The sequence below is a fragment of the Hordeum vulgare genome, chromosome 6H, assembly GCF_904849725.1.
Source record: "Hordeum vulgare subsp. vulgare chromosome 6H, MorexV3_pseudomolecules_assembly, whole genome shotgun sequence".
Classification (NCBI taxonomy): Eukaryota; Viridiplantae; Streptophyta; class Magnoliopsida; order Poales; family Poaceae; genus Hordeum; species Hordeum vulgare.
In genome coordinates this window covers 27,205,184-27,277,272 of record NC_058523.1, presented here as the reverse complement: position 1 = coordinate 27,277,272, position 72,089 = coordinate 27,205,184, and the positions used below count along the sequence as shown (strand labels likewise).

At 45.3% G+C, this 72,089-nt stretch overlaps 3 protein-coding genes across 3 annotated transcripts; 1 reads left to right on the top strand and 2 right to left on the bottom strand.

Moving 5' to 3' along the window:
* Positions 1-27,661: 27,661 nt before the first annotated feature.
* Positions 27,662-29,558, bottom strand: LOC123404981 (putative F-box/FBD/LRR-repeat protein At1g78760). The gene is made up of 2 exons (XM_045098868.1): positions 28,461-29,558; positions 27,662-28,261 (listed from the first exon to the last, which is right to left on the bottom strand). The coding sequence occupies exon 1, from the start codon at positions 29,556-29,558 to the stop codon at positions 28,665-28,667; it is 894 nt and encodes a 297-aa protein (XP_044954803.1). The 3' UTR covers positions 27,662-28,261; positions 28,461-28,664.
* An 8,504-nt stretch (positions 29,559-38,062) lies between these two features.
* LOC123404980 lies at positions 38,063-41,995 on the bottom strand. Its single transcript, XM_045098867.1, has 3 exons — positions 40,553-41,995; positions 39,837-40,026; positions 38,063-38,788 (listed from the first exon to the last, which is right to left on the bottom strand). The coding sequence occupies exons 1-3, from the start codon at positions 41,993-41,995 to the stop codon at positions 38,661-38,663; spliced, it is 1,761 nt and encodes a 586-aa protein (XP_044954802.1). The 3' UTR covers positions 38,063-38,660.
* Positions 41,938-45,809, top strand: LOC123401295 (adenylate kinase isoenzyme 6 homolog). The gene is made up of 3 exons (XM_045095069.1): positions 41,938-42,557; positions 45,048-45,193; positions 45,297-45,809. The coding sequence occupies exons 1-3, from the start codon at positions 41,994-41,996 to the stop codon at positions 45,481-45,483; spliced, it is 897 nt and encodes a 298-aa protein (XP_044951004.1). The 5' UTR covers positions 41,938-41,993; the 3' UTR covers positions 45,484-45,809.
* Positions 45,810-72,089: the final 26,280 nt, after the last annotated feature.

Genomic DNA, 72,089 nt, shown 5'->3' with positions numbered 1-72,089 from the left:
GCGTGACGGCGCTCCGTAGGTTGGTGATGACCTTGTCTCAGCAGGGCTCCGCCCGAGCTCCGCAGAAACGCAATCTAGAGGAAAAACCGTGGAGGTATGTGGTCGGGCTGCCATGGAAAAATCGTCTCAAATCAGCCCCAATACCTCCGTATATATAGGTGGGAGGGAGGGGACCTTGCCTTGGGGCTCAAGGAGCCCCAAGGGGGTCGGCCGAGTCCAAGGGGGGAAGGCTCCCCCCCAAACCGAGTTGGACTTGGTTTGGTGGGTGGGAGTCCTTCCCTTCCTTCCCACCTCCCTTTTTTTCTTTCTCTTTGATTTTTGTTTGTATGACGCATAGGGCCCTTTTGGGCTGTCCCACCAGCCCACTAAGGGCTGGTGCGCCACCCTTATGGCCTATGGGCTTCCCCGGGGTGGGTTGCCCCCCCCCGGTGAACTCCCGGAACCCATTCGTCATTCCCGGTACATTCCCGGTAACTCCGAAAACCTTCTGGTAATCAAATGAGGTCATCCTATATATCAATCTTCGTTTCCGGACTATTCCGGAAACCCTCGTAACGTCCGTGATCTCATCCGGGACTCCGAACAACATTCGGTAACCAACCATATAACTCAAATACGCATAAAACAACGTCGAACCTTAAGTGTGCAGACCCTGCGGGTTCGAGAACGATGTAGACATGACCCGAGAGACTCCTCGGTCAATATCCAATAGCGGGACCTGGATAGCCATATTGGATCCTACATATTCTACGAAGATCTTATCGTTTGAACCTCAGTGCCAAGGATTCATATAATCCCGTAGGTCATTCCCTTTGTCCTTCGGTATGTTACTTGCCCGAGATTCGATTGTCAGTATCCGTATACCTATTTCAATCTCGTTTACCCGTAAGTCTCTTTACTCGTTCCGTAATACAAGATCCCGCAACTTACACTAAGTTACATTGCTTGCAAGGCTTGTGTGTGATGTTGTATTACCGAGTGGGCCCCGAGATACCTCTCCGTCACACGGAGTGACAAATCCAAGTCTTGATCCATACTAACTCAACTAACACCTTCCGAGATACCTGTAGAGCATCTTTATAGTCACCCAGTTACGTTGCGACGTTTGATACACACAAAGCATTCCTCCGGTGTCAGTGAGTTATATGATCTCATGGTCATAGGAATAAATACTTGACACGGAGAAAACAGTAGCAACAAAATGACACGATCAACATGCTACGTCTATTAGTTTGGGTCTAGTCCATCACGTGATTCTCCTAATGCTCAATTTTCATCTCATGCATCATGTGATTGTTGCATCTTGTGGTGCTGCTGTTCATTGGCTATTATTCTTATGTTGGGTAGCACCGGGATCGGAGAACGAATACGTGGAGTCAGGAGAGTACGTGCAGGACGAACGAGAACCATTCCAAGCTGAGGATATCACATGCAAGATGATATGACCTTGATTCCATCTCTAGACTTGTTATGCTAGTTTTCGTTTTCCATGTCATATTGCCCGCGGTTATGTGGCAACTTAGAATATTTTGTTAACATCCGGTATTAGGGAACTTAAACATAAGCTAATAAAATTGCCAACTGTGTGCGTAACCGTGACTGTCCCTTCGAAGATCTCTCTTCGATTGGGAACACGATGGGGTTATGAATGCCGTAGGTAGGTGTTCAGGATCACTTAGTGATAAAGTAATCCCGACCGCTAGCGTAGAACACCTTCACTTCTACTTTGCGTAAGTTAGCCACTTAATCAAGCATAGGATGCTGCAGCCTGATACACTTCACCCCTACCCTACCTAATAACATGACTAGTTCTCGCACCAAGGTCTTAGATCGCCGAGTCCCCGTGGCTCACGGATTCCTCCGAAACTCCCAGCAGGTACAGGTACCCCAGAGACAGATGATCCCGACGGCACCCAGCTGGCGTGGCAGTACGACGAGGAGACAGACCGCCTCTACGTGAACTATCCAGAGGACTAAGGCGTGGTCGTGATCGTGGGCCTGCAGGCAGGATGGCATAGCATTTCCATGTTTTGTAGTCCGTAGCGGAACTACCTTGATTGTATCTGTGATGTACTCTGAGTTATTAATAAGAAGACAGTTGAATACCGAATTGTCTACTTGTATTATTATTTGTGCTATGTTACTTGCTTGCGAAACGCTTAGATGCGCTTCTTTCCTATTTGGGGGCCTCGACCCCCAGATCGGAAAGGACCGCATCTTGGTCGTTACAAGTTGGTAATCAGAGCCTTACGACCATAGGAGCCTTTGTGTGATCGTACTTGGCCGAGTCGAGTCTAGAAAATGTTTTGAGTCTTAGTTATATCGGAGAGTAGGATTCTTTTTTCTCCTCTTCTTTGCTCTGGTGAGGTTCCCGTCTTAGGATATCTTTAACTCTACTCTTTTTCTCGCTCGAAATTTTTTTGAGGATCACGCAGGTATTTGTGAAATCTATATGATTTCGATGTGACGGAATCCTGTCCTGGTGCCTCCTATCTGCTCTAAGTATCACGGGAGTTGAGCTCCAGGGATTATCGCGCACATCGCCATCATTCAGATTTCTGAGTATCTAAGAACGGAGGGTGTTCGTTATTGCTTCAATACGGGTAGTGGTGAGATAACCCCGATGTCCCCAGTACTGGTGTAGATTGTTCGGGGGTATTACCACACTTTTTATCGTTGTGATCACGAGGATCTGTTGTAGATGAAGGTCCGAGATGCTGGTTGTGTGTTGAAGGATGTGATACAGGTGACGGGTTAGTTTAGGAGTTGTGTGAAATACTCCTTGTATCCGTGTACCTGATTGCATGACCAGTTATTTCGGGAATTCATAGGTGGGATATCTAGTAGTATCTTATAGGACTATCTTCCTACAGACGCTTGATTGAGGTTTGGGAAATCTCGGTCTTATGTTTGTACCGAGCAGTTCTAGCTCACACTTGTTTGCAGTGGTCCTTATCGGAATTTTGTTGTCTGTTACTTTGAGGATGCACTCTTGCTATGTCTTTCGAGTGCAATGCTAAATTCTGTTCAGATATTCCTGTCTTTTGATTCAGCAATATCTTCAATTACTCTGTGGACTAATATGTTGTCCGTCTTCAGGATGGCTCCACCGACTCGTCAGACCCCAGGGTGTGAGGATATGCCGCCTCCACCTCCTCTGCCGCCGCCGCCTCCTCCTGCAGAGGCCTGGTAGGAGATGATGGCAGCTACTAATGCAAACACTCAGATGCTGTTGCAGTTGATCCAGGAGAGAGCCAATCATCAGCAGGGCAATTTCCAGCAGGGTGGCAATCACTTCGCCAATCTGAGTCAGTTCCTGTCAAACCAGCCTAAGACGTTCACTTCTTGCGACCAGCCGTTTGATGCGGAAGATTGGATCCGTGATATAACAAGCATTTCAAGTGTAGCAATGTGCGTCCGGAGGACTATGTCAAGTTTGCAACGTTTCAGTTGAAGGGGCAGGCTTCTATTTGGTGGCAGCAGCTTAAGGACTCCACAGGTGACAGGGTGATGTCTTGGGACGAGTTTTGTCGTGACTTCAGGTCCCACTACATCCCTTCCAGTTTTGTTGAGGAGATGCGTGAGAAGTTCAGGCGTTTGAAGCAGGGAAGCAATTCTGTGTACAAGTACAATGTCGAGTTCCACGAGCTGGCCCGTTATGCGTTGCAGGATGTCCCGGATCAGAAGAGCAAGATCTATCAGTTCAGGGGTGGCTTAAAGGAGGACTTGCAGTTAGCGCTTGCTTTGCACGATCCCGAGGAGTTTGACAAGTTCTACAACTTAGCTCTCCGAGTAGAGGCAGCCTTGCTCAGGGCGGAGAATTCCAAGAAGTGCTTCAGAGATTCCAGCTCTTCCTCGACTCAGGTGGTTCAGAAGCAACATAAGTTTTGGGTTTCTCCTCCTCCTCCTCGGCACTCACAGCAGCTGAAGCACTCAGGTGGACGTGGTTCTTCCCACCCACCCAACCCGGGCTTCCAGCAAAGATACCAACATCAGAAGCAAGGGCCTCCTCAGTCTCAGTTCCGGCAGCCAGCAGATGTCATTTGTCACAAATGTGGGCAGAAGGGTCACTATGCCAACAAATGTACTTCTCAGCTCCGTCTGCCGCCTCCTCCCCCAGGCAAACCTCCAAGCAACGCTCTTGTCAAATTCAACCCCAGATCAGCTCGAGTCAACATGGTGAATGCAGCTGAAGCAGACAACTCCTCTGATGTGATCATGGGTAACCTCCTCGTCAATGATATTCCTGCTAAAGTGTTATTTGATTCTGGTGCATCACACTGCTTCATGTCCCATCCTTTCTTTGCTAAGCATGAGTTTGTTTGTCAAGATTTGGTTAAGCCTATGTCTATAGTGTCTCCTGGTAAATTGATGAATTCCAATTGTCTGGTTCTGGAAGTTTCTGTCAAGATGGGCTCTTATGCTTTTCTGGCATCTCCTATTGTCTTGGGCAATTCCGACATCGACTTGATTCTTGGTATGGACTGGTTGGCCATGAACAAGGCGTCAATTGATTGTGAAGCTAAAGAAGTCAAGCTTACCCACTCTTTGGAGGATGTGATTATATTCGCGGCACACGATGACACAATCCGTTTGTTCTCCTTGAATGAAAAGGGTGAGATCAATCCTATTGAGCAAGTTCCAGTAGTCTGCGAATATCAAGATGTGTTTCCTGAAGAGCTGCCAGGCATGCCTCTGCACCGTGAAGTTGAGTTCGTCATTGAGCTTGAGCCAGGCACAGAGCCAGTGTGCAAACGGCCGTACAAGCTGGGTCCAGAAGAATTGAAGGAACTCAAGAGGCAACTCGATGAGCAGGAGCGTTTGGGTTTGATCAGACCAAGCTCGTCTCCGTGGGGATGTGGTGTTCTATTTGTCAAGAAGAAGGATGGTTCGGACCGGCTGTGTGTCGATTACCGCCCATTGAACAAGAAGACAATCAAGAACAAATATCCACTTCCGAACATAACTGAGTTGTTCGAACAGTTGAAAGGTGTTAAAGTATTCTCCAAGCTTGATCTCAGAATGGGCTATCATCAGATTCGCATCCGCGACGAAGACATTCCAAAGACGGCATTCAGGACTAGTTTTGGCTCGTATGAGTATACGGTCATGTCTTTTGGTCTGGCTAATGCTCCTCCGACTTTTTGTCGATTGATGAACTATATTTTCTCACCATACAAGAATGAATTTGTCTTGCTCTATCTCGACGACATTCTGGTCTTTTCTGAGGATGAGGAAGAACATGAGAAACATCTCAGGTTGGTGCTTGATAAACTGAGAGAATACAAGCTGTATGCCAAGTTTTCCAAGTGCGAGTTCTGGCTGAAAGAAGTGGTTTATCTTGGGCATATTATCTCTGCCGAGGTCATTAAGGTTGACCCGTCCAAGGTTCAAGCCATTGTTGAATGGGAACCTCCGCAGAATGTGAAGCAGCTTCAAAGCTTTGTCGGGCTTGCCGGATATTGCAGAAGATTCGTTGAGAACTTCTCCAAAATCGCCAAGCCGCTCTCTAGTCTTCTTCAGAAGGGTGTCAAGTATGTTTGGTCTCCAGAGTGTCAACTGGCTTTTGATACACTCAAAGAGAAGCTTATCTCCACTCCGGTATTGGCCCCTCCGGGTGATTCCAAGCCGTACCAGGTCTTTTGCGATGCTTCTCTCCAGGGTCTTGGTGGAGTCTTGATGCAAGATAGGAAGGTGGTTGCTTATACCTCCAGGCAGCTGAAGCCTGCGGAGAAGAACTATCCTGTGCACGATCTCGAGCTAGCAGCTGTTGTGCATGCCTTGATGACTTGGAGACATCTCTTGTTGGAACGTAAGGTTGAACTTTTCACCGATCACAAGAGTCTCAAGTATATCTTCACTCAGCCTAACTTGAATCTTCGGCAAACACGTTGGGTGGAAATGCTCCAAGATTTTAATCCGAGTGTTGAGTATACGCCAGGCAAGGAAAATGTTGTGGCAGATGCATTGAGCAGGAAGGCATATTGCAACAGTCTGATTCTGCAACCTCTCCAGCCGGGTCTTTCTGAGTCTTTCAGGAAGCTTAATCTTCAGCTAGTTCCTCAGGGTTTTCTTGCGAACCTTCAGATCTCTCCTACCTTGGAAGATCAGGTCGGAGCAGCTCAGCTACTTGACGCTATGGTGAAGAAGGTCAAGATTGGCGTGAGAAAGAGTCTCCCCAAGTATAAGTGTTTCACTGTTGATGCAAGGGACACGTTGTTTTTCGAGGATCGCCTTGTCGTCCCGAAAGGTGATCTCAGGAAGGTGATCATGGAAGAAGCTCATAACTCTCTGCTCTCTATTCATCCTGGAAGCTCCAAAATGTACCATGACTTGAAGCAGACTTTCTGGTGGACTCGTATGAAACGTGAAATTGCACAATTCGTAAACGAGTGCGATGTATGTCGAAGAGTGAAAGCAGAACATCAAAGACCAGCGGGCCTCTTGCAGCCTTTGCCGATTCCCGAGTGGAAGTTTGATCATATTGAGATGGACTTCGTCACCGGGTTTCCGAAGTCCAAGAAGGGCAATGATGCTATCTTCGTCGTCATCGACAAATTGAGTAAAGTGGCTCATTTCCTTCCAGTCAAGGAGTCTATTTCAGTAGCTCAGCTGGCAGAGTTGTACACCTCGAGGATTGTCTCTTTGCACGGCGTACCTATGATGATCTCGTCAGAACGCGGAAGTATCTTCACTTCCAAGTTCTAGGACTCCTTTCAGTCTGCCATGGGCACGAAGATCCGCTTCAGCACAACGTTCCATCCTCAGACTAGTGGTCAAGTGGAGAGAGTGAATCAAGATCTTGAGGATATGCTGAGAGCATGTGTTATCTCTTTTGGCATGAAGTGGGAAGATTCTCTGCCTTTCACAGAGTTCTCGTATAACAATAGTTATCAAGCTAGTTCTGGCAAGGCTCCGTTTGAAATTCTCTATGGCAGAAAGTGTCGTACTCTGCTCAACTGGTCCCAGACCGACGAGCGTCAGATCCTTGGCAATGATATGATAGAAGAAGCTGAGGAGATGTGTCGGATCATTCGCGACAACCTCAGAGCAGCTCAGTCCCGTCAGAAGAGCTATTATGATAGCAAGCACCGTGACATGTCTTATGAGCTTGATGACTTTGTCTATCTCAAGGTGTCTCCTATGAAGGGTATGCAGCGCTTTGGCATCAAAGGCAAGCTTGAGCCTCGTTTCGTTGGTCCATTCAGAGTGGTTGGCAAGAGAAGCGACCTTGCGTACCAGCTCGAGCTTCCGTCAACCTTTGCAAATGTCCATGATGTGTTCCATGTTTCTCAGCTTCGGAGGTGTTTCAAGACCCCCGAGCGCACTGTGCATCTTCAAGATATCGACCTTCAGTCTGACCTTTCTTATCGTGAGCATCCAGTTGCGGTTCTCGAGGCGACTGAGCGCAAGACCCGTAACAAGACTGTCAAGTTTCTCAAAGTGCAGTGGTCTCACCATTCCGATAAAGAGGCTACGTGGGAACGCGAGGATCACCTTCGTTCCGAATTTCCCGATTTCTTTCAGTCTTAGATCTCGAGGGCGAGATCTTCTTTGTAGTGTGGGAGAGTTTGTAATGCCCCAAGTGTGTAATTGCCATATTTTGAACCTTTTTCATGTGGGTCCACCTTGCCAGAGATATGATGATGTCACTTGTGTCTATGATTTCCTGTGTCACCTTGTGTCCCTTGCATATCTTCCTTGCATGCATGCATAGCATAACATATCATGTCATCTCCTTGTCCTTGTGATTTCATGTGTCTCTTATTTTTAGTTTCCCTTGCATGCATGCAAACCATGATGCTCCATGTCATGACTTGTGTGCACATATCTTGCTAGGTGTGATTTTGTGATCTTGTGATTACATGTGTTGTTGCATAGCTGAAGTTGTGGATTGATCTAGTGGAGTGTGGTGTTTGGCATTGTTTTCTCTTCAACCCCTTGTTAGTTCCAACCTTTCTGTCTTTAATTCTCAAGTTCAAAACCTATTTGCTCCTAGGCTGTTTTAAAAATGTTACACCTTTAGTCCATTTTATTTGGAGTGTGGGCATGTAGGAGAGGGGTTTTTAAAACCTCTTTTGCTTGAGGTTTTTCTTTATTTCAGATTTATTTAAATCAGTTTGGCAATTATTTTTAGTTGCCCAATTAGCCATTTTGGTATTTTATTTATTTGGGGCATAATTCCCTTATGCCGAGGGATATTTCATCTCTAATTTTATGCCCTTAGTTTTTCCTAGGATTTTAGTTGCATGTGTGATGTACTTTAATTAGAGAGGGCCTCAAGTTTTCTCTCCCTCTCTTCCTGGCAGCAAGAGCCCAACTCCTCCCTGGCCCGTATCCCTTGCGACAGAGCCCACGGGCGAGGCAACCTCTTCTTCCTCCCGACGTCACTCCTTTACGAACGTTCCTCAGCCTCCCGATCAACGAGACCTCGATCTTGCGGCTCCAGCTCGCCCCCCTAGGGCCATATAAGCTCTCCTCTCCCTTCCCCAGGCGGCTAGGGTTCATCCTCTCCCTCCTCTTCTCCCTCCCGCGCCGCCAGAGAACTTGAGGTCGCTCCCAACGCCATGACCAGCTCCGGGTCGAGCTCGTCACCGGCGTAGCTTCCACCTCGTCGCCACCCCGCAGCTGCGCAAGCAAGAGGACCCAGGAGGGGTTCCATTTTTGCGCGGAGCCGGAGCCGGAGCTTCTTCCCCGACGTGCACCTCCTTCCTCGGGTTCGGACGGCATCCTCCTGCGTCGACCAGCACCGCTGCATCTTCTTCCACGACGCAGGCGTTCTCTCCTCTCCTTCCCCCTCGGTGAGCAGCCGCCGTCCCGCAACTTCCCTCTCTAGCCAGGAGTAGCTCGAGCTCGTCGTCGAGGTGTTGTGCACTGGTGCAACGGCAGCTAGCAGTGCAGTAGAGAAGCGGTGGTGCTCGTCGTTAGATGCAACGACAGGTGCCTTTAGAGGCGGGAATGGATCCCCTTTGGATCCTACTCCAACCCCGTGGTGATGTGTGCATGTAGGCTTGCATGGTGGTAGCCGCCGTGCGCCTCTGGTTCGGTCGCCGACGAGACGTTCATAGCAGAGACGTTGAGCTTCAGAGATGCCTCCTCCTCTCTGTCAGTAGCAGTAGCGTAGCGCAGTGGTTGGCGTCTTGGGGTTGTTATCGCGAGGTGCCGGGATCGAATCCCACGGGATACACCTCCCCCTTTTTTCCATTTTTTGCCTGATAGTAGTGTTTACAGCAGCAGTGCATATTATCCTGCTTAGCTAGTCTTGTCTGTCGAGCAGGGCCTCTCAACCCAGTGGTGTGCGGCAGAGTTGCACACCAGAGGCACAGGGGTTCGACCCCCAAGGTGCCCTTTTATTTTATTTTTTCCCGGTTATTTATTTCTTTTCCTTTTGCTCTTTTGCTTAGTTGATGGTTGTGCATTAAACTTAGATGGCAGAGGGCATTTTATTATTGTTCTTTGCTGCTATAGAATGGCCATTTGAGGTGATGTGTGTATGTGTTCTTGTAAGAGGAATGTGCATGTGTGTGTGCACACACTTGATGCTTGCCATATGTGCATGTGTGTGTGGTGCCTCCTTTGTAGTTGTTGCAAGTGTAGGTGGTGTGTGTTCTTTTGCTTGTGTGTCTAGATAGGTGGCAATATATGTGCATGTGTGTTAGGGTGTTGCACACACATGAGGTGTTGCTAGTATAAGTATGCAAGTGCGTGTTTTACTTGTGAGTTTACTTGTGTGCCTTGCTAGGCTAGAGCATGTGGGTGCTAGTCATCCTCATGATGGTGGCCTTGTGCAAGTTTGTGTGTGAGTGAAGGGGTTCCCTCCCTCACCACATATATCTTGTGTGTGTGAACTTGTGCTAGAGTTTATTGCAAGATCAACATGTTTAGGTATGTGCTTTGGTCTAGAGCAAGATGGGCTTGTGGGTGATGTGGAGTAGATGTGTGGTGAGAAGCATTCCACCTTTGCAAGCAAGCTTTGCACCTTCACATGACCATATGTGAGAGGGCATGGTATGTTGTTTGCGTGGATAGCTTGGTAGTGGGGGTTGTGTTGTTGATGTGCATGACACAAACATGGGGTTCAAACCCCCATGTCACTTTGTCATTGTGCACATGAGCTCCACCTTTGTAGTTGTTGTCTTAGTAGGAACTACATGAAATGATGCACTAATTACTAGTCATGATTTGGAGTAGTTTCCTCTTCCTTAAATTTGTGGTCACTTGTTCCAAGTAAGTGCCCACATATTATATATGATTTTTGGGTAGAATCTCCCAAGGAATCCAGTGGTGAAGTTTGTTTTTCCATTAGGATACTTTATGGAGTTGACATATTCAGATTTGTTGCAAGTTTAATCCTCGATTCCATGGAATAGGTGGAGCCCAAGGGCAGGAGTTTTTGTGTGATAGTAGTAGGGGTTTTGTTCTACACCATAGTGGTGTCAATTATCACTTGGTGTTATGTGTGTGCAAACTATGCCTAGTCAAAATGGGCATGTGGCTGAAAAATTCCAGATTAGTGAAATCTGAAATTTCACCAAGTCTGGGATCCTGGAAACATTTTCTTCTCTTATAGTGAGGATGTGCTGGTCATTGTATTGAGAACTAGCCTTGGTTCAGTGCTAGGATTTTGAACCTGATATGTTTGTGAAGCTCCGTGTCAAATTTCAAATCATTTGGATTCCAGTAGGTTGTGTTATGATTGCTGTCAAAATGCTTCGGAACAAAGACAGAAACTCAGGTGCAGGAATTTTCACTAAGTCCCTGAGATCTGATGGTTTTGGGAAAGTTTGTGGCCTTGTATCTTCTAGAGTTTAATTCCTTTTTCTGTGATTATTGCTGGTGTTGGTAGTGTCCTTGGTGGGCTACAGCCACATATATTATTTGTCATATTTGGTGGGCTGTAGCTATGTTGCATGTAGCTCACAAAGTGCTAAGATGCAGATTATGGCAGATTATGTAGTTTTGTCATTTTGATGATCGTGTGTGCTTAGTGGATGTTGTGGTGCTCTTCCTTGCTCCAATCCATCCATGTTGGATTGTTAAATGTCTTGGTAACCTGGGAATACCAGATTTGTGCCAATTGTGGGTGTGGTGTTGATTCTTCCACGTAGAGCTTCATATCTTGTTTCGTTGATTCCCGTTGATCTGTAGCTCCGTTTGCAATGTTCTTTATATGGTTTTGCATCGTTTTCACGAGCCGCATCTGTTCATTCCGTCCTCATGCATGTCAAATTAGCTTAGTGTACAGTTCTGTCCAGAAACTTGCAGTAGTTTATTTTGCTTGTGCTAGTGACAGAAATAGTGGTGCATGCTCAATTTTCATCTCATGCATCATGTGATTGTTGCATATTGTGGTGCTGCTGTTCATTGGCTATTATTATTATGTTGGGTAGCACCGGGATTGGAGAACGAATATGTGGAGTCAGGAGAGTACGTGCAGGATGAACCAGAACCATTCCAAGCTGAGGATATCACATGCAAGATGATATGACCTTGATTCCATCTCTAGACTTGTTATGCTAGTTTTCGTTTTCCATGTCATATTGCCCGCGGTTATGTGGCAACTTGGAATATTTTGTTAACATCCGGTATTAGAGAACTTAAACATAAGCTAATAAAATTGCCAACTGTGTGCGTAACCGTGACTGTCCCTTCGAAGATCTCTCTTCGATCGGGAACACGGTGGGGTTATGAATGCCGTAGGAAGGTGTTCAGGATCACTTAGTGATAAAGTAATCCCGACCGCTAGCGTAGACCACCTTCACTTCTACTTTGCGTAAGTTGGCCACTTAATCAAGCATAGGATGCTGCAGCCTGATACACTTCACCCCTACCCTACCTAATAACATGACTAGTTCTGGCACCAAGGTCTTAGATTGCTGAGTCCCCGTGGCTCACGGATTCCTCCGAAACTCCCAGCAGGTACACGTACCCCAGAGACAGATGATCCCGACGGCACCCAGCTGGCGTGGCAGTACGACGAGGAGACAGACCGCCTCTACGTGAACTATCCAGAGGACTGAGGCGTGGTCGTGATCGTGGGCCTGCAGGCAGGATGGCATAGCATTTCCATGTTTTGTAAGCCGTAGCGGAACTACCTTGATTGTATCTATGATGTACTCTGAGTTATTAATAAGAAGACAGTTGAAACCCGAATTGTCTACTTGTATTATTATTTGTGCTATGTTACTTGCTTGCGAAACGCTTAGATGCGCTTCTTTCCTATTCGGGGGCCTCGACACCCAGATCGGAAAGGACCGCATCTTGGTCGTTACAAGGGCATCGAAGTAGTGCCCCCCTTTAGAATCCCATCACTGAAAGAAAGGCTCAAAGAAAGGAAAACAGTGCAACAAGTTCTCAAGAAACACTTAGAATGGTTAGAATCCCATCACCGAAAGAATGGCTAGATGAACTGACCGTTCCACATGTTGTTCTTGAGGAGGAATATGAGGCAACTCCTAGGTTATGAAGATCATCTAATTATTTATGTAAGCCAGATAAGTCGTTATACAACTTTAAGCAAACTCCAAGAATGTGGGTTTCTAGGCTTAGTTGGAAACCACAGAGTTGGCATTTTATTCCCTTTAAGTCAGATGTTTCTTGGTTCTTCTTCAACTTGGGTAGTATATCAACATACATATTGGTTTATGTTTGAAAGTGCATGCTATGCCCCTAATCGACTTTTGGTGTTAATGACAACACATACATAGGAAACTAATCCTATTTGTTGAGTGTATCTCAGGATGGCAAGTACTTTAGTAGATTGAGAATTATGTGTCAAAGGTGGTCTGAGAAGATCGGGATTTGTATTTCGAGAAGGCTCGGGATTAAGAAAAGATGATGTAGACTATTCTTTTGAGTTTACTGATATTGAGTATAGGGATCCCGCACTATTAAGAGGGGATCACAGGTTTTGTGATGAACTTGCTCATACCACATCTTCACTGTCATAACCAATACCACATATTCTCCACTCTGTTCCTATCTCAAAACATGTCTATTGCCTCGGACTTCCGGCTCCCTCCGGACGTCCGAGGGCTGGACGACCGGCAGGCTTCGAAAATTCGGAGCCCTCCACCAGAAGTATTTGAGTCATATAACTCGGATTTCCGGCTCCCTACGGACATCCGAGGGTCGGACGTCTGACCAGCCTCGGAAATCCGGAGCCCTGCACCAGAAGAACATGAGCTCTATAACTCGGATTTCAGGCTCCCTCCGGACGTCCGTGGGCCGGACGTCCGTCCCCCTTCGGAAATCCGGAACCTCCCACCAGAAGAAGTTGAGTCGAATAACTCGAATTTCCGGTCCTCTCCGGACGTCCGGTCGCTGTTCAATTCAAAGTATTTTCAGTCATATCTACAGGCCTCGGACGACCGACCCGTGTCGGACGTCCGACCCCACGCGGACGCTCGAACTTCCAGAAACTGTCGGACGTCCGGACCCTGTGTGACTTAAAGTGTCCCCAACGGCTGTTTTTCACTCCCCACTATATATACTCTTCTCCCACCTCGTGAGAGGGTGTTCAACACAGCTAGAATACATCCAAGAACACCTTTCTTCTCACTCACTCTTGTCTACACCGAATCCTAGATCCCAAGAGCATTTGTGAGTCCCTTTGAGTGTTGTTCCAATCAAAAGATAGATCGTCTCCCTCTCCTCCTTCCCACCAAAGTGATTTGTGATTTGAGCAAGTTTTGAGCAATCCCCGTGATCTTGTTACTCTTGGAGGTTGGAGACTCCTAGGCGGTAGGAGTCTTCGGAGAGGAATCAAACCGTTGTGATTTCCCCGGGAAAGTTTGTGAAGGTTTGGAAGCCACCTCAAGGCTTACCACTAGTGGTTGAGAAACGCCTTCGTGGAGTTATCTCAAAGGGAGAATAGGGTGAGCCTTCGTGGCATTGGTGTTCCTTCGTGGTAACATCTGCCCCTCTAACGGTGACGTAGCTTCCCTCCAAGGAAGTGAACATCGGGATACATCCTTGTCTCTCTTGAAGTTTCAGTTATTCCTAACCCTAACTCTCTACTTGTGTTAATCCTTATTACGCACTTGTACTTGATTATTGTTTACCGCTTGTCTTACTTCACTCTAAGTAGCTTACTCCTTGTCATAGCAATTATTAGGCCTACACTCATATTCCGCAGTTTTGCCTAAAATTGCTAAGTAATTATTAAAATTTGTTATTGTACCTATTCACCCCCCCTCTAGGTCCATCTCGATCCTTTTCAATTGGTATCAGAGCCTCGTGCTCTATTCTTGTGGCTTAACCGCCCTAGAGCGAGATGGATGAGGTTCCAGCTACGGTAGCTCCAGTGCAGAGGGATGGGACTTCCACGGAAGTCAAGTCTTTCACCTCTGAGGACCTGGAACGGGCCCTTGCCAAGCAAAAAGAGGAGCATGATGCTTCTCTTGAGGCCATGGTCCAAATGAGACTGGCATCACTAACCACGGGGACAACCACGTCCCCGAGGGCCTCAGGGCCACATGTGCATGGTACTTCATTTGGCCAACAACCTCCGGAAAGGAACCAAACCAGTGTTCCATGGCTTTATGTTAGATCTCAAATTGAGAAACCTAAGTACAATCCTGGAGGAAAACCTCCCTTGCTTGATGACAATTCCGATTTTGCTTTGTGGAGAGTTGGTATGCAGAATCATCTTAGGTACGCCAATGATGAGATGTTGGACATCCTCGAGCATGGGTACAATCCTGCAGATCCAAGGTGCCTCACTCCTAGAGAAACTTATGACAAGCATCTCAATGACACTGCGATCATGTGCATAAGAAAAGGAATGAATGACAAGCAACAGAGACCTTACATTCACATCACAAGTGCCAAGGAACTATGGGATAGCATTATAAGGACCAAGACCGGTACCTCCACTCTTCGGCTTGCTCAATATGAAATTGTCAAGGGGCAATTACAGAATTTCTGTATGGAAAAGGGTCAATCTCCCAAGAAACTACTAGAACGGCTCATGACTCTCGCCGCAGACATTGACTCATGTGACTGTGACAAGACGCAAGATGGTTTCAATCTGACCAAGAGATTTCTTGTGGACAAGTTACTTCACGCTCTTGCTCCGTATCACCATCAAATGGTATGGGACATGAGGCAGCACCATGGGTTCAAAGAAATGACTCCATATGACATCATATCCACTTTCCAATTATTTGAAGAGTCAAAGGCAAATGCAACAAAGCACCTTGCCATGCATGGCACTTCAACATGAAAGATCAATCTTGCTTTGAAAGCCAAGCATGAATGTGACGAAGAAGAAAGTGAAGAAGAAGAAGGTGATGATGACTGCGAAGATGGTGATGATGTTGACTCTGATGAAAGCCCATCTTATGAGGACATTGCTCTCTTTGTAAAGAAGTTCAGTGCAGGAAAGTTCAAGGGAAGATTCCCAAAGAAGAAGGTAAGGAAATGATATAACTGTGAGGAAACCAACCACTTCTCCAATGACTGTCCTTATGAGAAGAGAGAAGACAAAGCAAGGTTTCCAAAGACCTTTGTAAAGAAGAAGCTGCCAAACCCTATGAACTCCAAGCTCAAGAGGACAAATGGAAGAGCAATGGTTGCACAAGAAGAATCAGATCCAGCATATGTTGGTGGAGTTGCCGGAGTAGCTCAGGATACACAAAACACCTTGAGGCTAGTCAACAAAAGTGGTGATGTTGTTCACTACAACTATATGAAGGACTACAAGGGCAACGCTCACAAGTGTTTGATGGCAAAGACTGCCATGGGAGATGAGGAAGACCAAAGCTCCCAGATAAGGTTAAGGTAACTCCATGGTTAAACTCTTTGAGTCTAACTTCTACTCCATCTGATGAGTATCTTGATGCGGAAGATCACTATGAGGAGAATGACTTAGAGCATCCCATGTTTGCTAAAATAAACAAATTTATGTGCTCTCTTAAAGGAAAGAAGCTCACTATGTTTCGCATACTTATGGAAATGGTGAGTAAGCACACCAATACCATCAAGGAACTCGAAACCCTCGTCACTGAGGAGAAGGAAAGAAATGAAATCCTTGAGCAGAAAGTCCTGTATGAGGAAGCACAAAATGATGCATTATGCTCAAAAGTAGGTGAAAACCTTGATAAACATGCTAATGATCTTGCCTCCTTGAAAAAGGCTGAATCTGTGTGCAAAGAATTACTAAATGATAAAAACCGACTTGTGAACTCTCATGCTTCCCTTTCTAAGGACTATGAGCGTCGATCCTTGTCTCTCAAAGACAAGGAAGAGAAACTCACTGTTCTTACAAAGAGCTTTGAGGCACTTAAGGTTACTTATCTTGACACTTTAGCTAAGGTCTACTCCTCACCTATCATTAATGTTGATACCTGCACTACTAACTCTAGTAGTGAACTGACATCTATCCTTGAGGAAAACTGTTCGCTAAAGGCACAGTTAGACAGAGGTCTCATGACACGTGCACAAGGACAAAAGACTCTCAATGAGATCTTAAGTCGACACAATGGAGGCTTCGCCAAGGAAGGGCTTGGGTTCAACCCAAGCACCGCCAAGAAAAGTGCATCTCCTCTCAAGTGTACCACTCCACTTAAAGAAATATTTGTACGAGAGGGACACAAGGAGAAAGGTAAGGTTGTGAGTGGATCGGCCACTAGGGGTTCGCCTACTCACAACAAGACAACTGAATCCATGCCTCCATCCTATGTACTACGCAAATCAAAGGAAGGAGAGGTTTATGCTAAATTCGTTGGTCCCCGTAATGCATTCCGATTCTATGCTATTTGGGTCCCTAAGACTCTTGTAACTAATGTGAAAGGCCCCATGACAAAATGGGTACCTCAAACCAAGTCTTAATTCGTTACAGGCTGTTTTCTCCGGAGGAGCCAAATGGGTGATCGACAGTGGATGCACCAATCATATGACCGGAGATAGTAACTTGCTCTATGACTTCATGCAAGCCATTCGACCATACATGAGCATTGTATTTGGTGGAGGGTCGAAAGGGCAGGTAATTGGGTTGGGCAAGGTGGAAATCACTAATGACATGTCTATTGCAAATGTCATGCTTGTCCAATCTCTTCAATATCATTTACTTTCAGTTCGCCAATTGGCTTCCGTCGGTTATGACACATTATTTGGACTAACGGATGTGAAAGTCTTTAAGAGAGACACTCTCGAAGTGGCCTTTGTTGGAGAGTTGGATGGCAACCTTTACACGGTTGATTTCTCGAAAGAGAGCACCTTCCATACAACTTGTCTAATGGCCAAGGCCGACATGGGATGGCTGTGGCATCGCCGCCTCGCCCATGTTGGCATGAAAAATCTTCAAAATCTCTTAAACGGCAATCACATCCTTGGACTAACAAATGTATCTTTTAAGAAAGATCGTGTGTGCAGTGCATGCATAGCTGGGAAACAACATCAATCAAAACATCCACCCAAGAACATTGTATCCACTTCGAGGCCGTTAGAGCTCCTTCACGTGGATCTGTTTGGGCCTCCTTCATGGGCAAGTCTTGGAGGGAAAAAGTATGGCCTAGTCATTGTTGATGATTACTCAAGATATACATGGGTGTTCTTTCTCAAGTCCAAGGACGAGACGAAGATCACCTTCATTGATTTTGCCAAACAAGCCCAGCGGAAGTTTGACAAGGACATCAAGGCAGTAAGAAGTGATAGTGGCTCTGAGTTCAAGAACTACACCCTAGAAGAATTTCTTAGTGATGAGGGAATTGAACATCAGTACTCCGCACCTTACACCCCTCAGCAAAATGGTGTGGCAGAGAGGAAGAACCGGACACTTGTGGAAATGGCAAGGTCCATGTTAGACGAATACAAGTCACCACATAGTTTTTGGGCTGAGGCCGTCAACACGGCATGTCATGCATCAAACCGGCTCTTCCTTCGATCAATATTGGAGAAGACTCCATATGAGCTCCTAACTGGGAACAAGCCAAATGTTAAGTACTTTCGTGTGTTTGGATGCAAGTGTTTCATCCTCAACAAACGGGAACGGTTAGGAAAATTTCAATCCAAAACAACTGAAGGGATTTTTGTTGGCTATGGGTCAAACTCTCACGCCTACAGAGTCTACAACAAATCCACTGGATGTGTTATAGAAACCTGTGACGTGACGTTTGATGAATTTAACCGCTCCCATGGGGAGCAAGTTGATCTAAATGATGCAGGTGAAGAAGACTCCCCACAAGATATCTTAAACATGGGGGTAGGTGCACTTCTTCCCATGGAACAAAGACCCCATGATGATGATGAAGATGATGAGAGTATTTCTCATCCTCAAGACAGTTCACTGCCCGTACCTCCACAAGATACTAGCACACACATCATGCCAGTTTTTGAGGATCAAGTGGGAGAACATGTCTCTCACCCTGATCACACTCAAGAACAAGTTGGTCTTCAAGAGGTAGACCAAAGTATGGGTATGTTTGATGATGAACCTCAACAGGTGCAACGTGAAGAGGAATATCTTCCTCCGCACATAAATGATCCATATGTTGAGGACGTTGATGATGGAAACAAAGTCGAACCTCGTGAAACCTTGACCTCCATCATGCCACGTGTGGCCGGTCGTGTTGATATTGATCAAATCCTCACCGGCGTGTCGGAAGGTAGAGTGACTCGTAAACAATTAACAAACTTTTGTGCTCACTTTTCGTTTGTCTCTAGTACTGTGCCACACAGGGTTCAGGATGCATTGTGTGACAATGACTGGCTCCTTGCTATGCAAGAGGAGCTAAACAGTTTTACACGCAACGAAGTATGGTCATTGGTAGAACGACCAACCGAGGAACATAATGTCATTGGAACTAAATGGATTTTCAAGAACAAGGAAGATGAGAATGGTACTGTCCTACGCAACAAGGCAAGGTTAGTAGCACAGGGGTACTTCCAAGTTGAAGGTTTGGACTTCGGTGAAACTTTCGCCCCTGTTGCTCGTCTTGAGTCCATTCGCATTTTATTGGCCTATGCTGCTTTCAATGGTTTTACTTTGCATCAAATGGATGTGAAAAGTGCTTTTCTTAACGGTCCTCTATAAGAAGAGGTATATGTATCACAACCACCTGGGTTTGTTGACCCTAACCACAAAGACCATGTATATAAACTTCACAAGGCTCTGTATGGCCGCAAACAAGCACCCCGTGCTTGGTACGATCATCTTAAGAAGTTCCTACTCGATGATGGCTTTGTGGTGGGGGTGATCGATCCCACTCTTTTTACTAAGAGGGAAAATGGTGATTTGATCTTATGCCAAATCTATGTAGATGACATCATTTTTGATTCTCCTAACATCCATTTATGCAAGAAGTTTGCGGCTTCCATGACCAAGACCTTTGAGATGTCACTCAACACGGACTTGAAGTTCTTTCTTGGGTTTCAAATACAACAATTTCAAGAAGGGATTTTCTTGTCTCAAACTAAGTACCTCAAGGACATTCTTGAAAAATTTGATATGACAAATGCTAAACCAATGAAGACACCCATGGCCACAGATGTAGTTCTAAATGAAGACACAAACGGTATTCCTTTTGACCCATCTACTTACCGCTCCATGATTGGTTCGCTACTTTATCTTTGCGCATCTAGACCGGACATCATGTTAAGTGTAGGCATATGTGCTAGATTTCAAGCTTCTCCTAGGGAAAGCCATCATACGGCGGTTAAGCATATTCTTAGATACCTTGTTCACACCCCAAAGTTAGGCTTATGGTACCCCAAGGATGCAAAGTTCGATCTTATTGGGTACTCCGATGCGGATTGGGCCGGTGACAAAGTGGGACGGAAATCCACTTCCGGTGCATGTCAGTTTCTTGGACGCTCCTTGGTAAGTTGGTCCTCGAAAAAGCAGAACTGTGTTTCTCTCTCCACGGCCGAGGCCGAATATATTGCAGCCGCAAGCTGTGCAACCCAACTGCTATGGATGAGGCAAACACTAAAGGATTATGGTATCACGTATCGACACGTTCCTCTTCTCTGTGATAATGAAAGTGCCATAAAGATCTCCGAGAACCCCATTGATCACCCTCTCACAAAACATATTAATATTAGGTATCATTTCTTGAGAGACCATGTGCAAAAGGGTGACATTGATATTACCCATGTGGGTACCGACATGCAGCTAGCCGACATTTTCACCAAGCCACTTAGCGTAGCTAGGTTCTGTCAACTTAGGCGTGAACTTGGTATCTTGGAGCTTGACAACATATCTTGAAACCTTGCATACATACACACACTCACATTATGTTTGTGTCTTGATGTGGCCATGCATTTAGGGGGAGTGTGTCTTATTTTTCTGTTTTTTTTGCTTACAAAGTACGCATAAATCACTTTCTGTCCACAAGTAGTATATGTAATGCTTGTAGGCAACTATGTTTGTACTTTTTGTGAGAGACCATGCAAATCATCATCTCATCATAAAAAAAATCCAGAATCAGCCCCTGCCTCCTCCTCTTTCTCAAACGTCCGACATGTCTCGGACGTCCGGCGGCAAATCTCCTTCCGGTCGTCCGACCACGTCCGACGCATCGGGGCCTATAAGTAGCTGGGCGCGGCTTTGCCCTAGCCCTCACGCGCCCCATTTTTCCCCTGCAACCGCCGCCGCCAGCTCCAGGAGCTCTCCCCAGCGCTGCCACACCCGAGATCGGCCCGATCTCCTCCGTGGATCCTTCTCCTCTTCCTCTTCTTACTCCGCGGGATCCGTCTACAGGTACTCCTCCGTTCCCCTCGGGAGGTTCCCTCTCAAAGGTCTCCCTCCCTCTCAAGTCTACATGTTCGTTCCTATGGTTTGACCATGTTCGTTCCTTATTTGGGATTTCCATCCGTGTAGGACATTGTGCACCATGCCCAAGACCAAGCTCCCCGCACGGAAGAACGTTCCTGGCTCATCCTCTCGCGCCCCTCCTAGCACGGGGTCGGACTCGGATGGGCCACGTCGTCCCTTCAAACGGACTTCCCGGCGTTCTCCGGCCCGGCGTTCTCCGTCTCCAGAGCTCCCCTCGTCGTCTGATGGTGATGACCCCGACTTCGAGGATGAGCTTGCCACCGAGGATCTTCCTGACCAGCCCGTCGATCGGAGGTCCAAGCCAAAGCCCGGGACTCGCAGGGCGTCCTACATGCCACCACCTCCTCCTGCTCAGCCCGCAGGTAAAGCTCGTCGCATCTCACTAGAACCCCCTGCTACTTTAGGTCGCGCAATCACGAACTTCACCACACTTGGCGCGGCTTCATACCTCACTTTCCGCCGCGACATTGATCCATACGCTGTCGTACATGACTGTACGGACTCACGTTTCCGCACAAACGTCCAGGCGGACATTTTTACCACAGTCATAGTTCCTAAGGGTTTATCTGTTCATCTCTATATAGATCTTGAGCATATTCGCATGCACCCGGCGAAATACTCGGGTGCCATTGAGCTTATTGAGGCATCGGGGCTTGCCGCTCCGTTTGCCTTTCATCGCGACTTTAATGCTGCTGCCATTCACCAGTTCTATGCCACATGCTACTTTGCTCCAAACCACACTGTCAGCTGGATCACCTCTGACGTTCGCTTCACAGGTTCTTATGATACATTTGTTGCCGCACTTGGTTTCCCCAACTCCGGCTTCAAAATACATAGGGATGATCCTAACCATGCGCCTAAGTCCATTGACGCGTGTGGGTATCTTCTCAAACCACTAAGTGAGCTTGATGCGAATGAACGCATGAAGGATCTTAATCAGGTATCCATCTGGCGCTCACCTTACTTCATCATCTTTCAGTGTCTTATCCACACCCTCTATCCCAAGATGGGTGATAAGGGCTCTTGCAGTGGCTACTGCATTGACATCATGTCTCACTTATACGAGCACCCCAGGAGCAAAATTAATGTGCCTCACTTTCTATGACATGAGATTCGGCTTGCTAGCTTTCAATACAAGCGAGTCTTTCCTCATGCCCCCTTCATCCAGGCTCTTATTAATCATGTTGTTGATTTCACTGTTGCTGTCACTCACACACATCGCAAGTGGGTCATTCCCACTCACATGGCGGATACCTATGCTCCCAAGAAAGCCCCATCCTCCACATCCACTCGCCGCACTGCTGCCCGGTCAGCCACCCCCTCATCTAGCTCCGCTCCTCTCGGTCGCATTGCCAAGTTCCTTGGCAAGGCACATTCTGCTATGATGAAGGCCGTCTCTTTCCAGTGTGGTCAAACCCATGATCTGGTTTCTCGCTTAGTCTCCTCCAAGAATGCCCTCAAGGCTCGTCTGAGAGCCTCGGGGACTCTTGATGTGAGTGATGATGAGGCTCCTCCTGCTGCTCCTCCTTCTGATTTTGTCTTCCCATCTGGTCCTGAGTGGGCTGATTTCCTTGACGAGGCTGGTGGCAGTGGCTTGCCTGACGATGAGGATGATGCTGATGGTGATGCTGATGAGTTCTGAGCATGGTTGATGTTGTTGGTGCCTCCCTTTTTGGTACTTGGTGCCAAAGGGGGAGTAATGTATCGTAGATTTTAGTCTTTGGAGATTTAATGTAATGGATAAACTCATGTATGGCTATTTATGAATGATTGTGATTGCTATGGATTGCTATGGTATCATCATAGACTATTATGTTTTTGCTCCATAACTTCTATGATGATCTATTGTCTTTCTATGATGATTTATTATCCTTACATGTTGATCCATTATATGTTCGATACACTACATTAAATGGGAGCTCCGATATTTTATCATGCACATACTAAGGGGGAGCTCCGTACTAAATATCTCCTAGGCTATAATGTATGTTAAATCTTTTTGAGACCTATGTATATGTTGTCATCAACTACCAAAAGGGGGGAGATTGAAAGTGCATGCTATGCCCCTAATCGACTTTTGGTGTTAATGACAACACATACATAGGAAACTAATCCTATTTGTTGAGTGTATCTTAGGATGACAAGTACTTTAGTAGATTGAGAATTATGTGTCAAAGGTGGTCTGAGAAGATCGGGATTTATATTTCGAGAAGGCTCGGGATTAAGAAAAGATGATGTAGACTATTCTTTTGAGTTTACTGATATTGAGTATAGGGATCCCGCACTATTAAGAGGGGATCACAGGTTTTGCGATGAACTTGCTCATACCACATCTTCACTGTCATACCCAATACCACATATTCTCCACTCTGTTCCTATCTCAAAACAGGTCTATTGCCTCGGACTTCCGGCGCCCTCCGGACGTCCGAGGGCCGGACGACCGGCAGGCTTCGGAAATCCGGAGCCCTCCACCAGAAGTATTTGAGTCATATAACTCGGATTTCCGGCTCCCTCCGGACATCCGAGGGCCGGACGTCCGACCAGCCTCGGAAATCCGGAGCCCTGCACCAGAAGAACATGAGATCTATAACTCGGATTTCCGGCTCCCTCCGGACGTCCGAGGGCCGGACGTCCGCCCCCTTCGGAAATCCGGAACCTCCCACCAGAAGAAGTTGAGTCGAATAACTCGGATTTCCGGTCCTCTCCGGCCGTCCGGTCGCTGTTCAATTCACAGTATTTTCAGTCATATCTACAAGCCTCGGACGACCGACCCTTGTCGGACGTCCGACCCCTCGCGGACGCCCGGACTTCCGGAAACTGTCGGACGTCCGAACCCTGTGTGACTTAAAGTGTCCCCAACGGCTGTTTTTCACTCCCCACTATATATACTCTTCTCCCACCTCGTGAGAGGGTGTTCAACACAGCTAGAATACATCCAAGAACACCTTTCTTCTCACTCACTCTTGTCTACACCGAATCCTAGATCCCAAGAGCATTTGTGAGTCCCTTTGAGTGTTGTTCCAATCAAAAGATAGATCGTCTCCCTCTCCTCCTTCCCACCAAAGTGATTTGTGATTTGAGCAAGTTTTGAGCAATCCCCGTGATCTTGTTACTCTTGGAGGTTGGAGACTCCTAGGCGGTAGGAGTCTTCGGAGAGGAATCAAACCGTTGTGATTTCCCCGGGAAAGTTTGTGAAGGTTTGGAAGCCACCTCAAGGCTTACCACTAGTGGTTGAGAAACGCCTTCGTGGAGTTATCTCAAAGGGAGAATAGGGTGAGCCTTCGTGGCGTTGGTGTGCCTTCGTGGTAACATCCGCCCCTCTAACGGTGATGTAGCTTCCCTCCAAGGAAGTGAACATCGGGATACATCCTTGTCTCTCTTGAAGTTTCGGTTATTCCTAATCCTAACTCTCTACTTGTGTTAATCCTTATTACGCACTTATACTTGATTATTGTTTACCGCTTGTCTTACTTCACTCTAAATAGCTTACTCCTTGTCATAGCAATTATTAGGCCTACACTCATATTCCGCACTTTTGCCTAAAATTGCTAAGTAATTATTAAAATTTGTTATTGTACCTATTCACCCCCCCTCTAGGTCCATCTCGATCCTTTTCAATGTTGATGATACAATCGTCCCTCGTTACTTTGGGCATTGTTCTATCCTCATGCCCGCCCGCCTGGCCCGCCACCCTTCTTATTGTCGGACGCCCCGTCCTTTACCTTCGCTTTGAGGCGTCGATCTTGCCATGTCGTCGAGTTAATATTCTAGGAGGACACCTTCTTTGAATGCTCCACCCTTGTCGTCTTTGGTTGCTTTTAGTATGGGTCCATGCAACGACGATGGAAAGGGCAGGAATTGGGGCAGAGAATAGTGCAATGGTAGCGAAGAGGGTGGACAAAGGTAGGGTTTGGCGTGGAAACAGTGCGGATCGCTCCAAATACGCGGGCTCCGCCTTGGGTTTAGGTGGGTCGTGGGTGTCAGGGTCCTATGTGGTGGGTGTGCGGGCTCCTGCACCCCTCCCGGTTTGCTTCCAATTTGCGAAAAAAATGGACACCCAGATTTGTGTGCGGACAAGTGTGGCACACCGTTAGATGGCCTTGCAGCATCCGGACAACTCGTCCGGACGTTTGCGAGCGATCTGTGAGTCTTCGTTGGAGATGCCTTAACATTTATCATAAGGAGCCAAAAACCATATATGCATCATCTAACCTAGAGGTGACAGAAAATAGGATGACACTTTGAGCATTGGCATTATGTTATTCCATTGTATATAATGCGTGAATATTTAACATATAATTGACATGGATCTTCCAAATAAACTTAATTTATTTATTTTATAAAATTATTTCTTTAGATTATTTTTAGTCTTTTAAATAGTGACACTTGTGATGCAGAGAGGATTAGGATGACGATGGCTAGTATGGTGGGTTGGGTTTTTCAAAGTCCCGAATAATGGGAGACATTTTTATCAAAGTTTACATAAATTTATATTGTTTAATTGATGCATAACCATCAATTAAGCCATACATCACTGACAAATTCACAACCACCCCCACAAGATGGGAGTGGAATCAAGAAGAATGGAAGGGCAAGAAAAATAATTATGAGGTAAATACACCGGTAGTCATAGAACATGCACCGACGGTTAGTTTGATGCACAATCTTGTAAAATACATGTTTTTGATCATCAAACTTGCACGAGCATGCAAATACAGTCACACTTCACGTACACGGGCGTATCAGGGGCCTGCGTGGCATGCCATCACGACCAAGGCCCGTTATCAGCCGCTGTCACATGACAGATTTGCAGAAAAGCCATCGGATTTTTTATTCATGCATTGAGACCCTAAAATAAAATAGAAAACAAGGGGTGAGGTCTCTAGTATGCTAGGGTGCATAACCACCAGAGAGATGATGATTGATGTTTTATATGCACGGATAGTCTTTGTTCGTATGAACATGTACATAAAAATTAAAAGAAATTTTAACAAAAGAAAATGAAGAATCACAGGTCGAACAACGTTACCTCCTCGAGTCGTGATTACTCTTAACTAAGAGTCCATAGACTACCACACCATATCATGTTCAGAATGAATAAGCATTGTTTATGTTGTTGTTTTTTCTTGTTCTATGTAAGAAAACAACTTAAATTCTGGTGTTTGTGACATTTAAAAAATGTTCAAGCGCTGCAAAAAAAGGTGCGTTGTATTTGAAAATTTATTTACGCATTATAAAAATATATTTGTTTAGTAAAAAACATAAGTTGCGTTTTGAAAATGTTCATGTACTTGAAAAATATATGATATTTTTAAAAAAATTATACAATTTACGAAAATGTTTGTATAGTTCACAAAATATTTTATACCATCCAAAATACATTTAACATGTATTTGACAAAGTTTCAAAAACTTTTATTTGAGAAAATGCTAATCATGTGTTTAAGAATTATTAAACGTGTATAATTATTTAATAGATATATAACTGAAACAGATAATGTGTATAAAAAATAGAGATCGAAACATGTACTCCGTATTTAAAGTGAACATTGTATTTGGAAAATGTTGATACACACATATACGCGAAATGTGACCGTATTTGCACGCTCGTGCAAGTTTGGTGACCAAAAATACGTATTTTCCAAGTTTGGGCATCAAACTGACCGCCACGTGTAAGTTATGTGACTATCGGTGTATTTACCTCAATAATTATATACTCCCTCCGTTTCTTTTTAGGCTGCCTATAAAATTTGTCTCGAGTCAAACTTTGTCAAGTTTAAGCAACTATATAAGAAAAAACATCAAGATTCACAATATGAAATGAATATCATTAGATTCATCACGAAATTAATTTTCATACTATATAACTTTTGTATTGTAAATGTTAACATTTTTAAGATAAATTTGGTCAAACATTACATAGTTTGACTTCAAATAAATTTTATACACAGAGTAAAAAGAAACGGAGGAAGTATATTTCAGATCCTATTAGGTGCAAGCACCACTTCCTCTCCAACTACAACACTTTTTTGTGGGCGAATCCAGTTATAACACTCATGGAAGATATAGCAAGTGTGCCCATCAAACTTGCTACAGTGTTATTCTTCTTCTTAGCCAGCTTCCCACATTTTAATGATTGGAAACAATCATGAATAGTATCCTGATACTGAATTACTACTAAGTTAACAACAATCTATCTCACACACAAAAAATAACACTAGATTAGCAAGATGCAAGTATCTATGTAAATGCCATTAATATTTCCTTCCAAAATACTAATTTAGCAGAGCTCCACAGCAGATCACAAACTTTACTGCTGATTTTTTTTCATGTCCATTGTGACCTTTTGAGTAAGATAGATGCATGTCCAGCGACAAAATATCGTCAGCTCCTTCAAAACTGCCGACGTTTGTTCAGGACCTCAAACCTCAATTACTTCAGAATGGAGGACGACCCATACACAGGGATAAAAATGCAGCAAAAACCTTGTTTCCAAATACTACTTCTCTGATAGTAATGCAGAAACAAGTTAAGGAGGATGTTTCAGCTGTTTAGAAACAGGACCACCCTGGCAAGACCAAAACTCTTTTCAGGTCCTTGTCCCACAACAATGCTGCTAGAAAAATTACTTGCTAGTTTGTATAAGTATGCAATAAGTTTCATTTCAGTAAACTCATCAAACTTTAGTAACTGAAAGTCAAACTGTAATAACAGATCAATGGTGACAGAGAAAACAACAGAAGCGTCAGAAGTATGAGAAAATCATAGTGCCAGCATACTGGTTGACCTTTCATAAGCATCATACATACCCTATGTGTATGCAAAGAAATCTAACCGGCAACTTAACTTCTCATACTTCTGTATATAACTGAAAGGGCAGTTAAGTTTCAAAACAAGCACGATGTGTATAGTACAGCTTAGGCAGAAAAAAGCCCCAATTGCACAGGCCAGAGGAGTTTACTATAGCTCAATCCCAGTTATTACCTTTCGGCATTTTTTTTTTGCATCCCTATATTGCCTAATCCTTACCATTACAATTTCAGCAGTGGTCTTCTTTTGCATTATCCCCATCTTGAAAACGAACACACAAGACAGTGCAATCTTCAACCATCAACCCTCTTTCCGGCTGTCTGAAGGGGTCGGCCAACGACAAATCATGGATATGCTTGCTGACATGGTAATCTATACTACCACGAGCATTCCTGAATACAAAATGAGCATCTGGAGAAGCTCTGTCTTCGACTTGGAGCAGTGTGTGTAGACGATCCACAAATTCATTGTTGTAGCCCTCACATACTTGGAATTCAATTCTGTTTAACACTTTTGCATTCAAAACAAAGAACCTGGCAAACTCAACATGTCGCTCAGAGACTATGGACAATCTCAACACGACTTTTTTTAGATGGGTCTGAAGGCATTCCAATGGATGCAATGGGTCATACTGATCCTCATTTTGCTTAAGCATCCAATATTGTGCTTTAAACTGCAAAACGGAAAAAAGGCATATGTCAAAGTGTTGCTCACTAGACTACTACTTCCTCCGTCCCAAAATAAGTGTCTTAACCTTAGTACAATTTTATACTAGCGCTAGTACAAAGTTGAGACGGTTATTTTGAGACGGAGGGAGTAGTTAATATGCCAATCAAAGCATACTTTTAAAGCAAGCAAAGAAGAATACTCACGATGAGATAGAGCTTTTCCAAACAGGGGAACCACCTTAGGACGTCAAGAACTGGATTCAATTGATGATCATTATAACACCCGAGGGCCAAAACCTTCACTGTGCGTATCGAGTTGGCCGAGCTGACCAGGGCCATTCCCTTAATAAAAATTAAAATAACCGACGTAAAAAATAATCATCTGTATGTCAGAATGCTGAATAATGGTTACTGTCGTCGGCTCATCCCTACCTGGAAGATCGGGAGCTTGCACATGCCCAGTGAGAAAGGCCCCAATATCTCTAGTTCAGGTGCCCCGATAACCCGGATAGTCACACAATCATTCAGGTGACAATACGGCAATAATAACCTTTGAAGGCGAGGAGCATCATGGATAACCAATTCTGCTTTTCCACCAGAGCTTTTACGGAAGCCAATGCTTCTTAGAGTTGGCGAGCTAACACGGAGGCAACCAGAACCAGCAACATGCACTTGGAGCATGGATAAGCTCTGCAGAGCATGGCAGCCAGAGAGCAAGCTCTGGAACGCATCTCCCGAGAAAGAAACACAATGCAAAACGAGCTCCTTGAGAAGGGGGAAATTCATGGACGGCGCGATGGCGTCCGGGAAGCTGCAAGTCCTGATTTTGGCTGCGAGGAGGGTGGATGCGGAGTGGAACGCGGATTGCGGCAACGGATAGCGGGTGTGCTGTTGAGAGAGGCACTGGTAGCCGATGTCGAGCTCCTGGAGGTTGGCGAGGGACCGGGACGACAGCCAGCTCTCCACCTCGGCGCAGAGGTCGCCGGCGAGCAGGTGCTGGAAGCAGAATCGGCGGGCTGGGCCAGGGTGTTGGGCGATTATCTTGGCGACGGACGAGACCGGGACGGAGGTTGGGAGGAAGTAGGGAGGGCAGGTGACCTCGAGATTGAGAGGAGCGGAACGCCAGAGGTGGCGCCATCGGCGGGACAGGGCCTGCGTGCGGCCGCCGTGCCTGGTCGGGAGGAGGGAGATGATGGCGCCGAGGACGTCGTCTGGGAGGTGGCTGATGCGATCGCCGGCGGTCTCGTCGCAGTCGCCACTCCGCAGCTGCTCCTTGCGAGAGGATCCCGCCGCCGCCTCCATGGCTGGCGACTAGCGAGACGGAGGGTTCGGGGGCAATCGTCGGCGCTCGGTTTCCCAATTAATCTTTACCTAAAGAGGCTATGCTTCCGTCGGAAAACTCATCGAGGTGATTTTACAAAAAAGCCTTTGCTGTTTATGACATTCAACCCGCAGTTCCTTCATAAGTGGATCTGAAAAAACGCTTCATGTTTTCAAAAAGCCCCCTACATCTGTAAGAATTTGTAAGAGGAGCTCCCGAGCTTGATTGCACCCCAAGCTCCCTCCGTCGTAGCCCGACCCCGTCGACCTCGCGCCGTCGACCAACTTCGGACGGAGCCTCGCCGACGACCCAGGCCAGCAGTGCCGCCCACCCCTTCTTCTTCCCTCTTCTCTTTCTTCCGCCTCATCATTTTCTCTCTACCAGGAACCGTCATGGACGCCCGAGCTCGCAGTCGCATCTCCAGCGCGCCGCCGCTCAGATCCGTACTCCCTCGCCCAGATACGGCCGCCACGGACCCATTCCCGTCGGATCCCACCCCAGGCGCCGTTGCTTCGCCTCTGTGCACGTTTGGCTTCAGATTGAGCGGCGGCTCTCGATCTGATCGGGATGCGGGACGACGGCGGCATCGCTCCGGGAGGCGGGGAAGTGGCGGACATCGGGGAGAGACGGATGGGGTCAGGATCCAGCACCTGATGTGGGACTAAACCCATTGCACTATTTACATCAATCTATACCTACTAATAAAAAAAGATATTCTTAGTCCATCATAATATTTTATAAAAAAAACCCTGATGTTTTAACATTAAACTCGTAGTATATATTAAATGTTTTTTAAAATACTCATATATTTTAAACCGTAACTCTAAATTTAACATATTATATATGGAATTTGATTAGAAAAATATGTAGAATTTAAATATGACATTATTTTATCTGTTAGACGTTTAATAAAAATACTATCTAGAATGCAATCTTAATAAATAAGTCATTATTCGTCTTTCTTTCATACCGGTACTCATCCGGGTCGGGGATGAACACGTCAACAAAATCAGGATTGGAGATGAAACTGAATGTCACTTGACTGATTCTTTGTACGTATTAAATCTACATGCAAGCCGTGTTAAAATAGAAGACCTGTAAAATTTTAAACTGCACTTTTGTAGGATAAGACCATCTTTGTTTATGTCGTAACTACAAATTCTCATATTATAGACCATTTATTATAAATTAAGAATTTGTGGTATCTCTTCCCCGTTGCAACGTACGGGCCCTTTTGCTAGTACGGAGAAAAGGCCCTTAGAAGAAAAAATATTTTGACTGGAAAATGGGGTACCAATTAGCCCAGCATTTAAGAGATCCGTTTGAATTGATTATTTGTGACGGACGGTCTGCTCAAACATTTCAGAAGGGTTTGGAGGGTTCGGTTGTAGATGCTTTTATTGTAGAAACGGCAATGATATGCAAATAATTGTATCCACGATTGGAATTCTTTCAGAATAATATAGTGACTGTACCACGTTGGGCCCGCCGCTCATTGCAAACCACCTATAATCTTTTCCAGGTAGTGGCAATGTGAATGCAGAAGTCATATTACCTTATTTATGTTGACTGATTTCGTCCATAATCTAAATAACATCTTTTTATATGTCGGTTTGGTGACATCGTAAGCATCTGGCCACCCTTGTGAAAGATATAGGTTTGGATCCACAGAGCAATTGTTTTGTTCTCAGAATATATTTGATTATTTCATCTTTATGTTGACTATTTTTTTTTTAATCCTATATACCTAAATAGTTCATCTTCACTACTTGTATTATCTTAACATGCACACATGTTACATCATCAAAGCCCCACCACAATATGCATGAAAATTATTCTTCATTATTAGTTGATCCCCACTGCTCTATTTATTTCAGTGTGCACAAATAAGCTATGCACAGATCAAAAGCCCCGCCCAACATGCAAGATTTTTTTTATTATAATATACTGCCCATATTCATTTAATAATTTCCAACTATACAATAATCCAATACAATATATCATATGTATTATTAGTTTTTTCATATATTATTAATCCATATATTCCGTGCAACCAAATCTTACAGAAATATATCGCAACATATTCCCGCCGCAACGCACGGGTATCATCTAGTAGTAGTAAGAGGCAACTTCATGGCATGCATTTTCATTTCTTTAAAAAAATCTGGAGATCTATAAGTAAGTTATTAGTTATAACTTCCAGCAGCAGGGTCACTCTTCTATATGAACGCGTTTTTACATAGTGTAATCTACTGAAATTACTTTCATTTTCACACGATACATTAGACAGTTGCAGATACATCTGCTTAATAATGTATGTCTGTACCAACTCTTTAATGTTCTCTGTTCTTATTCATGGTGTGGTTCGGTAGTGAATTGCACCCTAACTTTAAACGTCTTTACACGGTAAACCCCATAGCTGACACCTTTTTACATGAAAACCGATATCTTCGTATTATGAATTCTTCTGACTTTTGGACAAAATAACTTAATGTGGTATGTTAGCTGATACGTCTCCAACGTATCTATAATTTTTGATGGTTTCATGCTATTATCTTGTCAAACTTTGGATGTTTTGCACGTATTTTATATATTTTTTAGGACTAACTTATTAACTCAGTGTCAAGTGCCAGTTCCTGTTTTTTTCCATGTTTTTGACCCCTTTCAGAGGAGATTTTGAAACGGAGTCCAAACGGAAGAAAATCCCCGAAAAGATTTTTTTTGGAACGAAAGAAGATCGGAGAACTTGGGAGCCAAGCAAGAGGAGCTCCAGGGGCCCCACAAGCCCCCACCCCGTGGCCAGGGAGCGCGCCAGCTAGGCTTGTGGGCCCCCTGGAGGTCCACGGACCTAGGTCTTTCGCCTATATAATCCCAAAAATTCCAGAAAAAATCAGGAGATCATCGTAATCACTTTTCCGCCGCCGCAAGCTTCTGTCTCCGCAAGATCCCATCTGGGGCACGTCCTGGTGCCCTGCCGGAGGGGGATTCGAACACGGAGGGCTTCTTCATCAACACCATGACCTCTCCGATGATGCGTGAGTAGTTCACCATAGACCTACGGGTCCATAGCTAGTAACTAGATGGCTTCTTATCTCTCTTGGATCTTCAATACAAAGTTCTCCATGATCTTCATGGAGATCTATCCGATGTAATCTTCTTTTGCGGTGTGTTTGTTGAGATCCGATGAATTGTGGATTTATGATCAAATTATCTATGAAACTTATTTGAGTTTCTTCTGATCTCTCTTATGCATGATTTCATATCCTTGTAATTCTCTTCGAGTTGTGGGTTTTGTCTGGCCAACTAGATCTATGATTCTTGCAATGGGAGAAGTGCTTGATTTTGGGTTCATACCGTGCGGTGACCTCACCCAGTGACAGAAGGTGTAGCGAGGCACGTATCGTGTTGTTTCCATCAAGGGTAAAAAGATGGGGTTTCCATCATTGGTTTGAGATTATCCCTCTATATCATGTCATCTTGCTTAAAGCGTTACTCTGTTCGTCATGAACTCAATACACTAGATGCATGCTGGATAGCGGTCGATGTGTAGAGTAATAGTAGTAGATGCAGAAAGTATCGGTCTACTTGTCTCGGACGTGATGCCTATATGTATGATAATTGCCTTAAATATCGTCATGACTTTGCGCGGTTCTATCAATTGCTCGACAGTAATTTGTACACCTACCGTAATACTTGCTATTTTGAGAGAAGCCTCTAGTGAAAACTATGGCCCCTAGGGTCTACTCCACACCATATTTTCAGCCTTACACTTTTTACTTCGTTACACTTTCCGCCTTCAAATCTCACTTTGCAAACAATCTTGAAGGGATTGACAACCCCTTTGAAGCGTTGGGTGCAAGCTTGTTTGTGTTTGCGCAGGTACTTTGGACTTGACGAGGACCTCCTTCTGGTTCGATACCTTGGTTCTCAAACTGAGGGAAATACTTACTGCTCCTGTGCTGCATCACCCTTTCCTCTTCAAGGGAAAAACCGACGCAAACCAGAGAAGTAACAAGAAGAATTCCTACGCGACAGGGAAGGACTTTTGTTGCCGCAACAGAAGAATTTCTGGCGCCGTTGCCGGGGAGGAAGATCAAGTCAAGAACTCATCCAAGTAGGTGTCGCAAACTCATCTCTTGCATTTACTTTGTTTGCCAGTTGCATATTGTTTTCCTCTCCCCCACTTCACCAATTTGCCTTTTTCGTTCGCCTTTTTCGTTCGCCCCTTTTTCTCGCCTACTCTTTGTTTGCTTGTGTGCTTGCTTGCTTGCTGAAGTCACCATGAATGAAAACACCAAACTTTGTGACTTCTCGAATACTAATAATAATGATTTTGTTAGTACTCCGATTGCTCCCTCCACTAGTGCGGAGTCATACGAAATCAATGTTGCTTTGCTGAATCTTGTTATGAAAGAGCAATTCTCTGGCCTTCCTAGTGAAGATGTCGCATCCCATCTCAATACTTTCATTGAGCTTTGCGATATGCAAAAGAAAAAAGATGTGGATAATGACGTGATTAAATTGAAGCCTTTTCCTTTCTCGTTGCGAGATCACGCAAAAACTTGGTTTTCTTCTTTGCCCAAAAATAGTATCGATTCTTGGGATAAGTGCAAAGATGCTTATATATCCAAGTATTTTCCGCCGGCTAAGATCATCTCTCTCCGTAATGATATCATGAATTTCAAGCAACTTGATCATGAACATGTTGCACAAGCTTGGGAGAGAATGAAATTAATGATTAGAAATTGTCCCGCCCATGGCTTGAGTCTTTGGATGATTATTCAAATCTTTTACGCTGGCTTGAATTTCGCTTCTAGAAATATCTTGGACTCCGCCTCAAGTGGAACGTTCATAGAAATCACGTTAGGAGAAGCCACAAAGCTCTTAGACAACATCATGACAAACTACTCTCAGTGGCACACTGAAAGGTCACCTACTAGTAAGAAGGTACACGCTATAGAAGAAATTAACTCGTTGAGTGCTAAGATGGACGAGTTAATGAATTTGGTTGCTAGTAGAAGTGCTTCTTTGGATCCTAATGATATGCTTTTGTCTTCTTTGATTGAGAGTAGCAACGCTAGCATGGACGTTAATTTTGTTGGTAGGAATAACTTTGGCAACAACAATGTCTTTAGAGGAAACTATGTTCCTAGGCCTTTTCCTAGTAACTCCTCTAATAACTTTGGCAACTCCTACAGCAATACTCATGGAAATTACAATAGATTACCCTCTGATCTAGAGAGTAATATCAAAGAGTTCATCAACTCTCAAAAGATTTTCAATGCGTCCATAGAGGAAAAACTACTTAAAATTGACGATTTGGCTAAAAGCGTGGATATGATTTCTTGTGATTTTGATGCTTTGAAAGTTAGATGTGCTCCTCCCAAAATCAACATGGATGAAACTTTGAAAGCTATGCGTGTTTCCATGATTGAGAGCCAAGAAAGAACCGCCCAAATTTGTGCTAGACATGAATGGCTTAAAAAGGCGTGTTCTCGTGATCTTCGGCTAGCGAGACAGAGGGTTCGGGCTTCGGGGGCAATCTTCGGCGCTTGGTCTGTGGTGGGCTTGGGCCAGGATTTGGATTTGAAATTTCCCCAATTAATACGGAGAAAAGTCTCTTAGAAAAAATAATTTTGGATTGAAAATGGCCCGTCTCGATCGACTTTTCATGACCGGACGGCCTGTCCGGACGTTTGAGAAGGGTTTAAAGGGTTCGATGGTAGATGTTATTATTGTAGAAACAATGGTGATAGGAAGATAATTGTATCTACGATTGGAATTCTTTCAAAATAATAGTGGCGGTACCACATTGCGCCCGCCACTCATTGGAAACCACCTATAAATCTTTTCCAGGTAGTGGCAATGCGAATGCAGAAGTCGTCTTACCTTATTTATGTTGACTGATTTAGTCCGTAATCTATAATAACATCTTTTTATATGTCGGTTTGGTGACATCGTAAGCATCCGGCCACCCTTGTGAAAGATATATAGGTTTGGATCCACAGAGCAATTGTTTTGTTCTTAGAATATATTTGATCATTTCATCTTTATGTTGGCTATTGATTTTTTTAATCTTATATACCTAAATAGTTCATCTTCACTACTTGTATTATCTTAATATGCACACATGTTACATTCATCAAAGCCCCACCATAATATGCATGAAAATTATTCTTCATTATTAGTTGATCCCCACTGGCTCTATCTATTTCAGTGTGCACACATAAGCTATGCACAGATCAAAAGCCCCACCCAACATGCAAGACTTTTTTTGTTATAATATACTACCCATATTCATTTAATATTTTCCAACTATACAATAATCCAATACAATATATCATATGCATTATTAGTTTTTCCATATACTATTAATCCATATATTTCGGGCAACCAAATCTTATAAAAATATATTGCAACATATTCCCACCGTAACGCACGGGGTATCATTTAGTAGTAGTAAGAGGCAACTCCATGGCATGTATTTCCATTTCTTTAAAAATTTCTGGATATCAATAAGTCAGGTATTAGTTATAACTTCCAGCAGCAGGGCCACTCTTCTGTATGAACCCATTTTTACATCGTGCAATCTACTGAAATTACTTTCATTTACACACGATACATTAGACAGTTGCAGATACATCTGCTTAATAATGTATGTCTGTACCAACTCTTTAATGTTCTCTGTTCTTATTCATGGTGTGGTTCGGTAGTGAATTGCACCCTAACTTAAACTTCTTTACATTGTAAACCCCATAGCTGACACCTTTTTACATGAAACCGATATCTTCGTATTATGAATTCTTTTGACTTTTGGACAAAATAACTTAATGTGGTATGTTAGCCCATGACCATTTTTGTTAATTGTAGACTTAGATTGTTGTTACACACTCAGTGCCTAGCTGCTAAGCTAAGCTAAGAAGTTATCACTTAGCATGTATGCTGTGTGATTTACTTCAATTTACATGAAAACCGTCGGCGATGACCACTTCGACGCCCCTCTTTCTGCCGGCCACTACTCCTCGGGAGGTGCTGTGTAGGGATGCAAGTGGCGCGGGACATCCCGCTAAGCCGCCACGCCGCCCCGCAAAATATGCCCGTAAAACACCGTTGGACTGCCTGCATCGTTTCTAGCGAGCTGAAGCGGTCACGCCGCTCTGTCCGCTGGGCGTCCCGCATATCCCGTGTAACGCTTTTAAAGTCCCATTCTCTAAAAAAAATCAATCTCTTCTGACGGGAAAAGTTCTCACAACGCCGCCAACTGATGCTCCTCCTCCTCCGCCCATGAAGAAGCTGCAGCCACGCCGCCCCGCAAAACGCCGTTGGGCTGTCTGCGTTGTTTCTAGCGGGCTGAAGCGGTTACGCCGCTCTGTCCGCCGGGTGTCCCGCATATCCCGTGTAATTTTTTGAGGAACCAGCAGGAGCTCATATAGAAGAAGAAGAATTGGTCAGTTCATGTAACGCTTTTAAAGTCCTATTCTCTGAAGAAAAAATCAATCTCTTCTGACAGGAAAAGTTCTTACAGCGCCGCCAACTGATGCTCCTCCGCCCACGAACAAGCTGCAGCTGCAGCCTGCATCAGATGCCCTCTGCTTTGACACATCCTGGCACCTGCTATGGGGTGTCCAAAGCACACCAAGAATCAATCACCGACGAAGACGTGGTCGCAGAGCTTTCGCTGCACCGAAAAAACGGACGTGAAGGCAACGCGCGCCGGCGAGCCAGGACCTGCTCCTAGGAGAGCTTATGGACCCGCGTGTGCTGCGGGGAGGGACGTGAGGAGATCCTGGAGCTCATGCTGGAGCCTCCGCATGGCCGTGTCGAGAAGCTCCTACGCGTGGATGAGGCCATGGCCTCCGGCGTGGAGGACATCAACGTTGTTGGCGACGCCAGAGGCGTAGAAGAGCATGGCGCGGTGGAGGCCTTGACGGTCCACAGGAAGGCGTCGATCGACCTCGTCCGGGGTGGAGTCGAGGAAGAGCGAGCTGTCAAAAGGAGACTTTGTGGGGGTGCCACTTCTCAGGAGGATGGTAGTGGCCGCCACGATGTTGTCGTCCACTACGGTGGCAGCCTGGCAGGGAGCGTGTGGCCAGGGGCCTCCGGCTGCCGGCGCACGTCATCGTTGGGTGCCGCCGGCGACCAACGCAAGGTAGACTGCTTGGTTCGTTAAGGTAGACAAGCTTTCACCGGTCTGCCTAGTGTTCCCCGTTGTTTCTGTGTCTAATTGTTTTATGCGGGCTGCCGCACTGATTCTGGCGGTGCGTGGCCCCGGCTACAACCTGAGTGCCGTGGCGCAAGAGAGGTACTCCCAGAGCCCAAACCATCAGACTGGACACTAAGGCCCACAATGTCTGCTAAGAAAATCTGAACATCGTCGTGATAACTTTTCGTAGGAATAATACTCTTCTTACTGGTAACATAAATTTCAGCGTGCACGATTTTTCAGTGCTCATCACTTGAACCGTCCCCATCACTTTGGTTCCTGTAGAGAAAAGACTTGCTTAACACAAGTATCATGTTCCAAAGATGGACATCTTGCACAGTTGTTGCAACCACTGGCTTTACAATTCGGAAATAAACCTTCTTTCCTTCCCTACTGGGATTCTCACACAAGACTTACATCAGAAAGGTCATAAACATTACACTTCTATGAATATCATCCCAATGGGCAAGCAGGTGACCTGAAATCTTGAATTTAGATATCAATATGGATTTGCCCTGTGCATCAATATCCACATCTACTTTGAGTTTCCAGAGCCAAAATCGTGTTGCCCGTCCCAGGAGAAGCCCACCCTTGTTACCTACGAGCCAAAAATCGGCTGCCAACCAAGCACGCCTTCTATATATCTCCGAGCACCCCTTTTGTTTCTCATATATTCTCGCATGACTATAGATAACATACCACGATCTGATCATGCACAAATATCCAAATAGACTTGTGTTGCCGTCATAAGGTTCCTTCACCCCGTTGCTTTGTCATACAAGAACACGAACTGTACAGTACTCCTGGTTTCATCCAGGTCAGGAATTCAGATGTTGGCATATATCGTCAGTCGCTCCAGGCTGGACCCAGGAAATAGGAATCATGCATCAATCCCTGGCCCTGGGTATGCAGGGAGACTCATGATCCGGTTGTCAACCACAGGGGCGCCCACCGTAAAATGGTACAAGCTTTGGAACTCCAGGTCTTTCAAACCAAGCACCTCATGAACTGCACAACAAATGTACGTAGGAAATTAATTATTTTGTCAAGAAACTTACAAATTAGAGTGTAAGGCATGCTTTTATATATGAACTGTAAGGTAGGCTTGCCTATACGGAGAATAAGAATATAACTACATTACAGGTAACAATTACAGCTACCAAACAATAATGAAAAACTGAAATGGGTTAAGGAGTCAAGTTTTTGGAAACAAGAACTTCCAAGGGTACCACATAGGTAGTTCACGACTTTCAAACCCCAAAACATAATATTGATAAATTTGTACTTGCTACAAACTGAATCATGTAGAAACAACATATAGAAAAAATGAGTTGGTCCTGGTAGGAACTAGAGACCAAACTTAATTGGTCTGATGTGAGGATCGAACCCTGGTTGGCTAGCCCCCAGCCCACCACCTCATGCTACTAGCCAGCAAGATTCAAAGGTCAATACTTCAATTAAAAAACAAGGAAATAGTATAACTCTAGAACTATATGATCTGTTATTCAAGACTAAAGCATATACGTGTAAGCATTTTATTAGTGACCAAAACCAATAAAGCATTAAGGTTCCCCTGATCCAAAGACACAAGAACACATCGTGATGATTTTTAATTGTAAGGGGGGCCCTTGTACCCACAATAATTTCCCACGCTTTAGTGTGACCATAAGAGAGCTTAGGGCCAGTTCTTGGGTTTATGGCTAGCTGTGAAAATAAGCTGCCCCCTCCCTAGCTTATTCTAGAAGCCCAACCTAAATTTTCATTTTAGAAGCCTACTAATTAAGAGTTAACTAGTAGGCTTTTAAAATAACTGCAAGTGCGAACACAACAAATGTAGCTTTATAGCTCGGTTTGAAGTTTGAACCACGAGGCGATACTCTGTTCAGCACACTGGTATGTTTTAAATCGGTTGTTCAGAGAGAAAACTTGGGTACCAGCAAATGAAGATTACTCGCCAAACACAGCTAGTAAGATTTATTTATCATATATATGGTTAAGGGAGCGTGCATGCAGTTCAATTACTAACTCATGTTTTGAAAATACTGCATCATCTTACCAGCATCATCAAAGTAGCAACCAATCCCCGTGGCAGATATCCCTACAGCATGCGCCTCAAGGTAGAGAACTTGACCAAGAACACCAGTCTCCCAGAATAAACGAGGATACATCCATTCACCTTTGTCATCCAGCACAGGTTCAAATCGAGCAATCATCCCAAGGCTAAAACATCCATGTGAGGCAATATCCTGCATCAAGAATCAGAAATGCATCATAACAAAGGCCCAGAGCATGTCACCTCCCGTTCCATGATAAACTATAAAACTAATACTTTCAGTGTTCACATGAACTCTACTAAATAATTACTGACAAAAAATATATTCCATACGACATCCCAACTTGGGAGCCGGGTTCCCCTATCAAAGGATAATGGAACAAAACCAAAAACAAAAGAAGCCACATGCTACTTGAACTTGTATCATAACCTAAAGCTAAACAGGCAAAAAGCAGCACCACATCTACAGGTGGGAGATTAAGTTTCTGAACTTCGGCCACACGGGGACCCCATTGATCAGCATGATTGAGAAACAAAAGCAGCAGGAACCCAAACAATGTTCTTCACGAAACAAAAGGTAGCCTCTACATACAGTTTGAGCATGGTAAAGGCCATTCAGTATAAATCAATGAAAAATTTATTAAGCAGCCACAAAGATATAATTGTTTGTGCAAAAAAAAGTCATACACAATAACAGTTTAGTGTATTTGATCATATACCTGCATACATGATATCTGCATTGCTAACCTCTGGCAATCCCCTTTCATCAGCCTATACAGTGGGAGGCCCTCAGGGCATCCCTCTGGTCGAGCCCACTCGAAGTCCTGTCTCATAGCATGTCGTAATGTATCGAAATGCTCCTCGTTCCTAACCAAGAAATACAGCCCCTTGGGCAGCCCTGAGACACGGTGCACAAACAGTGCGGCGTGCACCTCCGCGTCCCACGGCAACACGCGAAATGGTAGAGCGCTCTGTGGTCCCTGTTGCTCCCCCGGGCCAACCTCGCCTGAAGGCAAGCAATGCAGTAGTATCTGATAGAATTCTTCCTTCCCCATGACGTGTGTCCCATCCATGTCAACCGCACTCCTCCGCCGCCGCACCACCTCCTGCGCCGTGAGATCCTTATACAGTCCTTCCGACAACTTGGCGCTCGTGTTCCACGGGCTCACCGAGAAGCGCTCCCCAGGCATAGGTTGGTGTTTCCTTACTGCCTCGGCCGTCTTGTAAATGAGATCCCACACCACATGATCCTTGCTGAGAGCATTCGCCTTGCCCACCCACTCCAACTCATCGAATTCCCTCAGAGCATTACTCATCCTCCCATAGTCCACCTCTGGCTCTTCTGAGCCAGCAGGGAACAGCAGGAGAGCACAATCTGGGTGCTGCCTCTCCACCCACGGCGCCGGCCCCTTCTTTCCACTCACCATTTTGATTTTCTCCGGAGGAGCAGTGGCAGGGCACCCTTTGTCCACCCCCACCAGCCTCCCAAGGTCCTGATCGGACAAGCCGTCGAGCAACCGCGCGTCCCACCCAAGAGCGGCCGCGGCCAACGCGACGGCGGCCAGCGCGTGGCCCACGTCGTGGTTGCAGTACCGCAGAGCCCGCTCGCCGTACTTCCAGGCTTCCCGCCAGAAGACGGACGAGAGCGCGAGCACGGCGGTGGCCGGCGACGGCAGGAGCGCCGAGCGGTCGGCGGCGGGCAGGGTGGCGCGGGCCTCGAGGAGGTGATCGCGGGGCGCGTAGTGGGAGAGGACGAGGCGGCCGGGCTGCCGCGGGTCCTCGAGCAGGACGTGGGCCTCGGTGGGGTGGAGGTTGCCGCTGCTGGGGTTGACGCGGAGCGACCAGGTTGACCCGCCGGCGGACTTCCAGGCGGAGAGGGCGAGCGAGTGGAAGAGGAGGTCGGAGAGGGAGTCGTGCGAGAGCGGCCGCGGCGGCGGGGGCGGCGCGTGGAAGAGGGCCGGGTAGGGGACGGCGGCCGCCGGGGGCGGCGGGTTGGGGAGAGGGGTGGCGGGGGAAGGGGCGAAGCGGAGGAAGGGGTTGGGCTGGTTGGCCCAGTCGAGGCGGCCCGGGCCGCGCGCGTAGCCGGCCGTCAGGCTGTGCTTGGTGCGGCAGTGGTACTCCGCCGCCGGTGAAGAGGACGGGGAGGCGGGGGCGGTGGACATGGCGATGGCGAGGCGGTGGACGGCCGGGAGGAGAGGAGCGGCGCGGCGTGCGGGGCGGTGGGAGCAGCTGCGGAGGAAGAGCATTTCGGGTGGAAGACGTCTCCTCCGGCTCCGGGAGGGAAGGGGATCGATCGAATGCTGGAGAACCTTCGCTAGATGGGCCGGCTGGCAAAAGAATCCTGGAGGCCCAAAAGAAGCCCTAGCCCATCTAAGCCTCCCCGTCTCTCTCCGTCTCGGGCTCTCTCTCGTCTCCCTTACTAGCCGCATCGTGCCCTGGCTCGCCCTCTCCTACCTCCGGCTGCGCCGCCGCCCCCTGTCCCCGCGTCGCTCAGTTCGGCATCCACCGGAGTACCCAGAGATGGCGGCGAGGAGAGCCAGCGCACGCGCGCGGCCCAACGTGCTGATGACCGGGACGCCGGGGACGGGGAAGACGACGACGTGCTCCCTCCTCGCCGACGCGGCCGGCGTGGTCCACGTCAACATCGGCGACCTCGTCCGCGAGAAGGGCCTCCACGACGGCTGGGACGAGGACCTCGACTGCCACGTCATCAACGAGGACCTGGTATTTACCGCCCTCTCCCCATCGAATCCCTCTTTATACACCTGCATGCATATGGTTCATCCGCTGACCGTGAAATCGTCGGTTTCGTTAACCTCCTGGTGCAGCCAAATCACCCAACCACACATCAGAGTTTATCACAAAGTCAGCTAGCTCACCGACCACATCGGAGTTTCAGTTTTGTTCAAAACGCAGATACGGGAATATATACGACTATATACGAGTAAATAATAAGACCATATAGTAGAAATTAATGATTATATATGAAAATAGGACTGTTTAGGGGTACTGATGAGGCGATAGAAACATGGGAAACAATGCACTGTAAACATGATCCTGGTCTGCTTGAGCCGTTGCAAATTCGATATGAAGGTGCCAAAGAGTAGGATTCTGTCAATTTGGGCACAATCTGGTCCCTTCTTTAGGTGTCTTGAGCAAATGAAGCTTCAATTCTGTTCTAGTTTACTATCGAATGTGTTCCTGGGTACAATACTTGCATCTCGACCGAACATTGCTTCCACCTCCTGCATCTCCATCGATGATGCCTACATGATTCCACAGAGTCCTGTTTGTTGCCTAGATCATTTGCCTGCACATTCTAAAATAGTGCGAGCACATACAGTGTTAGACAACGAGAAGAACAATTTCAGCAAACAATGACAGGAAGGGCAAAGTATCAAACTCGCCGTGGCCAGGAAAAGGTCGCCTCTCGCATGGGAGGATATGGAGATGGTTGAGAACTGAGTGTGGCCCTGATCGGTAGGGAGTTGTGGCGGTGCTTTGATCTGCAGGATGGAGCACAGGAGCTGTGACGGCTAGCCTTCTCCTTCAGTTACTGGCCACGGCAAGCCGACAACACGACTGAAAGGCGAGAAACTTACCTGGGGCAGGGAGGTAGCCGGAGAGGCGTATGTATCTGGGGGAGGGAGCAGCTGGACCTCACATTTTCCAGTCTGGCTCAGACCAAGGGGGCTGCAGGGCTGGCTTGGCCTTCTGCTTCCTCGATGGTGTGGCAACTGGTGGCGCTTGGGTCAGGAGTTGAGGCACACCGGTTTTGGAGAGAGTGCGACGAGAAAAGGGGCAGGGGGTTTGTTCTGTATGGATAGGCTTAGGATTTTGACGTATCCCACTGTATCGGAGTGTATTCCACACGTATCCGATTTCATTGATTTTTTATTTCTGGAAAATGGAATATCCTCTGATTCATATCTAGGTTTATCCGGTCATATTCCTGTATCAGGGCAGTATCCACCCCTCATACGACAGCTTTCGGCCGTATCCATGTTTACTATGGTAATGCAGTTCAAAACTAAAAAAATCATGTTTGTTGAGTTAATTGCCAAAACTTAGAAACATGCTCATGACATACCGCATATGCATTCACACATGGTGTACATGTTGCAGTCTTGTGGATAAAGTGGCGCACGATGCCCATCAAGATGAGCAATTTTCTGGCATTGCGGACTGATTTTTTTTATTGATACCTTGTGTGACTTCTTACCGATCACATGGACAGCCTCACTAGCTTATTTGCCATATATCTCTTCTGCTTACGTTTGCGCTGCTGCCACGGCCTGTTTTTATATTGTTTCCTTCATAGCCTCATCAACGGTTTTCCTTGTCCGTTCAAGTTCAACCTCTCTTGTGTGAGTGTTTCGCCTACCTCGGCAAAGTACTCTTGTAAGGCAAGACCTCAAACAATGTGGTAACAGCGGTCGGAGTAATATGATCATCATTCTGTTCAGCAGTGCTGGCTTTTGTCATTGGGGGTAGACTTGTATTGAAAAAACAGTCCGCTGAGTCTAAATTAACTATAGAGGGACAACTTACTGCACATGCGCAAAAATATAGAGGGCCTGACACTTGTAGGGAGTTGAGCTTGTTTTTTGCTGGTGTCTGGTCTCATCGTTTTGACATCCTGTTGCATTACCCAAGTGATATTTATCTTCAACTCCTCAAATTTGGCTCAGTTCTAACTACAGCAACCTTGCTGAACAACACGACGCTTGAGCTTGTAAAGTACTAATATTCTCCTTGTTGTATGTTCTCTGCGGATGCTAACCTTTGGTTTCCTGCGCAACTCATCCTGAAAAGGCATCTGTATTACTGTAGTTCAATATTTGGTAGTAATAGTCTAATAGATGCACACATGAAACACATGTTTGTGTGAATAATTGCTTTTCCTTACTGCACAAGCTCTTTGAGGACTTCAAACTGTATTAGCTTCATCTGCCATCTAATTGATCGGATGCACACCTGAGAAGCTCACACTTGTCATTGCATCCTCACACCAAAGATATAAAATTACTGATTTGGGATAAAAATAATATTTTGCCAAGTAATTGCTACAACTTGAGAAACAAAACAAATCTGTTGTGTTATGTATTGTTAGTTTAGTTGTATGCTATCTAAACCCAAATTTGACCAGCACTAGCCTGCTGTATCTGAACAAAAAGATGTGTACGCTAACGGTTCCTATATCCATGGTTGCAGGTCTGCGATGAGCTCGAGGACAGGATGGAAGAAGGCGGTGTACTGGTAGATTATCACGGATGTGATTTCTTTCCAGAGCGTTGGTTTGACCTTGTGGTCGTGCTTCAGACCGACAACTCAATTCTGCATGATCGCTTGACTAGCAGGTAAATCTTTGTATCCAACTCGGAGCTCTGGAGTGACCATCCTCCTGGAGCAAGCGAAAGTGATCTGCCATGCTTATCTCTGACACGTTTTTGTTTCTTTCAGAGGCTACATGGGTGCCAAGCTCACAAACAACATAGAGTGTGAGATCTTCCAGGTGCTCCTAGAGGAGGCGAGGGAGAGCTACAAGGAGGATATAGTGATGCTGCTGCGAAGTGACAGCGTCGAGGATATCAGCAAGAACGTGAGCACGCTGACAGAGTGGATAAACAACTGGAGACCATCCCAGTGAGCTACCGGTCCATGGTATGCTTTCGGTGTTGACTTACATTGTTGAGGGATTGTGTTGTGGTTGGAGCCCATGGGGGCAAGCTGACTGTAAATTAGCTGGTCTGGTCGAAGTTTTTTATTTATTACAAGTGCCATGGGCGATTTGAATTCGTACCGATGAAAAGATGGGTACTGCTGCTGCATATGAGTTGGATTTGTATGTGTTCGTTACAAGGTCATGTTTGCCTCTCTCTGAGGCTCTGGGAAGGATATTCGGCGGCCAAGATTTGGACGTTAATTGTTCTGCGTGTTTGCATATGAAATTAAATGATGGTTGTTACCGACTGATTTTTTTAGAGAAATTAGTTGAGCCACGAGCCGTTGGATCTATTCCCCTCACACCGTTGGGTCGGTCAATGCCATATGTGGCTCGTTCTCCTCTCATTGCAGCTGCAAAAGAGCAAGAGGAGTGCATCGTCGTGGGAAGCATCCGTTCTCCTCTCATTACAGCTGCAAAAGAGCAAGAGGAGTGCATCGTCGTGGAAAGCATCCGACTCATAGCAGGAGCCGCACCCCTCGTTGGCAGAGCAATGATGCTCCACCGATGGCCGCCAGCAATGTTTCACTGTAGCATCAACATCGGGGCGACGATGTTCCATCACTGCATCTGCTCCACCATCACTACATCAGTCCACCGATGGTCGTCAGCAATGCTTCATTGCAGCGTCAACATCTGCACAACGATGCTCCATCACTGCATCGGCTGCCTTATCGCACCTCCATTGCAGTACCCACCAGCCAACAGTGATGCTTCGCTGCAGCACCAACACCGACACGATGGTGCTATGAGCACTGGTTGCCCTTGTCGTAGCTCCATCGCAACACTTAACGGCCGCCGGCAATGCTTCACTGCAATGTCAAACACTGGCACGAAGGTGCTCCATTGCAACATCCGACGGCCACCAGCGATGCTCCACTGCAACGCCAAGCATCGTTGGCGGCCGTCAGGTGCTCCACTGCAGCACCTGACGGCCGCCAACGATGCTTTACTGCAGAGCCAACACTTCTCTCTCCTCATGATGGATTTGGGCATCATGGCTTGCAACATTCCTCAAACGCGGCGGGGGAGGGGAAGGGGGAGCAAGTCTCAGATAAGGCTGGGGAATGTGGTGGGCAGGTCCCGCTGGGCAGGTGTCAATGGGAGGAGTCGGTTTCCGGGAAAGAGAAATCATCCAGTTAATTATAATAGTTTTCAAATATAATTCGTCACTTCTTGCTGTAGCCCTATAGGTAAGCCGTTCTTAGAGCATCTCTAGCAGACCCCGCATTTCGCCAGCCTGCAAACCTGGGATGAGGGTCAAGGCAAAGCGCTTTGCAGTTCCATTTTTTGGCTGCGGCAGAACAGATACCGCAATGCGGAACTGCAAAACAGAATATTCTGTTTTGCAGTTCCACATTGCGGTGTCTGTTCTGCCGTAGTCAAAACCGGACCTGCATACGTAGGTTTTGATAGTAAAATCTTCAATAAATTCTTATGCAAACATTAACTAAAATATAAATATATGTTTATTGTACATTACAACAATAGTCAAACTTACAAGAATGGTTCAAATGAAAGAATTAAACAAATAATCCAATACAAGAATTGTCCGGAACAAAAGAATAGTTCAAATTACACAACAATCAAATAGATGAACATAAAAATCTCTACTACCCATGCAACTGCCATATGTGCTAAGTGAGATCATGCTGCAGCTGGGTGTGCCCATGGGTGTCCTCTATATGCCGGTAGGACTCCAGGAAAGCCTGAATACAGTCAGGGTTTCTAGATGGCTTCACACGGCTACCAACATTGTCGTAGAAGAACTCCAAGTTTAAATCCCTCTCATCTTCAATGATCATGTTGTGAAGAATCACACAACATGTCATGATGTTGCTGAGGGTTTTCTTATCCCAAAAACGAGCTGGCCCACGAACAATAGCAAATCTAGATTGCAAAACCCCAAAGGCTCTTTCAATATCCTTTATGCACACCTCTTGTTGCTTAGCAAATTCAGCTTGCTTCCTTGTGCTTGGATTGGATATAGTTTTCATGAAAGTAGTCCAAGGAGGATAAATGCCGTCGGCAAGGTAGTACCCTTGAGTTTAGGCATTACCATTCACAGTGAACTTGCAAGTAGGAGCATCACCACTAGCAAGCCTTCCAAATAGGTGTGACCGTTGATGGTATTTGTGTCTCAAAGACGAGTTTTGGTCATGGGCCCAAGGTTAAAATCTTCGTGGTGCCATACCAATCAACTCAAACATAGGTGGCCTCGGCAACCACCCCTCCTACTGAGGTATTTGCCTTTGGTGTTTCTTAAAGTTGCATCTTTTTGGTCCTTATTTGTGCTTCTTGTTTGCTTAAGTCTTAGGTGTGGGTATCCTTGACGGTTTGTATTTTTGTGTTTCTTCTTGTTCACCTTGGAGCTTACCGCACCATACTCCTTTGTCTAATCTCTATCCCAAGCTCTCCTCATCTTGAAACCCCTCTCATCTGCCATTGTATGCATTGTATCCTTCGTAGTGGTGGCTGTGGCAGGGCGGTACAACCGCTAATCATCAGTTGTCTCGCTCCAGCAGAACAACCGGTCCGATTATGAGGTTAAATCGCTAATCTCCAATCTGTTCTAGGCCGGTACAACCGCTCTTCGGAGTGGTACAACCGGTCGCGGCAACTAGCGCCTATAGGGAGGCCAAGCAGAAGGGGTACCGAGTTTCCCCCTTCGTGCCCAACTTCCCTATCGATGCCCTAATCGCCAGCCGCCATCAGCACCACGCCGGAGTGTCGCCGGCGCCCCGGATCTCCTGCCTCCCTTCGGATTCGCTCCGTGGAGGCCCTTCCTCCCCTGACCTCCTCCCATGGATACTGGTAATGCTGTCTTCTCCTCTTGTTATTGGATTCTCCCCTTTCAATCCTCTTTTGGTAGGGCATTGCTAGGATCCTGCATTTTTGGTCAAAACTATTGATAGGACGAGGTCCTATATGTGCTTCATATCAAATGTTTTGAGTAGCAACTAGAATCAATGGTGTAGTTCTCAGATCCGAATGCACCGGCGTTCCCCAAAGTAGCGGTACAACCGCTTGCACCTGCGGTACAACCTCTACTATGATACAACCGCTCGGGTGACCGGTTCAACCGGCCTGCCTGATTCCTACGCCACAGATTCTTAGTTCTCCTCTGCATACCTGATTTATTCCTCTTTCACGTACAATCCTCTCATATTTTTTGGATTTCTTTTTGTGTGCTTCTCTGGTGTGTGTCTACGGGTTGCTTTGGCTCTCGTTCTGCTCCTCGGAAGAACACCAAGAAACGTGCTCGCTGATACGTCTCCAATGTATCTATAATTTTTGATTGTTCCATGCTATTATATTATCTATTTTAGATGTTTTATATGCATTAATATGCTGGTTTATATTATTTTTGGGACTAACCTATTAATCTAGAGCCTAGTGCTAGTTTCTTTTTTTCCACATTTTTGAGTATTGCACATAAGGAATATTAAATGGAGTCCAAACAGAATAGAATATCCTGAATGATTTTTCTTGGACCAGAAGAAATGCAGAAGACTTGGAGTAGGGGGCAGGGCATTTGCCGAGAGGCTACAAGCCTGCATGGCGCGTCCTAGGGGGGTGGCCGCGCCCCTGGCTTGTGGGTCCCCCGCAGGTCTCCTAACCCTATTGTTCGGCCTATAAATTCCCAAATATTCCCGTATCGCAGAAGAGAGCCACGAAAATACTTTTACGCCATCGAGAGCCTTTGTTCCCGATTTGGGAGCCTTTTTCGGTAATCTGTCGGAGAGCGAATTGATCACGGAGGGCATCTACATCAACTCCATTGCCCCTCCGATGATGCGTGAGTAGTTCACCACAAACCTACGGGTCCATACATAGTAGCTAGATAGCTTCTTCCCTCTCTTTGATCTTCAATACCATGTTCTTCATGATCTTCATGGAGATCTATCCGATGTAATACTCTTTTGCGGTGTGTTTGTCGAGATCCGATGAATTATGAGTTTATGTTCAGATTATCCATGAATATTATTTGAGTCTCTTCTGAATTGTTATATGCATGATATCATATCTTAGCAAGTCTCTTCGAGTTATTGGTTTGGTTTGGCCAACTAGATTGGTAATTCTTCCAATGGGAGAAGTGCTTAGTTTTGGGTTCAATCTTACGGTGTCCTCACCCAGTGACATAGTAGGGGTAGTGAGGCACGTATTGTATTGTTGCCATCGAGGATAAAAAGATGGGGTTTTCATCATATTGCTTGAGTTTATCCCTCTACATCATGTCATCTTACTTAATGTGTTACTCTATTCTTCATGAACTTAATACTCTAGATACAGGCAGGAGTCGGTCGATGTGTGGAGTAATAGTAGTAGATGCAGAATCGTTTCGGTCTACTTGACACGGACGTGATGCCTATATGCATAATCATTGCCTTGGATATGTTCATAATTATTTGCTTTTCTATCAATTGCTTGACAGTAATTTGTTGACCCACCGTATTATTTTCCTTTATGAGAGAAGCCTCTAGTGAAAACTATGGCCCCAGGTCTATTTTCCATATTATACTTTCATATCTATAAACCAGAAATACCAAAAATATATTGGTGCAATTTATTTACTTTTCTTTTCGCAATCTTTTATATCTATCTCTATCAGATCTCATCCTTGCAAATAACTCTGAAGGGATTGACAACCCCTTTATAGCGTTGGATGCAAGTGTTTGATTGTTTGTGTAGGTACTACGATTGGGGCCTTGCTTGTTCCTCTTACTGAATTGATACCTTGGTTCTCCACAAAATGAGAGAAATACTTATCTACTTTGTTGCATCACCCTTTCCTCTTCAAGGGAAACCAACACAAGCTCAAGAGGGGGGGGGGGTATGAACCATTGACGTATTCTGTTTTCTTTGTTTTGTTTGCTTATTTTGATGAATCTATGGGTTGTATCAGGGGGTATGAACCATGGAGAAGTTGGAATAAAGTAAATATTACATAAATATAAATAAAGAATGAGTTCACAACAATACCTAAAGTGGTGATTTATTTTTCTTATACTAACGGATCTCATGAGTTTTCTGTTGAGTTTTGTGTTGTGAAGTTTTCAAGTTTTGGGTAAAGATTTGATGGACTATGGAATAAGGAGTGGCAAGAGCCTAAGATTGGGGATGCCCAAGACACCCCAAGCCATATTCAAGGATACCAAAGAGCCTAAGCTTGGGGATGCCCCGAAAGGCAACCCCTCTTTCATCTTCAATCCATCGGCAAATTTACTTGAGGCTATATTTTTATTCACCACATGATATGTGTTTTGCTTGGAGCGTCTTGTATGATATGAGTCTTTACTTTTTTGTTTGCCACAATCATACTTGCCGCACACATCTTTTGAGAGAGACACGCTGAATCATGAATTTATTAGAATACTCTTTGTGCTTCACTTTTATCTTTTGAGCTAGGCAATGTTGCTCTAGTGTTTCACTTATATCTTTTTAGAGCACGGTGGTGTTTTATTTTATAGAAATTATTAAACTCACGTACTTCACTTATATTATTTTGAGAGTTCTTTAAACAACATGGTAATTGGTTTAGGTTATGAATTTAGTCCTAATATAATGGGCATCCAAGAGGGATATAATAAAAACTTTCATATTAAGTGCATTGAGTATGATGAGAAGTTTGATTCCTTGCATATAGTTTTGAGATATGAAGATGGTAATATGGGAGTCATGCTAGTAAGTAATTGTGAATTATAAAAATACTTGTGTTAAAGCTTATGATTCCCGTAGCATGCACGTATGCTGAACCGTTATGTGAGGAAGTCGGAGCATGATTTGTTTAATGATTGTCAACCTTTGTGTGGAGGTCGGGACCACACTATGGTTAACTCCTACCAACCCTTCTCCTAGGAGCATGGGTCTAATACTTTGCTTCGATAACTAATATGCTTTTGCAATAAGTATGTGAGTTCTTTATGACTAATGTTGAGTTCATGAATTATACGCACTCTCACCCTTCCACCTTTGCTAGCCTCTCTAGTACCGCACAACTCTCGCCGATACATTAAACCCACCTTCCTCAAAATAGCCACCATACATTTTCCTTAAAACATCCACCATACCTACCTATTATGGCATTTTCATATCCATTCGGAGATATATTGCCATGAACACCACCGTCTCATTTTTTGACACGCACCATCACTTCCATATTGCTTATAGAGTCATACTTTGTTCTAGATATCGAGTCGTAATATTTGAGTTGTAAGTAAATAAAAGTGTGATGATTTGCATTATTAACGCATTGTCCCGTTGAGAAAAGGATGATGGAAGCTATGATTCCCTCACAAGTTGGGATGAGTCTCCGGACTTTACATAAAATAAAAGAGGCGAGCGAAGCCCATAAAAAATATAAGAGGCCAAAGAAGCCCACAAAAAAAGAGAAAAAAAGAAAGAGGACAAAAGAAAAAAAAAGAGAAAGAGAGAAGTGACAATGCTACTATCTTTTTCCACACTTGTGCTTCAAAGTAGCACCATGTTCTTCATAGAGAGTCTCCTATTTTGTCACTTTCATTTAATTAGTGGAATTTCATCTTTTGCACAACCACTTAGTTTCCTTTTTGAGCTTCCATACACTTATAGCTCTAGTGCATTTGTTGCATGACAATCCCTACTCACTCACATTAATATCTATTGATGGGCATCTCCATAGCCCGTTGATATGCCCAGTTGATGTGAGACTATCTTCTCCTTTTTTGCAACCTCCACCACATTCTATTCCACCTATAGTGCTATATCCATGCCTCATGCTCATGTATCGCGTGAGAGTTGAAAAGGTTTGAAACATAAAAAGTGTGAAATAATTTCTTGATTTTCATCGAGGGCGTGCATGATTTAGATACTTTGTGTGGTGAAGATGGAGCATCGCCAGACCATATGATTTTGTAGAGATAACTTTCTAAGACCATGTTATTTCAAAAGGAAGCAATTACCTTACTAGTATGCTTGAAGTATTATTGTTTTTATGTCAATGTTAGACTTTTGTTTTGAATCTTATGGATCTGAATATTCATGCCACAATAGATAATATTACATGGATAAATATGCTAGGTAGCATTACACATCAAAAATTCTGTTTTTATTATTTACCTACTCGAGGACGAGCAAGAATTAAGCTTGGGGATGCTTGATACGTCTCCAACGTATCTATAATTTTGATTGTTCCATGCTATTAAATTATCTGTTTTGAATGTTTTATATGCATTAATATGTTGTTTTATATTATTTTTGGGACTAACCTATTAATCTAGAGCCTGGTGCCAGTTTTTGTTTTTTCCACATTTTTGAGTATTGCAGATAAGGAATATTAAACAGAGTCCAAACGGAATAAAATCTCCGGAATGATTTTTCTTGGACCAGAAGAAACATAGAAGACTTGGAGTAGGGGGCACGACATCTCCTGGGAGGCCACAAGCCTGCAAGGCGCGCGCTAGGGGGGTGGCCGCGCCCCTGGCTTGTGGGTCCCCTGCAGGTCTCCTAACCCTATTCTTGAGCCTATAAATTCCCAAATATTCCCGTATCGTAGAAGAGAGCCACGAAAACAATTTTACGCCGATGGGAGCCTCTATTCCCGAGATATCCAATTTGGGAGCCTTTTACGGTAATCTGCGAGAGAGGGAATTGATCACAGAGGGCATCTACATCAACTCCATTGCCCCTCCTGTTGGGGAACGTCGCATGGGAAACAAAAATTTTCCTACGCGCACGAAGACCTATCATGGTGATGTCCATCTACGAGAGGGGATGAGTGATCTACGTACCCTTGTAGATCGTACAGCAGAAGCGTTAGAGAACGCGGTTGATGTAGTGGAACGTCCTCACGTCCCTCGATCCGCCCCGCGAACAATCCCGCGATCAGTCCCACGATCTAGTACCGAACGGACGGCACCTCCGCGTTCAGCACACGTACAGCTCGACGATGATCTCGGCCTTCTTGATCCAGCAAGAGAGACAGAGAGGTAGAAGAGTTCTCCGGCAGCGTGACGGCGCTCCGGAGGTTGGTGATGATCTTGCCTCAGCAGGGCTCCGCCCGAGCTCCGCAGAAACACGATCTAGAGGAAAAACTATGGAGGTATGTGATCGGGCAGCCGTGAGAAAGTCGTCTCAAATCTGCCCTAAAAGCCCCATATATATAGGAGGAGGGAGGGGGACCTTGCCTTGGGGTCCAAGGGATCCCCAAGGGGTCGGCCGAGCCAGGGGGGAGGACTCTCCCCCCCCAAACCGAGTTGGACTAGGTTTGGTGGGAGGGAGTCCTTCCCCTTTCCCACTTCCCCCTTTTTTTTTTCTTTTCTCCTTTGATTTTTATCCTTGGCGCATAGGGGACTTGTGGGCTGTCCCACCAGCCCACTAAGGGCTGGTGTGGCTCCCCAAAAGCCTATGGGCTTCCCCGGGGTGGGTTGTCCCCCTCCCGGTGAACTCCCGGAACCCATTCGTCATTCCCGGTACATTCCCGGTAACTCCGAAAACCTTCCGGTAATCAAATGAGGTCATCCTATATATCAATCTTCGTTTCCGGACCATTCCGGAAACCCTCGTGACGTTCGTGATCTCATCCGGGACTCCGAACAACATTCGGTAACCAACCATATAACTCAAATACGCATAAAACAACGTCGAACCTTAAGTGTGCAGACCCTGCGGGTTCGAGAACTATGTAGACATGACCCGAGAGACTCCTCGGTCAATATCCAATAGCGGGACCTGGATGCCCATATTGGATCCTACATATTCTACGAAGATATTTATCGTTTGAACCTCAGTGCCAAGGATTTGTATAATCCCTTATGTCATTCCCTTTGTCCTTCGGTATGTTACTTGCCCGAGATTCGATCGTCAGTATCCGCATACCTATTTCAATCTCGTTTACCGGCAAGTCTCTTTACTCGTTCCGTAATACAAGATCCCGCAACTTACACTAAGTTACATTGCTTGCAAGGCTTGTGTGTGATGTTGTATTACCGAGTGGGCCCCGAGATACCTCTCCGTCACATGGAGTGACAAATCCCAGTCTTGATCCATACTAACTCAACTAACACCTTCGGAGATACCTGTAGAGCATCTTTATAGTCACCCAGTTACGTTGCGACGTTTGATACACACAAAGCATTCCTCCGGTGTCAGTGAGTTATATGATCTCATGGTCATAGGAATAAATACTTGACACGCAGAAAACAGTAGCAACAAAATGACACGATCAACATGCTACGTCTATTAGTTTGGGTCTAGTCCATCACGTGATTCTCCCAATGACGTGATCCAGTTATCAAGAAACAACACCTTTTTCATAATCAGAAGACACTGACTATCATTTATCAACTGGCTAGCCAACTAGAGGCATGCTAGGGACGGTGTTTTGTCTATGTATCCACACATGTAAATGAGTCTTCATTCAATACAATTATAGCATGGATAATAAACTATTATCTTGATACAGGAATTATAATAATAACTATACATTTATTATTGCCTCTAGGGCATAATTCCAACAGTCTCCCACTTGCACTAGAGTCAATAATCTAGCCCTCACATCACCATGTGAATTACATTGTAATAAATCTAACACCCATACAGTTCTGGTGTCGATCATGTTTTGGCCGTGGAAGAGGTTTAGTCAGCGGGTCTGCTACATTCAGATCCGTGTGCACTTTGCATATATTTACGTCCTCCTCCTCGACGTAGTCGCGGATGAGGTTGAAGCGTCGTTTGATGTGTCTGGTCTTCTTGTGAAACCTTTGTTCCTTTGCTAAGGCAATGGCACCAGTGTTGTCACAGAACAAGGTTATTGGATCTAGTGCACTTGGCACCACTCCAAGATCCGTCATGAACTGCTTCATCCAGACACCCTCCTTAGCCGCCTCCGAGGCAGCCATGTACTCCGCTTCACATGTAGAATCTGCTACGACGCTTTGCTTGGAACTGCACCAGCTTACTGCACCCCCATTAAGAATAAATACGTATCCGGTTTGCGACTTAGAGTCGTCCGGATCTGTGTCAAAGCTTGCATCGACGTAACCTTTTACGGCGAGCTCTTCGTCACCTCCATACACGAGAAACATCTCCTTAGTCCTTTTCAGGTACTTTAGGATATTCTTGACCGCCGTCCAGTGATCCACTCCTGGATTACTCTGGAACCTACCTGCCATACTTATGGCGAGGCTAACATCCGGTCTAGTGCACAGCATTGCATACATGATAGAGTCTACGGCTGAAGCATAGGGGACGGAGCGCATATGCTCTCTATCTTCATCAGTTGCTGGGCACTGAGTCTTACTCAATCTCGTACCTTGTAACACCGGCAAGAACCCTTTCTTGGACTGTTCCATTTTGAACCTCTTCAAAACTTTATCAAGGTATGTGCTTTGTGAAAGTCCTATCAGGCGTTTTGATCTATCCCTATAGATCTTAATACCTAGAATGTAAGCAGCTTCTCCTAGGTCCTTCATAGAGAAAATTTTATTCAAGTAACCTTTTATGCTCTCCAAAAGCTCTACGTTGTTTCCAATCAGTAATATGTCATCCACATATAATATTAGAAACGCCACAGAGCTCCCACTCACTTTCTTGTAAATACAAGATTCTCCAACCACTTGTATAAACCCAAATGCTTTGATCACCTCATCAAAGCGCTTGTTCCAACTCCGAGATGCTTGCAACAGTCCATAAATGGATCGCTGGAGCTTGCACACCTTGTCAGCATTTTTAGGATCGACAAAACCTTCGGGTTGCATCATATACAACTCTTCCTTAAGGAAACCATTAAGGAATGCCGTTTTGACATCCATCTGCCAGATTTCATAATCGAAAAATGCAGCTATTGCTAACATGATTCTGACGGACTTAAGCATCGCTACGGGTGAGAAGGTCTCATCGTAGTCAACTCCTGGAACTTGTGAAAAACCCTTTGCCACAAGTCGAGCTTTATAAACGGTCACATTACCGTCAGCGTCCGTCTTCTTCTTAAAGATCCATTTGTTCTGAATAGCCTTGCGGCCTCCAGGTAGTATCTCCAAAGTCCACACTTTGTTCTCATACATGGATCCTATCTCGGATTTCATGGCTTCTAGCCATTTGTTGGAATCTGGGCCCACCATTGCTTCTTCATAATTTGCAGGTTCATTGTTGTCCAACAACATGATTGACAAGACGGGATTACCGTACCACTCTGGAGCAGCGCGTGATCTCGTCGACCTGCGTGGTTCAACAGAAACTTGAACTGGAGTTTCATGATCATCATCATTAACTTCCTCCTCAAACGGCGTCGCAACGACAGAGGTTTCCGCTTGCCCTGCGCCACCATCCAGAGGGATGAGAGGTTCGACAACCTCGTCAAGTTCTATCTTCCTCCCACTCAATTCTCTCGAGAGAAACTCCTTCTCAAGAAAAGTTCCATTTTTAGCAACAAACACTTTGCCCTCGGATTTGAGATAGAAGGTGTACCCAACTGTCTCCTTTGGGTAACCTATGAAGACGCACTTTTCCGCTTTGGGTTCCAGCTTTTCAGGATGAAGCTTTTTGACATAAGCATCACATCCCCAAACTTTAAGAAACGACAACTTTGGTCTTTTGCCATACCACAGTTCGTATGGTGTCGTCTCAACGGATTTTAATGGTGCCCTATTTAAAGTGAATGCAGCTGTTTCTAATGCATAACCCCAAAATGACAACGGCAAATCAGTAAGAGACATCATAGATCGCACCATCTCTAACAAAGTACGATTATGACGTTCGGACACACCATTACGCTGTGGTGTTCCAGGCGGTGTTAACTGCGAAACAATTCCACATTGTCTTAAGTGAGTACCAAACTCGAAACTCAGATATTCACCCCCACGATCAGACCGTAGGAACTTGATCTTCTTGTCACGATGATTTTCTACTTCACTCTGAAATTGCTTGAACTTTTCAAATGTTTCAGACTTGTGCTTCATCAAGTAGACATAACCATATCTACTTAAATCGTCAGTGAAGGTGAGAAAATAACGATATCCGCCGTGTGCCTCCACGCTCATCGGACCACACACATCGGTGTGTATGATTTCCAACAAGTCACTTGCACGCTCCATTGTTCCGGAGAACGGAGTTTTAGTCATCTTGCCCATGAGGCATGGTTCGCACGTGTCAAGTGAATCAAAGTCAAGTGACTCCAAAAGTCCATCAGCATGGAGTTTCTTCATGCGCTTTACACCAATATGACCCAAGCGGCAGTGCCACAAAAATATGGCGCTATCATTGTTTACTCTAACTCTTTTGGTCTCAATGTTATGTATATGCGTATCGCTATCGAGATTCAATATGAACAATCCTCTCACATTCGGTGCATGACCATAAAAGATGTTACTCATAGAAATAGAACAACCATTATTCTCAGACTTAAAAGAGTAACCGTCTCGCAATAAACAAGATCCAGATATAATGTTCATGCTCAACGCAGGCACTAAATAACAATGATTTAAGTTCATCACTAATCCTGATGGTAGTTGAAGTGACACGGTGCCGACGGCGATTGCATCAACCTTGGAACCGTTTCCTACGCGCATCGTCACTTCGTCTTTCGCCAGCCTTCGTCTATTCCGCAGTACCTGCTTCGAGTTGCAAATGTGAGCAACAGAACCGGTATCGAATACCCAGGCACTACTACGAGAGCTGGTTAAGTACACATCAATAACATGTATATCAAATATACCTGATTTTTCTTTGCCCGCCTTCTTATCTGCCAGATACTTGGGGCAATTGCGCTTCCAGTGACCCATACCCTTGCAATAGAAGCACTCTGTTTTAGGCTTAGGTCCAGCCTTGGGTTTCTTCGGCGGATTGGCAACAGGCTTGCCGCTCTTCTTCGAATTGCCCTTCTTGCCTTTGCCGTTTCTCTTGAAACTAGTGGTCTTGCTCACCATCAACACTTGATGCTCTTTACGGAGTTCAGACTCTGCGACTTTCAGCATCGCAAACAACTCGCCGGGAGACTTGTTCATCCCTTGCATGTTGTAGTTCAACACAAAGCCTTTGTAGCTTGGCGGCAGTGATTGGAGGATTCTGTCAGTGATAGCTTCTTGCGGGAGTTCAATCCCCAGTTCAGCTAGACGGTTTGAGTACCCAGACATTTTGAGCACATGTTCACTGACAGACGAGTTTTCCTCCATCTTGCAAGCATAGAATTTATCGGAGGTCTCATACCTCTCGATCCGGGCGTTCTTCTGAAAGATAAACTTCAACTCCTGGAACATCTCGAATGCTCCATGACGCTCAAAGCGACGTTGAAGTCCCGGCTCTAAGCCATACAAGACTGCACATTGAACTATTGAGTAGTCCTCCTTACGTGCTAACCAAGCGTTCTTAACATCCTGATCAGCCGTAGCGGGTGGTTCATCTCCTAGCGCAGCATTAAGGACATAATCCTTCTTTCCAGCTTGTAAGATTAGCTTAAGATTACGAGCCCAGTCTACAAAGTTGCTTCCATCATCTTTCAACTTAGCTTTCTCTAGGAACGTATTAAAATTCAGGATGACACTTGTGTGAGCCATGATCTACAACACAAATATATTCAAAGTGGACTTAGACTATGTTCAAGATAATTAGAGTTCAACTTAATCAAATTATATGCTAAACTCCCACTCAAAAAGTACATCTCTCTAGTCATTTGAGTGGTTCATGATCCACTTACACTATCCCAAGTCCGATCATCACGTGAGTCGAGAGTAGTTTCAGTGGTAAGCATCCCTATGCTAATCATATCAACTATATGATTCATGATCGAACTTTCGGTCTCATGTGTTCCGAGGCCATGTCTGGACATGCTAGGCTCGTCAAGCTTAACCCGAGTGTTCCGCGTGCGCAACTGTTTTGCACCCGTTGTATGTGAACGTTGAGTCTATCACACCCGATCATCACGTGGTGTCTCGAAACGACGAACTGTAGCAACGGTGCACAGTCGGGGAGAACACAATTTCGTCTTGAAATTTTAGTGAGAGATCACCTCATAATGCTACCGTCGTTCTAAGCAAAATAAGGTGCATAAAAGGATTAACATCACATGCAATTCATAAGTGACATGATATGGCCATCATCACGTGCTTCTTGATCTCCATCACCAAAGCACCGGCACGATCTTCTTGTCACCGGCGCCACACCATGATCATCCATCAACGTGTTGCCATCGGGGTTGTCGTGCTACTTATGCTATTACTACTAAAGCTACATCCTAGCAAAATAGTAAACGCATCTGCAAGCACAAATATGTTAGTATAAAGACAACCCTATGGCTCCTGCCGGTTGCCGTACCATCGACGTGCAAGTCGATATTTCTATTACAACATGATCATCTCATACATCCAATATATCACATCACATCATTGGCCATATCACATCACAATCATACCCTGCAAAAACAAGTTAGACGTCCTCTAATTTTGTTGTTGCAAGTTTTACGTGGTGACCAAGGGTATCTAGTAGGATCGCATCTTACTTACGCAAACACCACAACGGAGATATATGAGTTGCTATTTAACCTCATCCAAGGACCTCCTCGGTCAAATCCGATTCAACTAAAGTTGGAGAAACCGTCACTTGCCAGTCATCTTTGAGCAAAGGGGGTTACTCGTAACGATGAAACCAGTCTCTCGTAAGCGTACGAGTAATGTCGGTCCAAGCCGCTTCAATCCAACAATACCGCAGAATCAAGAAAAGACTAAGGAGGGCAGCAAAACGCACATCACCGCCCACAAAACCTTTTGTGTTCTACTCGAGAAGACATCTACGCATGAACCTAGCTCATGATGCCACTGTTGGGGAACGTCGCATGGGAAACAAAAATTTTCCTACGCGCACGAAGACCTATCATGGTGATGTCCATCTACGAGAGGGGATGAGTGATCTACGTACCCTTGTAGATCGTACAGCAGAAGCGTTAGAGAACGCGGTTGATGTAGTGGAACGTCCTCACGTCCCTCGATCCGCCCCGCGAACAATCCCGCGATCAGTCCCATGATCTAGTACCGAACGGACGGCACCTCCGCGTTCAGCACACGTACAGCTCGACGATGATCTCGGCCTTCTTGATCCAGCAAGAGAGACGGAGAGGTAGAAGAGTTCTCCTGCAGCGTGACGGCGCTCCGGAGGTTGGTGATGATCTTGTCTCAGCAGGGCTCCGCCCGAGCTCCGCAGAAACACGATCTAGAGGAAAAACTATGGAGGTATGTGATCGGGCAGCCGTGAGAAAGTCGTCTCAAATCTGCCCTAAAAGCCCCATATATATAGGAGGAGGGAGGGGGACCTTGCCTTGGGGTCCATGGGATCCCCAAGGGGTCGGCCAAGCCAGGGGGGAGGACTCTCCCCCCCCCAAACCGAGTTGGACTAGGTTTGGTGGGAGGGAGTCCTTCCCCTTTCCCACTTCCCCCTTTTTTTTCTTTTCTCCTTTGATTTTTATCCTTGGCGCATAGGGGACTTGTGGGCTGTCCCACCAGCCCACTAAGGGCTGGTGTGGCTCCCCAAAAGCCTATGGGCTTCCCCGGGGTGGGTTGTCCCCCTCCCGGTGAACTCCCGGAACCCATTCGTCATTCCCGGTACATTCCCGGTAACTCCGAAAACCTTCCGGTAATCAAATGAGGTCATCCTATATATCAATCTTCGTTTCCGGACCATTCCGGAAACCCTCGTGACGTCCGTGATCTCATCCGGGACTCCGAACAACATTCGGTAACCAACCATATAACTCAAATACGCATAAAACAACGTCGAACCTTAAGTGTGCAGACCCTGCGGGTTCGAGAACTATGTAGACATGACCCGAGAGACTCCTCGGTCAATATCCAATAGCGGGACCTGGATGCCCATATTGGATCCTACATATTCTACGAAGATCTTTATCGTTTGAACCTCACTGCCAAGGATTCGTATAATCCCGTATGTCATTCCCTTTGTCCTTCGGTATGTTACTTGCCCGAGATTCGATCGTCAGTATCCACATACCTATTTCAATCTCGTTTACCGGCAAGTCTCTTTACTCGTTCCGTAATACAAGATCCCGCAACTTACACTAAGTTACATTGCTTGCAAGGCTTGTGTGTGATGTTGTATTACCGAGTGGGCCCCGAGATACCTCTCCGTCACACGGAGTGACAAATCCCAGTCTTGATCCATACTAACTCAACTAACACCTTCGGAGATACCTGTAGAGCATCTTTATAGTCACCCAGTTACGTTGCGACGTTTGATACACATAAAGCATTCCTCCGGTGTCAGTGAGTTATATGATCTCATGGTCATAGGAATAAATACTTGACACGCAGAAAACAGTAGCAACAAAATGACACGATCAACATGCTACGTCTATTAGTTTGGGTCTAGTCCATCACGTGATTCTCCCAATGACGTGATCCAGTTATCAAGCAACAACACCTTGTTCATAATCAGAAGACACGGACTATCATTGATCAACTGGCTAGCCAACTAGAGGCATGCTAGGGACGGTGTTTTGTCTATGTATCCACACATGTAAATGAGTCTTCATTCAATACAATTATAGCATGGATAATAAACTATTATCTTGATACAGGAATTATAATAATAACTATACATTTATTATTGCCTCTAGGGCATAATTCCAACACCTCCGATGATGCGTGAGTAGTTCACCACAGACCTACGGATCCATATCTAGTAGCTAGATTGCTTCTTCTCTCTCTTTGATCTTCAATACCATGTTCTTCATGATCTTCATGGAGATCTATCCAATGTAATAGTCTTTTGCGGTGTGTTTGTCGAGATCCGATGAATTGTGAGTTTATGTTCAGATTATCCATGAATATTATTTGAGTCTCTTCTAAATTCTTATATGCATGATTTCATATCTTAGCAAGTCTCTTCGAGTTGGTTTGGTTTGGCCAACTAGATTGGTAATTATTGCAATGGGAGAAGTGCTTAGTTTTGGGTTCAATCTTGAAGTGTCCTCACCCAGTGACATAGTAGGGGTAGCGAGGCACATATTGTATTGTTGCCATCAAGGATGAAAAGATGGGGTTTTCATCATATTGCTTGAGTTTATCCCTCTACATCATGTCACCTTACTTAAGGCGTTACTGTGTTCTTCATGAACTTAATACTCTAGATGCAGGTAGGAGTCGGTTGATGTGTTGAGTAATAGTAGTAGATGCAGAATCGTTTCGGTCTACTTGACATAGATGTGATGCCTATATGCATAATCATTGCCTTGTATATCTTCATAATTATTCACTTTTCTATCAATTGCTCGACAGTAATTTGTTCACCCACCGTATTATTTTCCTTTATGAGAGAAGCCTCTAGTGAAAACTATGGACCCCGGGTCTATTTTCCATATTATACTTTCAGATCTATAAACCAAAAATACCAAAAATATATTGCTGCAATTTATTTACTTTTGTTTCTGCAATCCTTTATATATATATCTATCAGATCCCATCCTTACAAATAACTGTGAAGGGATTTACAACCCCTTTATAGCGTTGGGTGCAAGTGTTTGATTGTTTGTGTAGGTACCACGATTGGGGCCTTGCTTGTTCCTCCTACTAGATTGATACCTTGGTTCTCAACAAACCGAGGGAAATACTTATCTACATCGCTGCATCACCCTTTCCTCTTCAAGGAAAAACCAACACAAGCTCAATAGGTAGCACTCGCTGGTGTAGGTTCGTTGATGACCCTGAGGAAGAGGAAGTTGTGATCCCTACCAATCCCTCTTGCCGTGCAAAGTCCTTGGCCACCAAGCAAAAATCTGCCAAGCCGGTGCACTCCTAGAAGCAAGATGATTGGGAGTGGGTTCGTTTTCAGAATCCTTATGAGGTCCCCATTGCTCCCACCTAGACCACCCCTCAGTTCCAGCATGCGCTTCAGATGCGGATTGTGCATGTTCTCTATGGACATCACAAGAACAAATTTGCCAAGCAATGGACAACTGGCATTGAGCCCCCGAAGAACAACATGGCTTACTTTGGAGAGGCATATACTCTATGTGAAGAATTTGACTTGCTCAAGCTCATAACTCTCAACCATCCCTTTGATGTGCAGCTCATTCACCAGTTCTATGTCATTGTTCACTTTGGCACCGATGATGCGCGTACCCTTACGTTCATGTGTCATGATTAGCTTTTAAGGTCCCATGGTGTGCCTTCTGGAGTGCAATTGGGTATGATGATGCCGGCCTTAATGTGAATGGCGCATCTGTCCTCATGATCGGGCTCATTCAATGGATAAGGTGAAGTTAGCCCCCTTGTACATTCTCGGGCGTGGGATTCCTAGATCCTCTAAGGACCTGCTGCCGGTATATGATATTCCGCATCGTGTTTTCCAGAATGTTCACCTGCCCAAGGTTGGCAATAAAGATGAGATTCATGGATACTTTGTTGATCTGCTTGTTGTCATGCGGTACGACGCTGGCTTTGGGGCTACGTTTGATGCTTCCAAATGGTTGTGGGAGGACCTGTACTCCATGGTCTTCTACAAATTGGTCACCAAGTATGCTCCGTTCATCATGTGCTTCCTCAACTTTGTGTGGGCAGTTCATAGGCCTGGTGAGCCTCTCTCTTCTCCTGAGAGCCTCACTGAGCATGAGGTCAAGCAACTGATACGTCCCAAACGTATCTATAATTTCTGCTTGTTCCATGATATTTTGGGTGACATTGTTATATGATTTGCCAAACTTTTATATCATTTTACACATATTTGGACTAACCTACTTTTATATCAGTGCACCCAGTACCAATTTCAGTCTGCTGACGTCTATTTTGCAGGGGCTTTTACCCAATTTTTCGAAGCCTGAACAATTCCGGAAAAATATATAAAAAAACATCAAAATAGACGCTTCCGGATCACCGAAGATGGGCCAAAGGGGGGCCAGGGGCCTCCGAGGCGGCCTGCTGGCGCGACCAGGCCCTAGGTCGGGCCAGGAGGTTGCCTGGGTGGGTCCCACTGTTGGAATTATGCCCTAGAGGCAATAATAAATATAGTTATTATTATAATTCCTGTATCAAGATAATCGTTTATTATCCATGCTATAATTGTATTGAATGAAGACTTGTATACATGTGTGGATACATAGACAAAACACTGTCCCTAGCAAGCCTCTAGTTGGCTAGCCAGTTGATCAAAGATAGTCAGGGTGTTCTGATTATGTAAAAGGTGTTGTTGCTTGATAACTGGATCACGTCATTAGGAGAATCACGTGATGGACTAGACCCAAACTAATAGACGTGCATGTTGATCGTGTCATTTTGTTGCTACTGTTTTCTGCGTGTCAAGTATTTGTTCCTATGACCATGAGATCATATAACTCACTGACACCGGAGGAATGCTTTGTGTGTATCAAACGTCGCAACGTAACTGGGTGACTATAAAGATGCTCTACAGGTATATCCAAAGGTGTTCGTTGAGTTAGTATGGATCGAGACTGGGATTTGTCACTCCGTGTGACGGAGAGGTATCTCGGGGCCCACTCGGTAATACAACATCACACACAAGCCTTGCAAGAAATGTGACTTAGTGTAAGTTGCGGGATCTTGTATTACGGAACGAGTAAAGAGACTTGCCGATAAACGAGATTGAAATAGGTATGCGGATACTAACGATCGAAGCTCGGGCAAGTAACATACCGAAGGACAAAGGGAATGACATACGGGATTATATGAATCCTTGGCACTGAGGTTCAAACGATAAGATCTTCGTAGAATATGTGGGTTCCAATATGGGCATCCAGGTCCCGCTATTGGATATTGACCGAGGAGTCACTCGGGTCATGTCTGCATAGTTCTCGAACCCGCAGGGTCTGCACACTTAAGGTTCGACGTTGTTTTATGCGTATTTGAGTTATATGGTTGGTTACCGAATGTTGTTCGAAGTCCCGGATGAGATCACGGACGTCACGAGGGTTTCCGGAATGGTCCAGAAACGAAGATTGATATATAGGATGACCTCATTTGATTACCGGAAGGTTTTCGGAGTTACCGGGAATGTACCGGGAATGACGAATGGGTTCCGGGTGTTCACCGGGGGGGGGGGGGGGCGAAACCCACCCCGGGGAAGCCCATAGGCCTTGGGGGTGGCGCACCAGCCCTTGGTGGGCTGGTGGGACAGCCGAAGAAGGCCCTATGCGCCAAAGGATAAGAAATCAAAGAGAAAAAAAGGGGAGGTGGGAAAGGAGAGAAGGACTCCACCTTCCAAACCTAGTTGGATTCGGTTTGGAAGGGGAGGACTTCCCCCCTTGGCTCGGCCAACCCCCTTGGGGCTCCTTGAGCCTCAAGGCAAGGTCCCCCCTCTCCCACCTATATATACAGAGGTTTTAGGGCTGATTTGAGACAACTTTTGCCACGGCAGCCCGACCACATACCTCCACGGTTTTTCCTCTAGATCATGTTTCTGCGGAGCTCGGGCGGAGCCCTGCCGGGATCAGATCACCACCAACCTCCGGAGCGCCGTCACGCTGCCGGAGAACTCATCTACCTCTCCGTCTCTCTTGCTGGATCAAGAAGGCCGAGATCATCGTCGAGCTGTACGTGTGCTGAACGCGGAGGTGCCGTCCGTTCGGCACTAGATCGTGGGACGGATCGCGAGACGGTTCGCGGGGCGGATCGAGGGACGTGAGGATATTCCACTACATCAACCACATTCACTAACGCTTCTGCTGTGCGATCTACAAGGGTACGTAGATCGTAAATCCCCTCTCGTAGATGGAAATCACCATGATAGGTCTTCGTGCGCGTAGGAAATTTTTTGTTTCCCATGCGACGTTCCCCAACAGTGGCATCATGAGCGAGGTTCATGCGTAGATGTCTTCTCGAGTAGAACACAAAAGTTTTTGTGGGCGGTGATGTGCGTTTTCTGCCCTCCTTAGTCTTTTCTTGATTCCGCGGTATTGTTGGATTGAAGCGGCTTGGACCGACATTACTCGTACGCTTACGAGAGACTGGTTTCATCGCTACGAGTAACCCCGTTGCTCAAAGATGACTGGCAAGTGTCAGTTTCTCCAACTTTAGTTGAATCGGATTTGACCAAGGAGGTCCTTGTATAAGGTTAAATAGCAATTCATATATCTCCATTGTGGTGTTTGCGTAAGTAAGATGCGATCCTACTAGATACCCATGGTCATCACGTAAAATATGCAACAACAAAATTAGAGGACGTCTAACTTGTTTTTGCAGGGTATGCTTGTGATGTGATATGGCCAACGATGTGATGTGATATATTGGATGTATGAGATGATCATGTTGTAATAGATAATATCGACTTGCACGTCGATGGTACGGCAACCGGCAGGAGCCATAGGGTTGTCTTTAAACTAACGTTTGTGCTTGCAGATGCGTTTACTATTTTGCTAGGATGTAGCTTTAGTAGTAATAGCATGAGTAGCACGACAACCCCGATGGCGACACGTTGATGGAGATCATGTTGTGGCGCCGGTGACAAGAAGATCGTGCCGGTGCTTTGGTGATGAAGATCAAGGAGCACGTGATGATGGCCATATCATGTCACTTATGAATTGCATGTGATGTTAATCCTTTTATGCACCTTATTTTGCTTAGAACGACGGTAGCATTATGAGGTGATCTCTCACTAAAATTTCAAGACGAAATTGTGTTCTCCCCGACTGTGCACCGTTGCTACAGTTCGTCGTTTCAAGACACCACGTGATGATCGGGTGTGATAGACTCAACGTTCACATACAGCGGGTGCAAAACAGTTGCACACGCGGAACACTCGGGTTAAGCTTGACGAGCCTAGCATGTGCATACATGGCCTCAGAACACATGAGACCGAAAGGTCGATCATGAATCATATAGATGATATGATTAGCATAGGGATGCTTACCACTGAAACTATACTCAACTCACGTGATGATCGGACTTGAGCTAGTGTAAGTGGGTCATGAACCACTCAAATGACTAGAGAGATGTACTTTTTGAGTGGGAGTTTAGCAAGTAATTTGATTAAGTTAAACTCTAATTATCTTGAACATAGTCTAAGTCCACTTTGAATATATTTGTGTTGTAGATCATGGCTCACGCGACAGTCACCCTGAATTTTAATACGTTCCTAGAGAAAGCTAAGTTGAAAGATGATGGAAGCAACTTTGTAGACTGGGCTCGTAATCTTAAGTTAATCCTACAAGCTGGGAAGAAGGATTATGTCCTTAATGCTGCGCTAGGAGATGAACCACCCACTACGGCTGACCAGGATGTTAAGAACGCTTGGTTAACACGTAAGGAGGACTACTCAGTAGTTCAATGTGCAGTCTTGTATGGCTTAGAACCGGGACTTCAACGTCGCTTTGAGCGTCATGGAGCATATGAGATGTTCCAGGAGTTGAAGTTCATCTTTCAGAAGAACGCCTGGATCGAGAGGTATGAGACCTCCGATAAATTCTATGCTTGCAAGATGGAGGAGAATTCGTCTGTCAGTGAACATGTGCTCAAAATGTCTGGGTACTCAAACCGTCTAGCTGAGCTGGGGATTGAACTCCCGCAAGAGGCTATCACTGACAGAATCCTTCAATCACTGCCGCCAAGCTATAAGGGCTTTGTGTTGAACTACAACATGCAAGGGATGAACAAGTCACCCGGCGAGTTGTTTGCGATGCTGAAAGTCGCAGAGTCTGAACTCCGTAAAGAGCATCAAGTGTTGATGGTGAATAAGACCACTAGTTTCAAGAGAAACGGCAAAGGCAAGAAGGGTAATTCAAAGAAGAGCGGCAAGCCTGTTGCCAATCCGACGAAGAAACCCAAAGCTGGTCCTAAGCCTGAAACAGAGTGCTACTATTGCAAGGGTATGGGTCACTGGAAGCGCAACTGCCCCAAGTATCTGGCTGATAAGAAGGCGGCCAAAGAAAAATCAGGTATATTTGATATACATGTTATTGATGTGTACTTAACCGGCTCTCATAGTAGTGCTTGGGTACTCGATACCGGTTCTGTTGCTCATATTTGCAACTTGAAACAGGAACTGCAGAATAGGCGAAGGCTGGCGAAAGATGAAGTGACGATGCGTGTAGGAAATGGTTCCAAGGTTGATGCAATCGCTGTCGGCACAGTTTCACTTCAGTTACCATCAGGATTAGTTATGAACTTGAATAATTGTTATTTAGTGCATGCGTTGAGCATGAACATTATATCTGGATCTTGTTTATTGCGAGACGGTTAGTCTTTTAAGTCAGAGAATAATGGTTGTTCTATTTCTATGAGTAACATCTTTTATGGTCATGCACCCAATGTGAGAGGATTGTTCATATTGAATCTTGATAGCGATACGCATGTACATAACATTGAGACCAAAAGAGTTAGAGTTAACAATGATAGCGCCATATTTTTGTGGCACTGCCGCTTAGGTCATATTGGTGTAAAGCGCATGAAGAAACTCCATGCTGATGGACTTTTGGAGTCACTTGACTTTGATTCACTTGACACGTGCGAACCATGCCTCATGGGCAAGATGACTAAGACTCCGTTCTCAGGAACAATGGAGCGTGCAAGTGACTTGTTGGAAATCATACATACCGATGTGTGTGGTCTGATGAGCGTGGAGGCACGCGGCGGATATCATTATTTTCTCACCTTCACTGACGATTTAAGTAGATATGGTTATGTCTACTTGATGAAGCACAAGTCTGAAACATTTGAAAAGTTCAAGCAATTTTAGAGTGAAGTGGAAAATCATCGTAACAAGAAGATCAAGTTCCTACGGTCTGATCGTGGGGGTGAATATCTGAGTTTCGAGTTTGGTACTCACTTAAGACAATGTGGAATTGTTTCGCAGTTAACACCGCCTGGAACACCACAGCGTAATGGTGTGTCCGAACGTCGTAATCGTACTCTATTAGAAATGGTGCGATCTATGATGTCTCTTACTGATTTGCCGTTATCATTTTGGGGCTATGCATTAGAAACAACTGCATTCACTTTAAATAGGGCACCATCAAAATCCGTTGAGACGACACCATACGAACTGTGGTATGGCAAAAGGCCAAAGTTGTCATTTCTTAAAGTTTGGGGATGTGATGCTTATGTCAAAAAGCTTCAGCCTGAAAAGCTGGAACCCAAAGCGGAAAAGTGCGTCTTCATAGGTTACCCAAAAGAGACAGTTGGGTACACCTTCTATCTCAAATCCGAGGGCAAAGTGTTTGTTGCTAAAAACGGAGCTTTTCTCGATAAGGAGTTTCTCTCGAGAGAATTGAGTGGGAGGAAGATAGAACTTGACGAGGTTGTCGAACCTCTCATCCCTCTGGATGGTGGCGCAGGGCAAGGGGAAACCTCTGTCATTGCAACGCCGGTTGAGGAGAAAGTTAATGATGATGATCATGAAACTCCAGTTCAAGTTTCCGTCGAACCACGCAGGTCGACGAGACCACGTGCTGCTCCAGAGTGGTACGGTAATCCCGTCTTATCAATCATGTTGTTAGACAACAATGAACCTGCGAATTATGAAGAAGCAATGGTGGGCCCAGATTCCAACAAATGGCTAGAGGCCATGAAATCCGAGATAGGATCCATGTATGAGAACAAAGTGTGGACTTTGGAGGTACTACCTGAGGGACGCAAGGCCATTCAGAACAAGTGGATCTTTAAGAGGAAGACGGACGCTGACGGTAATGTGACCGTTTATAAAGCTCGACTTGTGGCAAAGGGTTTTTCACAAGTTCAAGGAGTTGACTACGATGAGACTTTCTCACCCGTAGCGATGCTTAAGTCCGTCAGAATCATGTTAGCAATAGCTGCATTTTTCGATTATGAAATCTGGCAGATGGATGTCAAAACGGCGTTCCTTAACGGTTTCCTTAAGGAAGAATTGTATATGATACAACCCGAAGGTTTTGTCGATCCTAAGAATGCTAACAAGGTGTGCAAGCTCCAGCGATCCATTTATGGACTGGTGCAAGCATCTCGGAGTTGGAACAAACGTTTTGATGAGGTGATCAAAGCATTTGGGTTTATACAAGTGGTTGGAGAATCTTGTATTTACAAGAAAGTGAGTGGGAGCTCTGTGGCGTTTCTAATATTATATGTGGATGGCATATTACTGATTGGAAACAAGGTAGAGTTTTTGGAGAGCATAAAAGGTTACTTGAATAAAAGTTTCTCTATGAAGGACCTAGGAGAAGCTGCTTACATTCTAGGCATTAAGATCTATAGGGATAGATCAAAACGCCTGATAGGACTTTCACAAAGGACATACCTTGATAAAGTTTTGAAGAGGTTCAAAATGGAACAATCCAAGAAAGGGTTCTTGCCGGTTTTACAAGGTACGAGATTGAGTAAGACTCAATGCCCAGCAACTGATAAAGATAGAGAGCATATGAGCACCGTCCCCTATGCTTCAGCCATAGGATCTATCATGTATGCAATGATGTGCACTAGACCGGACGTTAGCCTGGAGTGGATCACTGGACGGCGGTCAAGAATATCCTGAAGTACCTGAAAAGGACTAAGGAGATGTTTCTCGTGTATGGAGGTGACGAAGAGCTCGCCGTAAAAGGTTACGTCGATGCAAGCTTTGACACAGATCCGGACGACTCTAAGTCGCTGACCGGATACGTATTTATTCTTAATGGGGGTGCGGTAAGCTGGTGCAGTTCCAAGCAAAGCATCGTAGCAGATTCTACATGTGAAGCGGAGTACATGGCTGCCTCAGAGGCGGCTAAGGAGGGTGTCTGGATGAAGCAATTCATGACGGATCTTGGAGTAGTGCCAAGCGCACTGAATCCAATAACCTTGTTCTGTGACAACACGGGTTCCATTTCCTTAGCAAAGGAACCACGGTTTCACAAGAAGACCAGACACATCAAGCGACGCTTCAACCTCATCCGCGACTACATCGAAGGGGAGGACGTAAATATATGCAAAGTGCACACGGATCTGAATGTAGCAGACCCGCTGACTAAACCTCTTCCACGGGCAAAGCATGATCAACACCAGAACTGTATGGGTGTTAGATTTATTACAATGTAATTCGCATGATGATGTGAGGGCTAGATTATTGACTCTAGTGCAAGTGGGAGACTGTTGGAATTATGCCCTAGAGGAAATAATAAATATAGTTATTATTATAATTCCTGTATCAAGATAATCGTTTATTATCCATGCTATAATTGTATTGAATGAAGACTTATATACATGTGTGGATACATAGACAAAACACTGTCCCTAGCAAGCCTCTAGTTGGCTAGCCAGTTGATCAAAGATAGTCAGGGTCTTTCGATTATGTACAAGGTGTTGTTGCTTGATAACTGGATCACATCATTAGGAGAATCACGTGATGGACTAGACCCAAACTAATAGACGTAGCATGTTGATCGTGTCATTTTGTTGCTACTGTTTTCTGCGTGTCAAGTATTTGTTCCTATGACCATGAGATCATATAACTCACTGACACTGGAGGAATGCTTTTTGTGTATCAAACGTCGCAACGTAACTGGGTGACTATAAAGATGCTCTACACGTATATCCGAAGGTGTTCGTTGAGTTAGTATGGATCGAGACTGGGATTTGTCACTCCGTGTGACGGAGAGG

What these genes read in the sequence shown, in the direction of transcription:
- LOC123404981 (XM_045098868.1), bottom strand. Translation starts at nt 29,558, where the DNA reads ATGGAGGCGGCGGCGGGATCCTCTCGCAAGGAGCAGCTGCGGAGTGGC.
- LOC123401295 (XM_045095069.1), top strand. Translation starts at nt 41,994, where the DNA reads ATGGCGATGGCGAGGCGGTGGACGGCCGGGAGGAGAGGAGCGGCGCGG. An exon ending in ACGTCATCAACGAGGACCTG is followed by an intron (nt 42,558 to 45,047) that starts GTATTTACCGCC and finishes CCATGGTTGCAG; the next exon opens with GTCTGCGATGAGCTCGAGGA. An exon ending in CATGATCGCTTGACTAGCAG is followed by an intron (nt 45,194 to 45,296) that starts GTAAATCTTTGT and finishes TGTTTCTTTCAG; the next exon opens with AGGCTACATGGGTGCCAAGC.
- LOC123404980 (XM_045098867.1), bottom strand. Translation starts at nt 41,995, where the DNA reads ATGTCCACCGCCCCCGCCTCCCCGTCCTCTTCACCGGCGGCGGAGTAC. An exon ending in TGCAGATATCATGTATGCAG is followed by an intron (nt 40,027 to 40,552) that starts GTATATGATCAA and finishes TTCTTGATGCAG; the next exon opens with GATATTGCCTCACATGGATG. An exon ending in TTGCTACTTTGATGATGCTG is followed by an intron (nt 38,789 to 39,836) that starts GTAAGATGATGC and finishes TTTGTTGTGCAG; the next exon opens with TTCATGAGGTGCTTGGTTTG.